Genomic DNA, 72,089 nt, shown 5'->3' with positions numbered 1-72,089 from the left:
GGCTACAAATCAGGCCTTTGTTTTTATTGTCATTTCACTTTGTATATTGACCTGTATCATCATGTTGACATGTAAGGAGACAGCTGTGCAGTTAATTACTAGGCTTTCCTCACCCACATTTTAGGAACTTAAGTGTTGTTTTGCCAGACTTAAGAAAGAATGAAGCTTTGATAATTATAACTCTTAGATGCATAATACCTAAAGACAAAATAAAGGACAAGGTTGACTTTCCATTTTTAGAATTACAAATTAGGAGTTTAATCAAAACAATGAGTTTCTACAGAAATGGTCATTGTCTCTCATGCATCAAAAAGTCATTTGTAAGTGTTCACCTAATCATCCAACACAAGAATTCATATTTGCTTGGGTCACTGTTACTGTCAAAAGTCAAACTAATAAAGGTGTAGAAAAAGGAAAAGAAAATGAAAAGAAAGAAAGAGGAAGGAATTATCTGAAATCAGGAAGCAATTAGACATACTTTATTTATAGTTCATATAAAATTAAAAAAAGAGAAACTAACAAATCAAATTCTGAAGATCTGAACAAGAATCTTCCTTAATAGAACATTTTTAAAAATTTGTTTTAATGTGATGCCTAGATTCCAATAAACAAATGTATTCAATGGATCAAATTGTTTCACAAATCTTCTAGCTGATATATTCAGGTGTTTGTGAAGGACAGGATGCTCCCCTAGAAGGAAGGTGTGGAAAAGTCCTAGAACAAATGAGTCACGTAAATGATGTACTGTGTTGTGCAGGCTACAGATAATGGGTTGTTGAGATCATCACAATGGAAAATATTGATTTGCTTACAAGAAAGTACAAAGTCAGAACTGAGTCAAGCCTCAAAAACACTACTGAATGATGCCCTATAAAATCCTGCAAAGACAAGCTTCATTGTTAATCAGCCTCCACACAGCCTGGTTTTGCAAGGTGTCCTTGGCTGATGCACAGTCTGTTATCCTTAAGTCAACATGGTAGTTTAACAGTGAAGAAACATGTTTGTACTTTCTTTGGTGGATGAGGGTTCTGCAGTTTTCTGAAGGTAGAATATATACTGTGAAGTTGGATGAACCACTGCATTAGTATTCCAAACATAATAGTCACACTGATAAATCACACAGACTCTGCTTAAAGAGTAATTTTAAACCAATGCAAATAAATATAAAATAATATATAATAGACTTTTAAAAGATTTTAACTGATGACATTGTTTAGAGAAAGTCAATGGCCTAAAAAGACATTGTAAAGAATGTTGTCAAAAAGCCTTGAAATATACCCTAAAATTATTTATGTTTGTTTCCCCAAGAATTTTCAAGTGGCTTAATTATAAATTAATTGACAACTGAAAAATAGTAAAAAGACAAAAACAAATCTTTTTAGTACAAAAGAACACTCTCAAGAATCTACTAGTGATGTATAGGTAAGTAAATTAGTTATCCTCATTAGTTCTGTGTAACTCTTTCTCAATATTTGTTAAGCCTTATTCAATTTGCCTATTTACAATACATAAGATGACTTGCATGTTAGTATCAACACTATCATCAACCTTATCAAATGTACTTCTAAAGAGTATACATTGCATGACAGAAATGTAACAGATTTAAAGCCATCTAATCTCAGTTTCATTGAATACATACCTTCTATATTATTCTCTAGCAATAACAATTTTAATAATCTGATTTCCAGGAGACAAATAAAAACACAAGCTTCTATAACAGCAATGGAGGAAAGATGTCCTGGAGACATAGGCATTAACAGTAGATATAAGGGCTCATATACCCCTTTAGAACTTGTTCTTTTTTTATTAATTTTTTGTATTTAGTTTACATACCATCCACAGATCTCCCTCTCTTCCATCCTCCCATCCCCCCAACACTCCCCCCTCAACCCATCACCCATCCCCTTCTCTGAAAAGGTAAGTATCCCCCACCATGGGGAGTCATCAAAACCTGGTTATTCACTTGAGGCAGGGCCAAGCCCCTCCCCATGCATCAACCTTGATACTCCTCAACCAAAGAATGGATAAAGAAAATATATATACACAATGGAATACTAGTAAGCAGTGAAAAACAATGACATTGTGAAATTTGTAGGCCAATGGATGGAACTAGAAAATATCATCCTGAGTAAGATAACCCAGACTCAGAAAGACAAACATGGTATGTACTCACTCATAAGTGGATACTAGATGTAAAGCAAAGGCGAACCAGACCCATAGCCCTAGAGAAGCTAGCTAACAAGGGAGACCCTAAGAGGGATTCATAGAACTCATTCTTATTTGCTGTGGGTTTTGGTTAGATCCTCTGTTATTTTCTTTTTCTGAAAATTCAGAAGAGTGCAAGATACTATTGTCAACATGCTGTTCAGGGAGAAGTCACTGGGAATAGCTTATAAATTAAATACCTAGGAATATCTTGAGTGGTTCTCAATCTTTCTAGTGCTGTGACTCTTAGAAATCATTCCTCATGTTGTGTTCCTTATAATAACCACAAAATTATTTCCTTGCTACTTCATAACTGTAATTTTGCTACTGCTATGGATTGTAATGAAAATATCTGATATGCAGAATATCTGATATGTGATCTCCCAGGGGTCACAACCCACAGGTTGAAAACTGCTGATGCAGCTGAAGCAATTTAAAGGCTGTTCCTAGGGGCTGGGGATATCAAAACTTGGAGGAGATCTGGCCTAGAGGAGATCTGTTTCAGTAGGTGCCACTTAAGTTAAATCTGCAAAGTTGCAAGTGTGGAGAAGGATGTTTCACTGTGATTATCATGTGGTTTTAAAGTCAATTTGCATTTCCTCCTCTAGTTCTTCCTCTTGCTGCTGACAGTACATTTCTCTCAAAGGTAATGTCCTTCTGAAAGCACATATTAAACATGACTTTCTCTCTTATCCAAAGAACTTTGCAAAAGACCAACTTATTGTTCAGAATCACACTCATCATCTTTTCTCCAGCTCTTCCCCTCCATGGGTTCCCTTCTAGTTTAAGTTTTCACCATCCATACCTTAAGGGACTAAAGGACTACTTTGTCCTTCATTTTCTACTAAAGTTAAGGAATTTCAAAACCTTAGCAGAAAGCATAAATGTTTTATATAATGTGAGTCAACACATTTGTACACTTACTTACTTATTATTTTTTTACTACCCCCCACATGTTCCCCACAATGCTCAGCCTACACAATTCTTTCCCTGTAGTATGAGACTGGTAATATGTCTCATGTCTTCGCTTTGTATATGTTCTTGCCTTGGCCTAAAATGCTCTCTTCAAACTCATCTTCATTCCTTGAGACTAGATTCAAATAGTTCCCTTTTAAATTCCCACATCCTGGTATAACTACTGGGGTCATATTATCTTATGACTACTGTTCTCAGCTTTCACAGGTCTCCCAAGAAGTGTGAGAACAAACTATCAGTGTTGGACAAGTCCCAGTATCCCTGCATGTCTGGCACTCACCGTTAGTCTCAAACACAAGTTCAGCCAGTCCAATCTGTGTCCCTGTGTAACACTTCTCTCACTGCAACAATAAAGGAATCCTCTGCTTTTCTTAACATCTAGAACAGGGCATATGCAAACTTGGATGCACTAGCAGACAAATTCTCTATCATGCAAAGAAGCCTGTTTGTGAGCAAGAACACTGCTAAGCTTGTAGGAAGACATTGTATAAAGGTAATTTTTTGTTTTGTATGTGGAGCTGAGCATTGAACCCAGGGCCTTGCTAGGCAAGCGCTCTACCACTGAACTAAATCACCAACCCCTAAAAGTAATTCTTGAAGAGTAAAATGTCCTTTACAAACACTGAGGGCTTCAGAGATGCTAAGAGTTGTAGAATCTCCTTCCATTTTAGGAGTTCCTTTACTATATTTTAATACAGTTTCTTTTTTATTTTATCTACTTTTGTATAGACAAGTCAGTTGTGTTTTACTCACTTGCATAGATTCCTGCTAATAAAAATATTTATCTCTTGGTAAGACCTTTTCTTTCTGAAGATATCACTCACTTGGGTAACATGACATGTAGAAATCAATTTGGTACCAACCAGAAAGTTTCCTCCCTACTGGATAATTTTTGTGGTTCTGGAAGGTACAATGCACACTGCTGGAGGAAGTCATCAACTGTCTTATAATAGTGACCAACATTGCAAGATATTCCCAGGTGTGCAATCATGACTTGATTACTTGACATGAATTTTATGTTTGTCAAACAGATAGTTATATAAATAGTAAGATTTAAAAGTTAATCTTCAAAATTGTTTTTGTCTATACAAGATATTATCCTTTTTAGCAATATCATCATAAACCTCCCATGGGTTTGAACAAAGCATGGCACATCAAGTTGAGGCAGGACCAAGTTTCTCCCCCTGAATCAAGGCTGGACAAGGTAAACCATCACGGGGAACAGGTTCCCCAAAGCCTGCTGAGCACCAGGGACAGGTCCTGATCTCACTGCTAGAGAAGGCTTACAAACAGACCAAGCTACACAACTGTCACACTCATGCAGGGGCCTAGGTCAGTCCCATGCCACCTCCCTAACTGTTGGTCCAGAGTCCATAAACTCCCATGTGCTCAGATCAGCTGTTTCTGTGGATTCCTCTGCCATGTCCTTGACCCTCCTGACTCTTATAATCCATCCTCTCTTTCTTCAGCAGGATTCCAGGAGTGGCTGTGAGTCTCTGCATCTGCTTCCATCAGTTGCTGGATAAAGGCTCTGTAATGACAATTAGGGTAGTCACCAACCTGATTACAGTAGATGATCAGTTCAGGCACCCTCTCCACTATTGCGAGGACAGCCCCAGAGTGTCTAGATAACAAGTAGGGACCAAAGAGAGATTACATGGATTTCCCTGGGAAAGGATACTAGATCTCTTGGTAAACTGGAGGCAGAGTGGGGAGGCATGGGGGTTGGGAACTTGAGGGAGTAATTTGGGTGCCAACAGAGTGGAAAGGGAGTAACTAAAGAGACATCTTGATAGGGGGCCCATTTCAGGGTTAGGAAGAAACCTGGTGCTAGGAAAACCCCCAGGAATCCATAAGGATGAACCCAGCTAAGATTCATTCAACTCTTAATCATCATGCATCTGAATGATTTTGGGAGACAACTCAATAGACTCCTGACCAGTAAAATCTCTTGGATTCCCTCTTCTGGAGACCCCTGCCCTGTTTCTGTTTCACACACCTTAAGCAGATGGGTCTCACTGAAACTTATGTTTGTCTTTTCTGATCATTAAACACACCACCATATTTTCAAGCCATACTGACCCCATCATTCCTACAACTTTCTCTTATTGAAGTACTCTTAATTCTATTGCTTCCAGTTTTGGGTTACTTATCTCCATCAGCTGTCTCCACAACTGTTGCCTATTTAGAGAGCATAAAGGGCTGTCTTATACAAAATTAGTGATGCTCCTATAATGATGTTTTGATTTTGTGAAGAAAATTCCCCTTGCTAACACATTAAATGTTCACTGGTTTATTTCTTGTCTCCACTCACTATGACATAAGTTACATGAGGACCGGGATATTGTTTTGTTCACTGCTGTCCTAGCTCTATTACCGTTGCTGTGACAAAATGCCCTGAGATGAAGCACCTTAGAGGATCCAGGCTTTATTTCTCATACAATTTCAGGTTATACTCCATTGAGTGACAGGAACTAGAAAAAGCAAGTCACATCACATCCATAGTCACAAGTAGATGGAAACAAATGTATGTTTGTTTGTTCTCAGCCCTGTCTCTACACTTGCCCTATCCAGGATCACAAACTAAGTGATGCCTACAGTGAAGTTCCCACTTCAGCAACTTTATATAAGTTTATCCATGTTTACAACTCAACCATAATTTCAACTCTTTATAATGGCGGCCATTATTATGTAACTTCCCTTAGCAGTCTGCATCACGCCTTCCAGGTTCCTGAAAGCTATCCAGTAGGGAGGAAGCATTTCTCTTGGTATCAAATTGATATCTACATGTCCTGTTACTCAAGTGTCTGGTGTCTTCAGAAATAAGGTTAAGATAGTCTCCAACAGGTCAACCTGATCATCATTATCACTTAGATTCTTTCCCTGAGTGGTTCTAGATTATGCCATGTTGACAAAACAAACCATAACAACTTTCATACCCTGGGAATGTAACTGAGCTCAGAAATATTTACCAAAATGAATGACAAAATCAGTGGTTCTCATCCTTCCTAATGCTGTGACCTTTTAATGCAGTTGCTCATATTGTGGTGGCCCCCAGCCATAAAATTATTTCATTGCTACTTTGGAACTGTAATTTTGTTAATGTTATAAATCATAATGTAAATTTCTGACATTCAGGATATCTGATATTTGACCCCCAAAGGAGGTAATTGCGAATCACAGGTTGACAACCACAGGACTAAATAAATAAGACAAAAATAAATAGAATAACTAACAGCATTTATATTTTTTTATAAAGTAATTAGCTAACTTTGAACTTTTAACATTTTTACTTTCATTGCTAAGATCTTAGGTTTTAGGCAAGATACATTTTCTAAATTCTACAGTTGGAGCTCTATATGTGATTTAAAGGCAACTGAGGTTTTTATTTGTTTTTTTTTTTCTTGTGAGTTAATAATTTTGAGATAGAATCCTACCCAAATTGGAAACTGAAATAAGACTGCCTCCTTAGTTAAAACCATGATCATCGTCTTGAGATATCTTCTGATGAGAACCCAGACAGACTGTTCCTAGGTTCCTGATCCACCCACAGAAGCTGTGGGATCACAAGATTATATTTGGGCTTCCATACTTGAGGGTAATTTGCTATGAATCAACAAATAACTAATATGGATTAGGTAACTTTACATAAATTTATTTATGTTTATAAATTGAATGGTAAATTTTATGTTACCTAAACAATTTATTTATAATTTATATTTTTAGCCACATAGAGCTGTGTCCTAAGCAAAATCCTTGGAATAATCACTCAAATCAACATTGATAAATTGTTTTTGTTTTTCCTAACATAAGGAGATATTGTTAGAGAAATTCCATTACATCATATTATATGTAAAGGTTAAAAATGCTTTGTTTTGTTTATTGTGCTCCATTGCTTTCTAAATATTCTCCCCCATTGTTTCTGAAAGCAGCTATTTATCTGAGGGAAATTTCCATTTCCTCTCAGAGAGACATTTTTGATAATTTTTTTTCTTTTCTTTTTTTTTTTTTTTCTGTTGGTTTTCATTTTGGCACATCTGTGAGATTCTTATTTGCCTGCACAGTCTCTTACCTAATTTCATACCCTTTCTTTGACTATTATTTTCTTTGAAGTGCTGAAAACTTTTTCCGCACAGTGGCAGGTTAACTTTTATTTCTTTGTTATATTTTTACTAAGGTTGTACTCTAAGAAACAACGCCAATATTACCAAGTCTTTAGGGGTGGCTTTTTATACTCAGCAAAATTAGCTTAACATGTTAGTGCTGAATACAGGGAAGTACATCATTTGTGGCACAAGACACCCAGAAGGACTTTATCATATGAAACAAGTTGGCTTCAGCTAAACATAACTCAGTTTAGAAGTCAGTCTACAAACTCTAACCAATAATCTCCATGACATAAACTTCTCTTTCTACCAGTCATTAGGAAGAGAACTAGTGGATTACATAAAGCATGTTCAGTATTTATACTGAAGATGCAACTCTCTGTCGCTGTTTTAAGACAGTCACCTAGAAGAAACGTGATTACCGAGCTCTTTTTTTTTTTTTTTTTTTGCTGTTGGGGACTTGCGTAAAATCTCTGTGTAATTCACTGTTTACGTAACTGAAACTGAACCCTTCATTTCAGTAGATTCTGGGAGGAAAACTGCTGTACGTCTCACCTCCCGAGACTTAGGGATGTAAGTCTGCATCTATAAATGCAGCCCACAGCTTAATTACATGCCTTCAATTCACTGCAGTTGAAGCTATGGGTCATTAACCTGTGGAACTCCTCACCATATATAAGATATGAGGAACTAGGAAAGGGGAAATGGCAGAATAATTTCCTTGATTCTAAACAATGAACATTTATTTTCTTGCTTCAGGCTGTTTTCCACCCAGGAATTAACTTCCAATGAAGCAGATGCACCTATTCTAAAAGACAAGTGTGCTGATTTTGGCAAGTTCAGATGTCATCTTGACTGAAATGAAGTTGCTACCTTGCAAACCGAAAAAAAATTATTTAATTGCTATAATTGTAATGCTTAACTTAGAGGATTCATAACTCACACATGGGTATGAATGTGTCTATAATGCCACGTAGAAAGAAAAAATATATATTTGAATTGCCTATTCCTATTTTCTTTTTCTAATTATTACTATTGTCCTACTTTTTATAAGTTTGTATCTATATACATTCAAGATAAGTCTCATAGACAATGATTATATCTGTTTTAATTATTCATTTTTAAGTCTTAGTCAATATTCATTGAAATGGAGGAATCTAATATGATTCAACTCATATAAAGTCACACGTTGGCATAGGAACTTTGTCTACTGAGTGAAGTGTAAAATAGAAATGAGCTGGCTACTTAATAAGATAAAGTTAATGAAATTTTCTACATTGATTTCATCACTACTTAATCTGAGAAAATAATAATGGATGACATAATTTGATTTGAACTAAAACATTTTATAGAATACTATTTTGGTAGATTATTTTGGATGTAACAGAAGAGAAAGGATTTGGTAACTACAGAAGTTTCAGATAGCATTGTCTTTTTTTTTTTCTTTATTAAGAAAGTTTTTATTCATTTTACATACCAACTACCTATCCCCCCCTCATTCCTCCTCCTGCTGCCCCCTGCCTTCTCCCCAACCCAGCCCCCAGCTCCTCCTCCAAAAATGTAGAGCCCCCTATGGGGAGTCAGCAAAGCCTAGTACATTCAATTGAGACAGGTCCAAGCCCCTCCCTCCTGCAGCAAGGCTGTGCAAGGTGTCCCACTATTGGCAATGGGCTCCAAAAAGCCAGCTCATGCACCATGGATAGATCCTGATCCCACTGCCAAGGGCCCCTTAAAGAGACCAAGCTACACAACTGTCTCACTTATGCAGAGGGCCTAGTCCAGTCCCATGCAGGCTCCACAGCTGTTGGGATAGCATTATCTTAAGTGAAGTAAGCTTTACTGTTTTGACATAATACGTGCATGCTTGTGTGTGCACGTGCGGATGTGTAATATACTTAAAACCTTCATCTTGACTCTAGAGTTCCACAACTTTCATCCATTCTTTTTACTTTTAGGAAAGTGGATGCACTCTGGCAAACACAGGCATTAGAGGTTGGTCACATCATGGGAGCAAGAAAAGGGTACAAGAGAGGGAAGGCTGCCATCCAGCACTCCCTTCAATGGTCTGTCCACCATTATCCAACTTCTTTCACTAGGTTGTACCTGTTAAAGATTTTCTGTCTCCCAGCAGAGCCACATTCTAGCATGTAAGCCTTTCACTTAAATCATGCAGTGTTAGGAAGTCAGACCTTATCAGGTCTTTTTATTTAATGAGAAGAATTGGAAGAGCCAGGTACTAAAAAGCATACAACGGTTGTGAGACTCTGACCAGGCACATACTCCACTTGCTTTCTTTGAAAGATAGAGTAGTGATTGATTGAAGATTTCCTGGAAAATTCTTGCAAAAACACATCTGAAAGTATTTTCCTTGAATGTTTAGTATATTATTTCCTTCAATGTATTCTATTTACTTACCTATGTGAAATAAGACTACAAATACTTTGTAAATTTTCTAGCTTTGTAGCTTAACATATATTTAAACACTTGAATTTTACTATCCTTCCTCCTTCCTCCAGTCCCTGGGGTATTGCAAGATTCATATTTTATTCATAATGTCTGACGTATTTCTCTTTCATCATCTGTTATTTTTTTCAGTTTTGTCTTTATCCAACAAGTTGTTCATTATAGGCAGTGCAGCCAGGATTTTCAAGTCCTTCTTTCTACATATCACCTCTTAGGCTCTTTTTAAATTAACTTTCAGGCATGGCTGTCATTACAGCATGACATGATTTACTACTCCTATAGTACTTTGGAATATATGGACCTCTTGCTTTTGCTCCTGGCCAAATCCGGCATGGGATATATACTTTTTTCCCATATTCATTCTATAGCCCTTTTGTTATGCCCAGAACTTATTGAAAGATGTCAAAAGCTGTGCTAAGATTTAAAATAAATTTCATCTGTATCCTCAATGCCATCAGATACTCTGAAATCTCTCTCTGTCTCTCTGTGTTTCTTTGTCTCTCTTTCTCTTGTTCTCTCTGTCTCTCTCTCTCTGTGTCTCTCTCTCTCTGTCTCTCTCTCTCTGTCTCTGTCTCTGTCTCTCTCTGTCTCTCTCTCTCTCTCTCTGTTTCTCTCTCTCTCTCTCTCTCTCTGTGTTTGATAAGATTTCCAAAGTGTTCACAAAAAACTCCCATGTGTTTTTGTATCACCTAAAGGCATCACCCCACTTGGAATATGAATGTGTCTCTTAATTTTTAGTGAATTCTAATTCAGTATTCCTACTTAATTTTATTTTCCAAGAATAAAGCGTCTTCTGTCAAATCGAATCCTGTTTCCACAATTTGGTTCTTGTTGTTTTTACTTGCTTGCTTCACCAGCCTTTCCTTTCACGTGCATCCTGAACCTATCTCAATACTCTACTCTCTTTCTTCAGCTTAAAATGTTCACAGGTCATGCATAGTGTAAAAGATCAAATTCCTTCAATCTGCCTTCTTTCTTTCTCTGATTCCAGACCACTTCTTTTCTAAAGGTTTCTCATGGACTAATTCTTTTTCCAGCATCCATGCTCTTAATCAGTTGTAATGTGATCTTGAACACATTCTCAAATGTAATTCTTCAGTCAGCAGGTAACTTTCCTACCAGCCTACCTGAAACTTTCTTTCAGTTTTCATCCTGATTGTGTCTGAACAGATGGCCCATTGAGGGTCCTTTCTATGGGAATTCTAGTCTTCTTGGCCTTTCAGATCTTGCAGTATCTAGTTTTGCCTCCCATATAGGGCTATTCACTCCACATTGCTGAGTCTACATTGTGCTGGAAAGATTTTTTTTCTTGCTCTGCCAAATGATGATCTCATCCATACCCATAGCTCAAATCCCAACCCTCTAGGTCCATTTCTGCTCACTAGAAAGATTTTTTTTTAATTATAGATTAGTTCTACCCCTGAGTCCATTTGTTTAAGTAAAGCTGGGATTGTCTTGTTGTTGTTGTTTTAAGGCAACTCATTCACGAGTGAGTCAAGAGTGACTGATCTGCTCCGGCTTTCAGAATGCTGAGATTACATGCACGGAGGACCAAACATTCCTCTAATCTTACCAAAGTCATTGGATTGAAAGGACAAGGTTGAAATCCACCAACCTATGGATTTCCTTAATTATAGCAGTGGATTCCCACTTTAGACAGTGTCTAAAATTCAATAAGTCAAAAACTTTTTTCTTCTCTTCTTTACTTTCAGTATGAATCCAATTATAATTATAAGTTCATATTGTCTTATTGGTGAAATTATTAAGGCCACTCCACATAGTTGAAGGGGAGGTTTATTTTGTGGGGTAGCTTACAAATGAAGGGATAGGTTGCAGGGTCTGGGAAAGGCTTGGCACAGTCTGGCGGTGTTCTCTGTAGAACTCTGCTTGGTCTACCTCCAGCGTCCAGGGTCCTGGAACCAAGAGAAGCTTCTCCTCTTGATCCTGGGTCTTCAGCATCCTCTCTCAGCCCTGCCTTGTATGCGTGACCATTACTGAAGCCTCAATGGGGGTTGGAACTTCCAGGCCAAGGCTGGAATGGCTACCCACTACATTGTCTTCTGTCTCCTAATATTTCCCTTCATATAGCATTGTTGAGCATCCTTGATGTATTTTTCTCTGATCTCACTGAATCCACATTTCAGCATCTCATTTCTTCCTATGTTTGTGCAGCATCATCTGTTTGTGATACTTCTCCCAAATTAAGCTTGATGCGCACTCAAATTAAACAGGAGAAACTTTTCTCACATTTTCTGCTTCCAAATGAAGCTTCTTAGATTGTTTGCTCACACGTTCATTTTCCTATTTTTTTTTCATACTCATCTGTTTTTCACTCTAAGTACAACTTTCCAAGTCCCTCCAGGTCCAACATAAATCTTTGATGTGAGATGTTTAGTTTATTCATTAGAGTTGTCAAGGGTAATGTGCTTCTCCTTTGGTCTCAGTGGTTTATGTGTTTTCATCTGCCAAGTGGAGATGGTGCTATCTTTTTATCTCAGGCTTGTAAACTTAATTTGAAATGAAATAATGGTTGCTGAGTCCTAAACCAAATAATGTTAGAATATTCCTTAGTTTATTCCCCTCTTCATTTATACCCTCATTTCAATTATGTTGCATTTTATAATCATGAGCTTATGTTTTGCCTCTTGAATAAGCTCCGAGAGAATGCACTCCTGTCTTGAATCCCTTTTCCTTTGTATCCATAATGGTGCTTTCTGTCTGCTGTAGGAACCATAAAGTATTTATTGAACATATCTCTCTGAGTTAATAATATGAAATTCCATTATGGACGTACAAAACAAAATCTTACAAGTAAAATTGAGGACAGTTTCACTGAGGCTCCTAATTTGTGGCAAAAGAAAACTCAGACCATTACACTTTTGATAATTAAATAGCAAAAGCAGGATTTGAGATGAAATCAATTAGATGAAAACTTGCCTATTGTGGACAAAGGCCTGATGCCATCTCCAGTATTACAAAAACTGGGCATGGAAATACAGTTCTTCGGTATCAGCCCTCTGGATAGCACAGACAGGAGTAAAATAAGTTCTAGGCCAGAGTGGGCTATGTGAGACCCTGTCTCAAAAGTGAATAAGAAGGAAACAGTGAAGACTTTTCTGGGGATGGTGTCTAGGGGTGAAGTGCCTGCTTAGAATACTTGAGGTCTGAGTTCAAGCACTGGTACTGCTAAAGAAGGAAAGAAAAACTTAAAACTTATATATATATATATATATATATGATATATATCATATGATATACATCATATGATATACATCATATGATATTTTATATATACATTATATATATATATATATATATATATATATATATATATATATATATATATATACCTAAATGCATATATAATATAAGGACAGATTTTGGTGTTACTATGTAGAGGAAAAATTTTCTTCTCTGTACATAATGTTAACCTTCTACACATTCTGAGGCAACTGTGTATTGGGGGGTGGGGTAGGGGAAAGAGACAACTCTGATGTACTTTTATTATTAACTGTGTTTCCTATGGATCTTGGTGGGCTGACATCATATTTGAAAGAATTTTGATGTTTTATAGAGCTTCATATGATTAGACATTGAAGTAGCATTACATGACTAGAGTTGGGATGTGCTCAGTACAGAGCTTTTGCCTAGCATAAGGCACTGGCTTGAGTTTCAACACCACCAGAGACAAAAATGCCAGTAATAAAGGGGGATCATCATGGTATAGTCTTTAAATATACACACACATGTTTCTTCCTAGACTTAGGACATTAAATTATTCTTGTTATTTTCTTTTCTTTTAGTGTTTTATTTCATTATATCCCCATCAAAGTCAGAGTTCAGATGTTCTACATTGAAAACATATAAATATATTACATTACTACAGGAGAAAGGACTTTTCCCAAATGTCTTTGAAATGTATAATCACAGTAAATTGTACAGAAAAAAAAAAAAAAAAACAATCTCTGATCCAAAATACCCAGTTCTATTTAGCAAGGCATCTCTTAGTGTGCATCTTCAGAGTATACCAATGCATGCATCATCTTGCTGTGGAGATCTCACTACTTGTGTAGGTAGAGCCAATCTACACTAAATAAACTAAGTGGCATGTCCTGTTTTATTTTTATTTTTAGAATTTTTGTATGTGTGAATTATGCATGAGTGAATGTGTAAGAATTTATGGGTGAGCCAGTATTGCTGCTTATAAGTGTACAGAATTCAGAGGAGGATACTGAGTGTCCTGTTCTATCATTCTTTGTGTTATTCCCCTGAGATACAATTTCTCAGTGATTCTGGATCTAAGTTGGCAGCCATCAAGCCCCTGAAGTCTTTTCATCTCACCCACTACAGTGAGGATTTAAAGCAGGGCCAAGATCACTCACCTTTTTCCATGGGCTTGGGGATTTAAACAACAAGCTCCATTGTGTATATGTACCATATATTCTTAATCCATTCTTCAGTTGAGGGACATATAGGTTGTTTCCAAGTTCTGGCTATTATGAATAATGCTGCTTTGAGTGAACTTGAGGTGAGGGGTGGGCAATGGAGGGTAGGGAATGGGGGATAAAATCATAAGGGAATGGGGTGTTCAAGCTGGAACAGGATAGAGTGAGAAAGTAATGAGAGAGACACCATTATGCAGAGAGATATCATGGAGCTAGAGAGAAATCCAGTGCTAGGGAAGTTGCCAGGAATCCCCAAGGATGACCACAGCTTGAACTACTAGAAATAGTGGAGAGGGTGTCAGAACTGAGCTGGCTTGCCCCAGTGATCAGATTGGTAAATACTTGGTCATCACAGAACTTTTCTGCAGAGATCCATAGCCAAACACCAGGCAGAGCCCCAGGAATCCAGTAGGAGAGAAAGAGGGGTGATTCTATGAGCACTTATGCTATGATCCCCCAAGCTCCGCCCAGCCTAGGTGTTATGTGTTAAGCTCAAGAGAGAAGTGGACTGCTTACAGCCTTTAGTTCCATTGAAGTTGACTACTTTGAGGAAATGTATTTATTAAGCTTGGTCCCAGATGACTCATCATGCAGCTGTTAGCATACATAGCACTCACTGCTCAGCACAAAATATTTCCTATTGCTGGTAAAATCAGAACACTCATAATTTGTTCCTTACAACAAATCTCATATGTTGTATTGATTATAACACTCTTTTTTCATTATCTATTAAGAAAATTTTTTCATTTATTTCACACACCCATCAAAGATCCCCCTCTTCCCTCCTCCTGCACCCCCCAGCCTCCTCCCTCAACCCACCCCTATGTCCCCCAACAAGAAGGCAAGGCCTCCTGTGGGAAGTCACATCCAGTAGAGGCAAGTCCAAGACCGACCGTCCCCCTGCCTCAAGGTTGCACAAGGTGTTCCATCATAGTGGGCTCCCAAAAGCCCCCTCATGTACCGGGGATGGATTCTGATTCTACCGCCAGGGGGCCCCTCAAGCAGATCAAGCTACACAATTGTCTTGCCATGCAGAGGGACTAGTCCAGTCCCATGCAGGCTCCACAGCCATTGATCCAACTTTCATGGGTTCCCATTAGTTTGGTTTGGTAGTCTCTGCAGGTTTCTCCAGCATAATTCTGAGGTACTTGCTCATAGAATGACTCCTCTTTCTTTCCTACTGGACTCCTGGGGCTCTGCCTGGTGTTTGGCTGTGGATCTCTGCAGAAAAGTTCTGTGATGACCAAGTATTTACCAATCTGATCACTGGGGCAAACCAGCTCAGTTCTGACACCCTCTCCACTATTTCTAGTAGTTCAAGCTGTGGTCATCCTTGGGGATTCCTGGCAACTTCCCTAGCACTGGATTTCTCTCTAGCTCCATGATATCTCTCTGCATAATGGTGTCTCTCTCATTACTTTCTCACTCTATCCTGTTCCAGCTTGAACACCCCATTCCCTTATGTTTTTATCCCCCATTCCCTACCCTCCATTGCCCACCCCTCACCTCAAGTTCACTCAAAGCAGCATTATTCATAATAGCCAGAACCTGGAAACAACCTATATGCCCCTCAACTGAAGAATGGATTAAGAAAATATGGTACAAATACACAATGGAGTACTACTCAGCAGAGAAAAACAATGACATGAAATTTGAAGACAAATGAATGGAACTAGAAAATATTATTCTGAGTGAGATAACCAAAACTCAGAAGGACAAACATGGAACATACTCACTCATAAGTGGATAATAGAAGTAAAGCAGAGGATAACTGTGATGGGTATTGTGTTCCCTGAAATATTGTGTATCCCCCGAAATAAACATATCTGGGGTCAGAGAACAGACAGCCACTAGAACAAAGCCAAAAATGGTGGCTAGAAAATGGGTCAGAGCAAGCCAGAGCAGAAGCTGGGTGGTAGTGGTGCACACCTTTAATCCCAGCACTTGGGAGGCAGAGCCAGGTGGATCTCTGTGTGTTCAAGGCCACTTTAGAAACAGCTAAGTATGGTGACCCATGCCTTTAATCCCAGAAACCCAGCCTTTAATCCCAGGCAGTAACAGCAGAAAGAGAAAGATATATAAAGTGTGAAGACCAGAAACTAGAGCAATTAGAGAAAAGCATGTAGTTAGTTAAGCATTTGGTTGGCTAGCATTCAGGCTTTGGAGCAACCCAGTTCAGCTGAGAGCCATTGGGATGAGGACTCAGAAGCTTCCAGCCTAAGGAAACAGGATCACCTGAGGAACTAGCAAGGTGAGATAGCTGTGGCTTGTTCTGTGTCTGTGATCTTCCAGCTTTCACCCCAATAACTGGCCTCAGGTTTGATTTTATTAATAAGAACTTTTAAGTTTCCTACTACAGATAACCAGACAACAACCCATAACTCCAGAAATGTTAGTTAACAAAGAAAATCCAAAGAGGGACACATAGACCGCCCTGGGAAGGCGAAATAGATGAGATCTCCCTGATGATAATGTTGTTTGAGATTTGAATGCTTCTTGATCAATACAAAACGACAGGGGAGATGTTCAGATGGAGAAACAGGTTCATTATAGATACAGGATAAATTTGTCTTGTAGTCTGCAGCCCGTTGGAATCCTGAGCTACACAAATTACTGGTGGCTACTTTACCCTGTGAAGTGGGGTTGGTTAGGTTTAAACCAAGAAGGTGTAAAAACGTAACAGAAAGAGCAGTGGGTGGCACAGGCAGTGTGGGCCAAGGTCAACACGTCACTGACATCCAAAACTCCCGAGTCACAACTTTTCCTCTTGTATTATTTCATATGCATGCTGCTAAGTACTCGTGCTGCCAGGCCTTGCACAGCTGGCAGCGAGATACTTGATATTCAGACTTATTCAAGTTCACCTTCCTCACACAGCCCCAGATTTGTACACATTAGCATTCAGACCAAATCCAGTTATGGCATTATTGTAATTACAGTTTAAAAACTCTTCATTATTTATGATTAAAAATTTGAAAAAAAAAAAAAAAAAAACATGCGTTCAGGGATTTGTTACCTTGCTTGAACTTTCCTACTGTCCCTTGGGGATGATGTGAAGGATAGAATAAAGAAAATTGACAAGGTGACTGCACACAGTGACTCGTACTCCAGAGGCAGCTTCACCAAGGGCCTGGGCAATGCCCTGTATCACTACACTCCAGAACATGAAGGTATCACTACACTCCAGAACATGAAGGAACTGGCAAATCTCAGAGCCTCTGGCTATAATTGCTTGTTGATCCAGTGAATGAGAGGAAATTTACTTGATGTGTTTCTAGAAGTGAAGTGTTTTATTTTATTCTCTTCATAATGCCTAGAATCAGTAAAGCAATAAAAAGTTACAGTGCAAAGTCTTCATAAAGAGGTCACACACTCAAAAGAGAGACATTTCTGTCAAGTGCTGAAATACTTTGGAAAAACAACAGTGAGGCATTTTAACTCAGTGTTATATGGATAACAATGCTGCTCCAAGCTTGTTCATATGTGTAGTATTCAGAAATCATTCCTTTTTTAATATACTTAGATATAACTAATGATTTCCCTGTAGTAGATACACACATAGCTGTGAGTCATTTAGATAGTGAAAAGATGCAGACTTCTTAATGCTGCAAATGCTTGTCAAGTATGTAAACTAATTTGAGTAGAATCAATATTTATTAAGTCCTTTGTACTTATTTGCATCTTTCTAGCTGAACATGAAAGGGCAAAATTAAGCAAGATACTGTACCTGTGCATTTATTATTTCCGTGGATAGTAGTGCAGATGGAGGATTTGATCAAGTTCAGGTTCTTTCCCATCTATATGACTTCATATATTTTAGAGTCTATCAGTCCACTCCAGGGAAGTCTGAAGCTACCATAACTCTACAAGAATACACCTATGTATTTATAAGGCAGTCTGATACAATGTCCACTTAACAAAACAACAGAAGTAGGTTTGCTCCTAGAGCCTATGATCTGAACTCTTCACCAGACTTATGATACCATACTTGATTTCTCTTTAGTGGAACAGGCCTCAAATCAAGCCAGAAAGTGGTTAGTGAAACTGATAATCATCATGCCACTATTGCAGTAGTGGGGATATCTTGCCATGCAGGCTGTATTGTAATTCATGGTATCCACTGCTAGGTAGGTAAATTGATAGTATTTCTCCCCAGCAATTTATATAGCACTTTATGACAGCAGGAAACCTAGATATATGAACATCAAACAATGTAAAGGATCTATAGTCATAGAAATGGTATTTAGAAAAAGAAAGATGAGCTACTTATTGGGATACAGAGGTCTAAATTTTAATAATTATTCTAGTATCTATTTCTGAAACTCAAACTATGTAGGAATGTTTGTTCTTATATCACTTGAGAAGGTTGGAGTGCAAAGATTCTTAACTTTCCCTGAGACCCAACTGGTAAGAGAAAATGATAAAAGATGGGACTATTTTGAGAAATTCATGGATGTCAAAGATTAATGGTTCCTATCAATAATACATACGTAGATTTTATAGCTTGAAGATGGCAAGAAGAATATGAGGCACCCAATTTTGATGACTCACATCTGGTTGAAAGTGTAGACAAGTTCATTGTTAATTCAACCAAAATGATGGTGCAAAGAAAGGAAAGTGTAATGTGCCTATCTGACAAGTAAGTACTGATTGTCTGGGGTAACTATAACTGGCTTTTTTCCCCTTCCTTGGCTTGTATATTCTTGTGTGAACCATCAAGAAAAAAATCCCCTGGCATTATGTTTAAAAACTCATTACTCAGCATAGAGAAAGCATATATTCTTCAAGCCTCATTTAATTTGTATCTACAAGGAATGATGACTCCTAAGCTGGGCCTCTAATTATGAACTTAGGATAGCAGGATGAGGCAGAACACGGTGACCACCCATGAGCCTAGCTAATGGTTGTTTTAAATGCAGTAAGGTGGAGACAGGCTTACAAAACCAGCTTTGGCTGTGCTTCCATGGTGATGGAGGCCTGAAAAAAAAAAAAAAAAAAAAAAAGCAGAGTGCATGTGAAAGTACACATCACTGCATCAAAGCTTTGAGTACCTAACTCAAACCATACACTCTAGTCCTAATATATGTATAAGAAGGCTGAAGTGTTTTGGGTTGAAGTGGTGTGGATAATTTTATCATTTTGTTTCATTTTCAACCATTATATCTTACGTTGTGCAATAAAAAACATTCAGTATTCTTGCCAATGTTATTTTAAATTTGGCCTAAATATGCATTTATACAGAATGAACTAGTTACTTTCTCTTATTTATAAATAAATTTCAACTAAATGGAGAACAGAATTATGGGACAAATTTCAGATTTGGGCAGGTGGCAGTCAGACTTTCAGCTGTTGATTACAAGCTACAAATTGCTCAGAAGCATCCAGTTAACCAAATGCTGTGCTCTGAGTAATAGGAGTATTTCTGTATGTTACTTCCTTGGTTTTTATACATGGTACTACTCTGGTTTCAGGAGACAAGTGGGATTCTCAACATTTACTGGTCTAGGATATTTTTACTCAGTCACTGAATCACTAAATACATCCTGCTGAGTTTATCTACATATTTTTATTTTAACACTGACTGGTATTTTCTTATATGAGTAGTATCATTATCTACGTCTCAGATATTGATTGCTAAAATGATCTTTTGATAATTGGAACAGTAAAATAAAGGTCACACCTGTTTTTTTTTAAATCTCTATCATACTCAAAATGTAATAATTATGTATCATAATGTAATCAAACAAGTTATTTCTTCTACAGCTCAATTGAAATACCATTAGAGTAAGATAATCAAATATCTATAACTATTTGAGGATTTTCTGTTTAAAAAAAATCCCTTTTTAATTTTTAAAAATTTTATAATTAATTTAATTTTACATATCAGCTACGGGATTCCCCTATCCTCCCTCTTCCCACCCCCCACCCATCCTCCCCTATCCCATCCCCCATTCCCATCTCCTCCAGGGCAAGGACTCCCCTGGGGATTCAGCTCAACCTGGTAGATTCAGTCCAGCACATCCAGTCCCTTCGTCCCTTCACCCATGCTGAGCAAAGTGTCCCAGCATAGGCCCCATGTTCCAAACAGCCAGCTCATGCACTAAGGACAGGTCCTGGTCCCACTGTCTGGGGCCCTCAAAGAAATTTCAACAAATGATTCTAACCTAACCCATATATTAGGTCAAAATTGATTTCTAAGTACATCTTTAACTTACACTTTCTTCTTTTTGTTGTTTTGTTATTTTGGTTCCAATCAAGATCTAACTATGTGCTTTAGGCTGCCAGGGAACTCATTATAGCTGGTCTGAACCTCTAAGTCCTCCTGCTTCTGACTCCTAAATGCTGACATTTCTGTACTGATGTTCTTGGACCTCACTTAATTTTTGTTTTCTCCTCCTCCTCCTCCTCTTCTTCCTCCTTCTCCTTCTTTTTCTCCTCCTCCTCTTCTTCCTCTTCCTCTTCTTCCTCCTCCTCCTCCTCCTCCTCCACCTCCTTTTTCCTCCTCTTTATTCTTTTTTGTCCTCCTCCTGTTTCTTTTATTTCCTTGTTATTGATTTAGACAGAGTCTCACTAGGTATCCTTGGCTGGCCTAGAACTCACTCTGTAGACAATGCTGACCTCATATTCATAGAAATGTTTCACCTGCCTCTGTCTCTGAGGTGACAGTGCTGGAATTAAAGATGTTACCCACATACTTAGCCTTTTTGTTGTTGTTGTTGTTTTTTCTTAAAACTTTTCTTTTCATAGTCTGTTTAGCACACCTCCATCTTCTTCAGTAGACTTGATTATGTTTTCTTTTGTTATTCAAATAAAACTACTTGAAGTACTCAAATATTGTAAGGCAAGGCAAAACGTGTTTCCCATGGTTAGCAAATGATCAGGGAATTTTATTTGATTTTTTTCCTTCAAATTTAGTTTACTGTTAGAGTTGTCATTTTGTTTTTATTTTATTTTCATCATACTAATAGATATTTGTGCATATTCTCATTGTTGTTTTTCAAGATCTTAGTGCAGATTCTACTTATTAATATCAAATAATCAGGAAAACTATAGTTTTCAGAATTTTATAGTGATTGAGACAGTTTTCACAGAATCAATTCCTGTAACAACAAAATCAAATTTTTGAAAATTTTAAAGTGATAGTATATTTTGTTTATATTTCATGTTTCAAATAATTTTCAGAAAGTAGTATATTGACCTTTTTTAACTCAGGAGTCTAATTATTAGATATATCCAACACTAAAGACTGAATCTTTATATTATTGTTAATTTTTTCATTCACCAAAAGAAACCAGACCACTTATTATATGTTTTTGCTGGATTTGTTGTTTGTTTGTTTGTAGCACAATTAGCATTCTGAGTAGGGGAATTAAATTCAGACTAAGTACTTTATAGCATTTGTGTTTTTTGGAAGCGGTTATAAACTTGCATACAATAAAAGAATATCTACAGTACTTTAAACAACCATAGCACAGTCTATACATTAGGCCACATCTGGTTTCTGCTTACAGAATTGTTGTTTTGCCATTTGTCATTCATTCCATTCTCCTTAGCTTCTTTCTGAACTTGTATTTGCTCAGTCATAAACAGAGACTTCTTCATTCAGAGACTATGATTACTGCAACACATTTGCATTCAGAGGATAAAGCTGAGATTCCAGGGGATAATAACATAATATACAAAACTCAGAAAAGGAAACATTCAATTCAAATGTGAGGCCTGAGGATTCTTCTTTGATAATTCCTTTCCTCATGAAGCTAATACTCCATATTGCAAGATTAGTTTTTCATTTTTGATGGCTTTTTATTCTGACTTTTTCTCTCTGTTAAAATTCTGATTCTCTGTTCCCCAGTGGATTCCTAAGCACTGCTCTATATAAAGAAAAAAGTTGTTATATAGAGTTTCTAAGTTCACAAAATACCATTAAATGAAGTGCACAATACTGAACTGCTGTCTTAGGGTTACTATTGCTGTGAGGAAACATCATGAAAAAGAAACTTGAGGAGGAAAGGGTTATTTGGCTTATACTTCCACAACTCTGTTCAACATGGAAGGAAGCCAGGGCAGGATCATAACCAGGACAGGATCACGGAGAAAGAAGCTGATGCAGAGGCCATGGAGGGGAGCTGCTTAGTGGCATGCTTCCTGTGGCTTGTTCAGCCTGCTTTATTATAGAATCCAGGACCAACCAGCCCAGGTATAGAACCACCCACCACGTGCTGGGCCCTCCTCTATGAATCACTGAGAAAATGCCTTACAACAGGATCTTATGGAGGCATTTTCTCAATTAAGGTTCCCTTCCTTCAGGTAACTCTAGGTAATTTGTATCAAGTTGACATAAGACTAGCCAACTATGTTCATAGCAGCATTATTCATAGTAGCTGGAATCTTGAAACAACCTAGATGCCCCTTAACCGAGGAATGGATAAAGACAATACAATACATCTACACAGTGGAGTATTACTCAGCTGTAAAAAACAGTGACATTGTGAAATTTGCCAGCAAATGGATTGAACTAGAAAAAAAATCATCTTGAGTGAGGTAATGCAGACCCAGAAAGACAAACATGTAAGGGTTAACCAGGCTACAATCTATAAAACCAGAGAAGATTTGTGACAAGGAGGGCCTGAAGAGAGATGCATGGATTTCCCTGGGAATGAAATGGAAGAGGGACTGAGTAAACTGGGGACAGATAAGCCTCAAAGCTTGGTCCCAGTGACATTCTTCCTCTAGCAACGTGATGGCTATTAAATTGCCCCAAACTGTGCCAACAATTGGGGTCCAAACATTAAAATTCCTGAGACCATTAAAATAACAAATGTTGGAGCTCATATTTGATATGATTCTGTGGGCCTTATTGAACAAGACCAGCTTGAATCATTGGGTAAAATAAATTGCATTTAATTTGAGCCAAGAAAAATAGCACTTTTGGAAAGGTTACATTTTTTAATATGTAACCTCCAATGGTATATTTGATGGAGAAAGCAGAGTATATAGAGTATACGTCCAGCATTTATATGACAGCAGAAATTCCTCCAAAGTCTCTTCTCTTATTTCCACCTAGGACTAAACAGTTTAAAATGCAACATTAAGCATTTAACCTTGGCCTGTTGCAGTCTCGGGAGGAGACCTACCAAGTTTCTATTTCCAGTATACCTTTGTCTTAAGACTTTAAAAGTTTATGATTTTCCTAGTTAATGAGTTCCCAGTCACCATGGTAAGGCTAGCTTTCCACATTCTTTCATTGCAGCTTGGTGATACCATTAGTTACCAGCTCTGCTGAAATACTTTGGCTTTGCAATCATTTGGGCAGCAATTCAACCTTAAAAAGTTAAAGTTGTAAATCAGACAACCCTGCCCCCACTCAAATTCTCCAAGGTGAAATCTAGGAATCTGTGGTTTTAACAGGCACTCTTTGTCAATCTGCTGTGGAAACAGATTTGAGAATTATCTCAGAAAGAATCTTGACTCAGTGCTACCTACAAATTTAACCAAAGGGCATTGTCCTCCAAAGTCTGCCCTATTTTTGAGTTATAAATTACAGTTATAATGAATGATAGCTTCATCCACAGTCACATTGAAATTCCTCATGGAATTTAGTGTTTATGCATTTTATAGTCTTTTGAAAGATAAATTATTATGGATAATGAACTTTGACTTTTTTCTACTAAAGAAAATTCTAAGAGCCAGGCAGATTTCTGTGAGTTCAAGGCCAGCCTGGGCTACCAAGTGAGTTCCAGGAAAGGTGCAAAGCTACACAGAGAAACCCTGTCTCAGGGAAAAACAAAAGAAAAAGAAAATTCTATTTTTTTAAGATGTATACTCTTTCATTATACAGGAAAAACATTCAATTAAAGTTAATGATAATGGCCTCACCAACAAAACTATACAATGCCTCTCTAGAATCTATGCATAATAATTTATCTTTCAAAAGACTGTAAAATGCATAAATACTAAATTTCATGAGTCATTTCAATGTGACTTTGGATGAAGCTATCATTCATTATAACTGTAATTTATATGGAGGACAGTGCCCTTGGTTAAATTTGTAGGTCACACCGAGTCAGGAGTCGTTCTAAATTATGCAAGGGTTGTTGATCTACACCACTATTTCCAAACTGCTTTATTTTTACTGTGTTAAATGTTTTGCTACAAACAAAACTGAGAATTTATTTATTAGTGAAGAACATAAAATTCACTTTATTCTTCAGTAATATGGATGTAAACTCTAAATGTGAGATGTATGCATTCTGAGAATTTGGATATAAGGCCTGAATGCACAGACATCATAGACTCTGTAGCTGGAACAGTTAATTTTCTTTATCTTTTGCTCCTTGATGTTCTGTTTAACCATTGTCTGAGTTCCTAAGTGGTTGCTTTCTAAGCAGTGTTTTCTTATCTCAGGAAAATAATTAGTGTTGTAATTTATTAGTAATAATCACTAGAAATAAGAATTATAAGAACTGTGGGAAATTTGCATTCTTATACTGTAATAAATTTATATTAGTTTCATTTTAATATAATTGCAGAAGACCTGTACTCAGAGCTTTCCCAAAAACAAATACATTAGTACTTTCAGAAATATCAATCAATAGCCATGGAAGTTTATCAACAAGATTTTATGGTGCTAACATCCATCATGGCATTCTAAGTTATTGGCAAAAAAATATATATACATATATATACGTATATATATATATATACATATATATACATATATGTATATATATATATATACGTATATATATACATCTCAAAAACAAATAGATAGATGGATATATGTAGCATGAATTGTTAGAAGGTCTTATTAATAAAGGCAAACCTGGGAGCCAGATATTGGGGTGAGCGCTGAAAGATCAGAGAAACAGAACAAGCCACAACTAACTTCACCTCACCAACTCCTCAGCTGATCTTATTTTTTCAAACTGGAAGTTTGTGTCTTCATCTGAATGGATCTCAGCTGAACTGCTGCTAAAAGCTTAACAATACTCTATCTAGTTCCTGGTCCTCACACCTTATATACCTTTCTGCTTCCTGCCATCACTTCCTGAGTTAAAGGCATGTGTCACCACGTCTGGCTGTTTCCAGTGCGGCTTTGAACTCACAGACATCCATCTGGATCTCTGCCTCCTGAATGCTAGGATTAAAGGTGTGTGCTACCACTGTCTAAACCTATGCTTTATCTAGTGTCTGTTCTGTTCAGTGACCCCCACATAAGTTTATTGGGGTGCAAAATATATCAACCATAGATATATTTTATGTATTTATTCATCTCCACATATATTATAATGTCATATAATATATATATATATGTGCACACAATACTTCTTTTAATATATATATATATATATATATATATATACACACACACAATACTTAATTTAATCTTATCCCAGAATTCAAGAGCCTGAGGCAAAAGGATCATGAGATTTGTCATAAAGCATTGGCTACATAGCAAGACTGTGCTTCAAAATTGAAAAGAACACCAAAATCTTTTTTTTTTTTTTTAATGTTATAACCCCATAAGCTGATATAGAGCTTGGCCTATGATGATTTGACTCACATTAAATGGAATGCCCTACACATCCTAATTCAATATAATAGATTTCTGTTTTCAAATTTTCTTATACTTTTATTTTAATAATACAAGTACTAATTTCTTTTAGTAGTAAGCTGCTATATTGCTTCATTGTTTGAAAGAAGGCAATGTCAACTTTCTAGTGAATGGTAATATAAGAGTTCAGAAATGGGCTTGGGAGAGAGCATTTTTTACTTGACCCAAATTATGGGAACGGGGGCACCATCTATATTAAACATCAGTGGCTCAGGGGTTTAAAATATTCTATAAGTAATGAAAGACTTTCATAATAAAAACTTCTTAAATAACTGTCAATAGTACCACTAAAAAGAAGTAACGTAGGCCAAGCTAATACAAGAATTCACATAGAAGGTTGTTAATGCTATATATTGATCAATTAGGAAATTATAATTGTCAATCATCTTATTACAGCTTATGATGTAAAGAATACATATCTTGATATTCATACTTCATGGACTTTATTCTCCACAAACAAATAAAAATATTTCTTTGTATTCCTATGTTTTATTTTTGATTTTGTTCCAGAATTTCTTTTCAGAGAAGACTTGAAATTATAAAGCATTTCTTATTTTTTCTGGATTACTTTTTCTGACATGAAATGGCATCAGAGAAAAAACAAGAGTAGAAGACTAGAGAAGTTTATGATGAGCTCAATGGATGAAACATAGTTGAGTGTAAACTTCACACAAGACATCAGTAAAGAATTTCCACTATAAACACACAGTTCGGTCAAAGCAAGAAAATTATATAGAAAAGTCGGCAGTAGATTTAATATAGATCATAATTTGGTTCACACACAACCAATAATGGATGTCACTCAGTAACAGTGGGACAAAATCTGTGCCAAACGTCATGAAATAATTTCCAGACATCTGAACAAAATCAGTTGTTTCGGTATTTTCAACAACTAAAAAACCTGCAATGCTAGATTGCTCCAAGGTTTAAAACTAAAGCATAAATGTGTATGTAAAAAGGAAGAAACTATTTTTCAAAATTATTAATCATGCGACATGACAGTTTGCAGAGGTTTCAATGAGAATGTGCCCCATAGGGCTAGATGTTGCTGGTGCCAGTTGAGTAGGTTTAAGAGATATAGATAGAGGAAGTATGTCACTAGCGGTGGACTTGGAGTCTAAAAGCCCAATGCCATTTCAGTTCCAGTTGGCTATCTCTGCTTCCTGTTTGTCGTGTGCAAATGGAGCTCTCGGGTGTTTCTGTTGCCATGTCTCCTGCACACTGCCACCGTTCCCTGCCATAGTTGATTCTTATCACTCTGGAACCGTAAGCTCAAATAAACCCTTCCTTCTGTACGGAACTTTATTATATCAACAGAAAAGTATTTTATTTGCAGCCCATTAAAAAATGGCCAGGAAGCACATCATTAAATAGTAACTCATAAGATCAACTACTCAACTGAAATTTGTTTATTTGCTTTGCGGTTTAAGTGTACAAATAGAAAATAACATTGTCTATGATAAGCATATTTCCAATTGAGAACATAAAAGATTAGTTTCTGCATATGTGAACTATAGACGCTCTTAAAATTGAAAACACATCTGACACCATTTGAGCCAATGTTGCCTCATAGAAATTATTGGAAGGATATTATAATAACATAGTAAATAATTGGAAATCATCCAAATGCTCATCAGAAAAGGACCATTGTGACTGATAGTGGAATTGATGTGTTATTAGAATATTCTAATATAGTGAGACCGGAGGAAAGACCACCATATGAACAATGCAGGACCCTTTCCAGAGTAGTCACATCTCTAAACGAGAAGAATATATGTATGATGGTGAATTAAGAAATCATCTAACTCTTCTGGATATGTTAGGTTACCTATGCCTGACTATGTAACTAAATTCACACTTATTTATTCATATGTTGTTTCTAGTACAACTCATAAATTATAGATGACATCTTTAATGTCAGAATGAATCACATGTGCAGTGGGCCCACAGCAATAGAAATGAGATACCATAGTGAGTTTTATACAATGTATCTACCTTACCAAAAGGTAAATATCCTATTATATTATAAATGCATATGAAATGTAGTATCTAAATAGGCCCCTATAAAAGCGTCTTTCATGTCTGCTTCAGAAAAACAACATGTAAATTGCTTACTTGAATTACAAAGATAATCAGAGATTTTCAGATATAAATTAATTCATAATAATGGCATTAAAATTTTGTTCTCAATTTCAACAGTTATTAAAAGCACAAATTCTGCTTCACTAAAAAAAATAAATAAAAATACTGTCCCTCTTCTCTAACCATGATGACTTATAGAAGAAGAAAGTAGTATAAACTTATTCCTATATGCTTTGCTGGATGTTGTATATAATCTTTTAATAAAGATTCTGATGATGATTATAGAATGAGTTAGTGGATCCTATGACTTCAGTGATGAGTTATTTTAAACAATCAATACTCAATGCTTACTTTGAGGAAATCAGCAACAAAATAAATTCTAGTAGAAAGAAGCAACAAAGTCTTGGACGTTCTTCTATGAAATAACTTCACTTTAAAAAGAAAGAAGCCATGCATAAAATCAGCCTACAAGTTGGGGCATACTTCCATAACAAATTGGAACATTTGCTTTGTCAAGAAACACTAACCAATTTCAAAATAAAATGTATTAGCTTAGTTTATATTAGCAATTATATAATTCCAAGTGATTTGCAATGTGTATAAAATATAACTATTTAAATAAAGAAAATACTATAGACAGAATACAATAATCTTTTATTTTCCTGGATCAGTTATAACTCAAAGAAATGAAACTTTATATTCATCACATGAAGTTTATCAAACCAATAAGGCAGTATGAAAAGAAGCAGTCTAATGTTATTTTGAAAGCTATCACAGGATTAAGCTGTATTCCTTTGTCACTAGAAAAATATGTTTTAATTATAACAATAATTCTACTCTGAAAATTTATAAAATGCAGCCACAGAAATATATTTTGTCATATACAGTGGACGTTTAAATAAATACAAAAATAAAATTATAATGGGTTAGAAAAGCTTTTATATAATAATACAGCATCATAACTTTGCTATTAAGAAGAAAAATGATGCAGAGATTTAATTAGGCATTTAGAAGATCTTGAGTGTCTACTACTTCAAACCCAACAATATGAAATTTTTTTCTTTTATATGCACAATGCTTAGATGTTATAACATGGCCATTAAATTAGAAGGCATATGAGTTGTTTTAAGTCAGAAACTCTGTTCATAAAAAAATTGAATGCTTTTCCTGACTTAAAGTTTATGCAAATGTATATATGTATTGAAATATCACATAGTGCCCCCGATAATATATTTTTATATTAATTAAAAATGATGACACATAGATAAAATTCATAGCAATGCAAAGATTTAGTGTTTACTCCCTAAATTTATAGGGAGAATGCATGCTAATATTTTTAAGCCTGCTTACATGCATGCTTATATACAAATTGCATAAGTAAATAGATGTAAAATAGTCCTAAAACATGTTAAAGCCCTTTATAATTCAGCAATTCACTTCACAAATGGAACAAGATGCTGAGAAGTTGGTAATAAGCAATCAAGTTGGAAAGGCAGATAATAAAATAGTAAGCTAAAACCTCCACTGGGTGAGTGGAGTTAGATGGTTACATAAATATGTACATAAATGTATAAGAGAAGCCCCCAAAAAGCACTTCTAAAATATTTTTAAGCTCAGAGATAATAAATTAGAACTGCCAAATGGAACACAATTATTTGAAAGAAAATAACTTTTTTAAGCACACTAAAAGTAGGTAGTTGCTGGATGTGGTGGCACAGGCCTTTAACCCCAGCATTTGAGAGTTTGAGGTCTATGGTAGGAGTTCCAGGACACCCAGGGCTACACAGAGAAACCCTGTCTTGAGAAACAAAACAAACAAAAAGAAAAACGAGGAGAAAAGGAAGGGAGAGAAAACAATAGGTAGCATTTTGGTGTACAGTAAGAGAAGGAATGAAAGAGGGCACCAGAAATGTACAAGGCATGCTCTGAGAACCTAGTCCAGGAGGACAAAAACATTGTCAACCGTGGCTTGCCTCTTGTAGCTGCCTACGGTCATTTCATGGTTAATCTGCCAGGCTACTTAAGGGTTTGTAATTCACTAAGTTTCTCAAGATAATTAAAGCATTAAACTTTCAAGTCCTGTATTTATAAGCTTAACCATCAATTAAACAATAAATAGCATAGTATCCATGAGATCATTATTTCTGTCTGTATAAATATGTTCATATTTAACTCTGTTAGAGTTCCACCATGGAAACTAATTGCTGTGTGACTTAATGTAATGACCTAGGAAACAAATATATTTTAAATATTAAGGAAAATGCAAAGTCTACAATGAGTTTAAAAAGTCAGGATTCTAACAGAAGTTTTAAAGGTTCTTAACAGTAAAATGCAGAATTGCACCTTATACACCATCATTGTAAGTAACTGTGAAACCAGGGAGTTAATTCAAAGTTCCTATAGTGAAACTGTGACTAATTATTATCCTACCTGTATTTGAATTTAGATGTTTATCAAATTTCATACAGAGATGTGCAACAGTTATTTTCTTTCTAAGCACATAACCCAAAGAGATAATTTTCATTTTAGGAAAACAAAGTACCAAACGGCTTGCCATTTATAATAATCTTCTGAATTCAGTCTCTATTAGTAACAATCAATTTGTCAACAGTTTAGCATGTGCTTTAGTGACATGATGGATTGTTAGCCAAATGAACTTCCATTTCACAGATGACGATTCTAATCTTCCTTTAGAAATATAATTTATGTAAACATGATCACTTACTATTTATCCCAGTATTTTCGTGCAATAGAAATTCTTACTGTATGGCCTGATAATATTTTTTTTAAATGATAACATAGGTACTTCCCAGATGTGGAACTCTATTGAAATGCAAGTATCTTCCCAAAGATACATGAAGCAAGCAAAGAGCAAGGGATAGAACATGACATTTTAAGAGTAAATTATAGACATTGAATCCACAACAAAGCTGGCAAAATCTATAAAACTTTCAAACTTAAAAAGAGAGAACAGTTAAAAGTTGCACCATTTCTATTAAAGGCAAACTTTACCGGCATAGTAGCTTACATACTATAAATAGAGCAAACATTTCTGCTTTATGTATCCTGACATGAGTGAAATGTGCTAATGAAAGAAAATTAAGGTACACCAACATTCAGTTCACAACAAAATAATAAAATTATTTACTTTGGCTCTGATGGCATCCTGCCTTTACTGCAAAGAAAGAAGAAAGAGAGAAGAAATGAGAAGGAAAAATAATCTAGCAGATGGGCAGGAGAGAGAGGAAATGTCTATTTTAAAATCAAGGAAAACATTATTTTTTCATGTGAGTGAAGACAGAATCCAGATGATGCATTCAATTTCTTGAATTTCCCTTAGTGTGCATGAGACATCTTAAAAGTACTGAGCTGTTCTAAGCACCTGGGAAGTCCCCTGATAGCTGGGTTGTAGTATAGGAGAATAAACATTCAGTTCTACTCTGTATTTTCCCAGAGAACAAAACACTGCTGTATCCTCACAAACAACGTACACAGTTAGGAGGGCATAAATAAATTTATGACTGAGTTCTTCTGTAGCCTACACTTTTCATCCCAAAATAATGAACCTGCACAGAGCACTGGTTGATAGAAAATCTAATGAACAGAGAGTAAAAGCTTATGCATAGCTGGTGATCATCTTAGATCTGCTTAGGGGAAGAAGGGGAAAAAAAGGTGATTATAGCACTTGACTTTGTCTCATCTGTGCCCAAACGGATCAACTGTCAGGAATTATACATGTCCCAACAGCTTCCTGTCCCTTAGACTTAAGCTGACAGCAGCCAAGAAGACACACACACACACACACACACATACACACACACACACACACACACACACACACACACAGTGCATTTTACAGTCTGACTACTGAAAAAACAAGATTTGTATTGATCCATATTGGACACATACAACGTAGGGATGGATGGATCTGTACTACACAGACTTAAACATTCTCAGGATACAATGTTGTCAAAAATGATAAACAAAACATGTTCATGTTACTTCTTGATGCTTGCAGTATGGGTAGTTTGACGAACAAAGTTGAGAATTGTTTTTAAGTTCGTGTCACTCATGTCTCCTGTGGGGGAATCATTAATCAATCCCCATTACATTGTTTCTGCGTTATGTAACCACCAGCTAGATCTGCTGCATTCCTGATACACAGTTCATTGCTTGAACCTGTAATAAAGTCAAATTGGAAACACTCTATGAAAACAAACAATGATGTTCACTAGTTGTTTTTTTTTATTAACTACTGAATATTTTTAGCACAGTTTACACTTTCACAGAGTTATACATGGAATAGAGTTACTTGTTACATCACATGAAACGTCTCGCATGGTCAGAAAGAAGGCACCTGCATTAAGTTGACAACAGCAGCACATCGCCCAGCGTTGTTTCAGAGTCCTGGCTGTGGTTGGAGCTGATGCCAGTGTCTGAATCTGTGTCATTTGTGTATGTGTTGAACACCCTTTGAGTTAATGGCGAGATTTCTGCACAGCTGCTGGGAGCCTCGGGTTCCTTCCCTCTGCTTTCTTTTAACTGGCATCCATCTTTGTTGCTAATGTGCAGCGAACTGAACTCCTTGGCTAAGAGTTCGTACTCTCTTGCTTTCATCTGAAGCAATGAGTCACTGTGTTTAATCTCTTTCTGGATGCCACTCAAGTGAGAGTGGATTTTCAAACCAGCTTTCATACTTTTCTCCAAATCGCACTTCACGTTTTCTAAATCCAGGCTTTCTAGTTCACCTGCGGCTGCCCCCTCTGGATCCTCACTTCCTTCGATGCCCGAGCTCTTCACCTCTCTCTCAATTTCAGCTGAGAGCTTTTCGATGAGCACTCTATAGTATTGCAATCGTTCTTCCAACTGTGCCATCCCCTCGCTGTCATTCAGGTCCACCAGAGCCTGGCTGTCCTCCGGTTGCAAGTCTAGCTTTTGCTCATTTTCACTGAGCCTGGGCATTGAATACGCCTCGTGAACGTAACTGTCCCCATCATTCCCTACCCGGTCCAAGTGGATCTTAGCTTCACATCTTTCAATTTCCATATCTAACTCTTTCATTCTTTGTACTTGCTGGTGAATAGTGTGGTCCTGAGAAATAATTAGATGAACTAAAGTCTCCATATTGTCCCGATCATGAGAAACCATGTCCTGCTTAATTTTAGCCAGTTTCCGGAAGGTTTTCCGGACGATTCGTTTTTGTTTATCTGGTGGCAAAGTTTTCATGTAATTCGCAGGACTGAGTTCACAGGGTTTTTCACTATTTTGCACTAGTTTGGTTTCAGCTGTTCTCCACAGTGGAACTGGGAGAAAGGCGTCTGTTTTAACCAAAACAAACTGCATATTGGCCTGCTCATCTCCCCAAGCCTTCCACAGCTTCAGGATCCTAGTCAGCGGAGGAAGGGCCCGCTCTGAGCCCCTCCACTTCTCTACAATGCAGTAGTCGCTGGCCTTGCCCAGCAGAAATCGCTTCTCTCCAAACGTAGCCTCATGTTCCTCCAGCAAAGCCTGGATGACATCGGTGGAGGTTGTGCGTTTGGTTAATCCACAGACAATCTTTTCCTCCTGGCACACCCAAACCACAATTTCCTTCTCTTCAGAATCCATGTCTTTAGTTGGAGATCTAAAAGGAAAACAAAGAGTATTATATTTCTGTCATCACCTGTGTAAAGTCAGAATGATGGTTTGGCATTAAAGCCTTTTCTTGCCTCTACCTTCAATGAGAAACCTGCTTTGAGGTCAAGACTACAGAATAGGAAGATGTTCTCTTAAGACATGAGTGCAAAACTTTCATATTTTTATTCAATTGTCCCTTTAGCTGGTTATGGAAAGGGCAACCTGTTACTGAAAAACAATTGAAATGATTTTTTTTAAATTTAATCTTTTAAAATTAGTCTTGCCATATTTGCAGAACTGATACCATAACAATGACGACAGACAAAAGAAGATAAGGCATTTCCTTGTTCAGCTACATGCAACAACCCTTCCTCTCTGCTCAACTCTATGCAATAAAGTTTCTCCATCTGAGAGGCCAGTCAAAAAAAAAAGTGAACACAGGGAAATGAAGGTAGGAATGGTCAGATTCGGTATTACATAGAGTCAAAAAATAGTTGACTTTGTGGTTCTATATTCAATGCAGCGATTCTTTCCTTGAGCAAGTTCTTATGCCGACTCTGCACAAGCATGGCTGACAGCACAGCACAAATGGGAACAGCAATGAACCAATAAGATGGTTATAGAGGAATCTGTTAAACAGTAGTGTCATGTGTCAATTTTTGCATTTGCATGGACCACTCAAGGGAGGAATGTTTCATTCACAGTTTCAGAGGCTTCTTTCTGGTACTTGGTTCCAAACACTTGGGAAGAACATCAGGGTAGGGTAAGAGGCATGTGGAGTGGGGAATACAGTAGACAGGAAATAGAAGAGACAGCTTGTAATGTGATAAATATGAAACAAAATAGAGTCACTACATGAAAGAATCATGGTCCTAAAGACATGTCCTAAATGACCAGCTTCCTTCACCCAGGCCTACCTCCCACTGTCCTATAAAATCGCGTTGGGTAAAGGATAAAAAGATGATGGTCTACAGGTTTATTGCTTTAGACACAGAAACATTAGAAAGAGATTCGAGTTGGAGTATGCATGCCCATTGATTTGATGACATTTTCTCTTTTTGCTATTGAGGGAACTGGTATATATATATATATATATTTAACTAACAAAATACTTGAAATAAACTACTTTCTAAAGGTGAACAAAGGTTTTATTATGGCTTACTGTTCTAAATGCACAAGGCCTAGAGATTTCATCTAATGTAGACTTCTTTCCGATAAAAAATCCCACTGTAGTATAGAGTATCCTCTGGCAAGACAGAGAAGGCACATGGCCATATGCAGCCACTCCCTCTTCTTGAAAATATGATTATATGCAATCATAACCTTAATCACTTCCGTAAGGTTATATTTCTAAACTCCATAGTTACATGAAGTGCCCAGTTACACAAAGTGCCTCTTATTACTGCAAATATATGATGTGGCAGAAATCCCTGTGTGAACTCAAATGTAAATTAAAATATAAAGGAGTATGTATCCAGAGATAGATAAAAATAGTTTTCTTACACTAAAAGTTGCTAATAGTCTCCCTGGAGAACTGTCAAAATCTTATTTCCATTGTGAGTGTAAATCACATGGACTGTGTCTTTCACAATACCTTTCTACAGAACGCTAGCAAACAAGTGATATAATTTATACTCCAATGTGATTTATGATGCCATGAGATGTATGAGTGTAAAGAGATTTGTTGTGCGTGCTAAGGCAAATTCATTTATCACTTTATGTAATAATCCTGAGCCATATATTCAGTGAAGAAGTTACCAAAGACATTGTTACTATTTCATTCAGCACTTAGAATGTAAAGTTTAGCAAAACTCACCAGAACTATTCAATGGATTTTCTTTCATGTGGAATACACATCTCCCTTTAGCTATTGACTTCTGAGATGAAGAAGTCAATAGCTATATCCCTACATACACATCAAAGCAAATAAAATAGGAAATTTAAAAATACAATATTAGAAATCTTAACAATGAAATATAAAAAATTTGAAATATTCCAGGCATTCTTCTCATTTCTGCCACACATTAAATCATTCAATTGTCACAATTCTATAGGGGCAGCAGATATCAATTTCAATTCACAAACTAAAAAACAAAAACATGACGGTATTCCAAGTTAAATTGGATGCTTTAGACATGTGAGTTAAATAAAAAATGTGCTACTTTTATTGAACTTTATTATTAAAATATTATCTTAAGAGTAAAGTGGACTCATAGTCACTGAAAAGCACTCGAATCATCTAGAAGGACTTTTCTCATTTGCAGCCATGAGGAAAGTGTGCAGGAATGTGTTAACTTCTGTAATACTTTTAAAAGATTACTCATGTTTCTAAGCTGATACAGTAGTAAAGATTTTCTGGCTGCCTTGGACATCTCCATTAGTTGACAAAACATGTATATTCAAAACAAACAAAACATGGCTGTTGCTGTTCTCTTTGTATTTAGTTCTTGTCTTCCATTGTGGTTGTCATCTGACCTATGTGTCCTTCTGCTCTACATTAGAGGTCTGAATGACACTGTTAAAAAGGGAGCAGAGAATGCATTTTATGAAGTGTCATAATGATGTGCATGGCCATTGCCCAACATCTCCAGAACTCCTAGACCAACTGGATGTTTCCTACTTTGAATCAAGTTCTTAAGCACTGAGTTTTCCCTGCCCCAAAAGGCTGATAATCTTTAGCTTTGGCCATCAAGCTGCAATAATGTTCATTACAGGCAATGAAGAAAATTTTATTTATTCCATATTACATACAAAGCAATTGGAGACTTTATTATAATCTCATATTCTCACTAGCTCTGAGCTTTTTTTTAAATTTTGAAATACCAGTTTTATTTTATATAGTATAAGTCTTTTTAATAAACCATTCCATGTATTTTTTTGTACTGGTTACTTATAATTCTACAAGATACAATACAAAATATTCATTATAGTATTGAATGTTGTCAGTTACAAAGCTGGGTGCATAGACCACTAACCACAGTGATGTGTTGGTGGTTTTCATTATGTGACTTACTTTATGTATATTTCACTACTTATATCTGTCTTACCCCTGTAACTCTTGTGGATCGGCCTCAGTGTCATCTTTATAAAAATACATATGTTACTGTTGAATATTCTGTGTAAGAGCCTAAGAATTCTGAGCCTTTTTAAAAACATCTTTTTTTAAACATCCAGCCAATGTTTATGTATTTTCTAGGGTCAACCATTACTAAATATTTGGGGGAAATTTTACAGTCATTAGTCAATCAAAGTAATTTTTTAAAACTTCTGCAACTTGATTGAACACATTTACATGTAATGACCACTCATTACTGAATTTAGGCAATAAACCTTTCACAACTTGGTTATGTTTTGTCATGTCTAAAGGGTATTTTGCAGCTGGATTAGGATTTTGAAAATGAGTTATTTTATGATACTGCTTTCACTGAGTTTCTATTCACCCACTTGACAAATATTTCCTAATCTCCTTTTCTATGGGAACTGTATATAGTACAAAGACAAGAATGATTTACAAGACTGTCTCTGGCACACTATGGGAACCAGGTGTTAGGTTAGAAAGAGTACACAATTAGTGTCAGTTCTGCTTCTAAATTCCTTAGTATATTAAGTATATTCAAATGCTAGACTGTTGTAGAATACTGATGATCCTTAGTGTTTCATAAAATTTAAAAAAAATCAAATTAAAACAATCAAAATAAACATCCACATCTTTTAAACCAAATTAGAATTCTTAATAGATTCTTAAAAAAATACTTGTGTCCTTTGAATATTGCAAAATTTAATCATCTGATATTGATTAAAAAAACTTACCAGCAAAACTTTAGAAAGAAGTGCTTGTTCCCTAATCTTTAGTTTATGTTGGAGTTCAGGCCTAGCATACCAATTTTTGGGATTGTGCCCTCTGGTGAAAGCCATGCTATCTACAAATATATACATAACAAAAAGTTGAAAATACAAACAATGTGATAACTTTGTTTGTGATGCACTATAATAAATAGTGCTTATCTAGTGAATATAATTGCAGTGGTTGAGACCCATAGCTAATGTAGCAGGGCATTGTAATCTGGAAAAAAAAAAATGTTTACATTTATAACATAGTTGAGAGTATCATTTGTGTCAGTTTTGCTTTTTGGTTGTTTTGGAGAGTATTAATCAGACTCTATTGCTGTGGCAGAATGCCTGAGACAACAGCTCAAGAAGGGGAGGATTTAGTTTGGCTCGCAGTTTAAGAAATATAATCCATGGTCAGGTGGCTCCATTAGGTCTTGGAATTGCTGAGGTAAATCATGGTGGAGAAGCTCAGTGGAGCAGAGATGCCTGTCTCATCACAGCCCAGAAGTAGTGAGCAACAGGAAAGAGCCAGAGACCAGGTCTAAACATTAATTGCATGCCCCAAATGTTCTATTGCCTCCATCTGTTCCTTAGAATCATATCTATGAACTCATAATGTGGTGTAATGCACAGGTGAAATGAATTTTTAATTACTGGAGCCACAAGTACAATTGTAAGGCACTTTATACACAAACTAACAGTGTCTAAGCACATTACAACCAACTTTAATGTTTTTAATTTAAGATACCTCATAGTCTAATGGTTCACTTCGACTTGCTATTTGTATGCCAGTGGCTTAGCACTGTTTCTAAAGAGAGTCACTCTCGATATAATTAAGATTCTCTTTTTTGGATATACAACATTGAGTGTTATGTACAACACAAAATATTCACTCATTATAATTAAATTTTGAGCCACACATTTCACGCAGTTAATCCAGGTGGGCTTAGAAATTCAATATTCATACTATCAAACATTCCATTGAATAACTGCTGTGGAAAAAGCATGAAAAGATAAATTAAAAACTTAAGTCTTGAAGCTATAAAATAAAATTAAGTGAAATATTATCCATGGCATTATGATGCCAAATGAAGACCCCTAAATTATGTCTTTATAAAGGTGCTGCATGCAAATCTGAAGAAGCCGAAGGAGATTGGATGAACTGACATTGGTTTTTAGTCATCCAAATGGAGCAGACACTGAAGCTGGTGTGGAGAATTAAAGTGCAGATTTACTTAAAAGAATCTAGCGGACGACAATATAGATGAATGTGAATACATAAAACTTCCCATATAATTGTTTACTCCATAGAGAACCAACTTTCAAAACAATAACAATGAGTAGAAATAACTAAGAACAGTTACTTCATAGAGTGTACTTTTCAGTCAAGTATTACATATTATAAACACTGTGATGCAATCCATACATTATAATAAGGTTTGGAACTCAGGAAACATTTTTCTATAGAATCTATGTAAAAATCCTTTATCTCTTAGGCCAGCCTAGAAAGTATGATATGAATACAATTTAGCTGTCCTGCACAGGGCAGGTTTGAAATGAAATGTCTTTGTCACTTGAACCTTGGTAGAACAAGTCTTTGTGTTTGAAATTCAGATATATTTTCAGGTCTTTTATACTAGCAACATTTGTGCTGGAAACTGTGATAATCTTGTTTAAAGACAGTGAACTGAGAAGCATTGGGGACACATTAGTCCTAACGGATACCCAAAGACCAGTCTCTATTTCTTCCTTATTACTACAACCTATTTTCTAACCTGAAGATTCTTCGAACAGTCTTCCATACCAGGTTACTTTACATCTCAGAACACATTATCAGTGTTTGCAGACACTTTTAGTTACACATCAGTTGCCGCATACTATGGACATCTACTGTGTAGAGTTCTGTAACATGATATCCTAAAATTCACAAAAGAGTCCCTTGCAGCAAAGAACTTTCTGATCCAAAATGCCAATAATGACACTGTTTAATGCATAGCTTTTTCAATTGTGAATCAAGATTCCATATTGGTCTTAAGGTAACTGAATGCAAGGTAATCAAATTTTCTTAATGTGCAATTACCCCAAATAACCTAGAATAAAGCAGACAATGGATCTAAGGTGTTTCTGGCAATATGATCTGTGTTGTACAGCTTCACTGTAGCCTTGGTTCTGAACACACAAGCATACTAGACACCCTGCATGGTATCACCCCACACAACAGTAGCTGTTGCTAATGAGAAACACCTGGCTCAGATTTAACACTAATGAGTGTTATAAACTGTAATGCTTTTTTTAACGTTAGATGTAAAGTTTGCTTTTTTAAAAATATAGTAATTTAATTATCAAAACAGACTTTTAATACGCTCCTAGCAAAATTACTGAACATATAAGTGTCAGAAAAGAATATCTTTGCATTGTACTATATTAGAATGTTCAATTTCAATTTTTTATCTTTGAGATACTGACTTGAATTTCATAAAAATTATATGAGTTTGGACTTGGGGGGTGAAGACAGAATTTCTAACAGTTTCTTAACTATTTCATGAATATACTTCTGCCCTCTTTTGGAGGGGGGGAATTCGAGACAGGGTTTCTCAGTGTAGCTTTGTGCCTTTCTGTTCTCTGAACTCACTCTGTAGCCCAGGCTGGCCTCGAAGTCACAGAGATGCCCCTGGCTCTGCCTCCCCAGTGCTGGAATTAAAGACATGTGCCACCACCATCTGGCAAATGATAGGGTTTTTTTTGTTTGTTTGTTTTTTTGTTTTGTTTTTTTTTTTTGTTTGTTTTGTTTTGTTTTTTTGAGACAAGGTTTTTGTGTGCATTTTTTGAGCCTATTTTGGAACTTGCTCTGTAGACCAGGCTGGCCTTGAACTCACAGAGATCTGCCTGCCTCTGCTTCCCCAGTGTTGGCATTAAAGGCTTGTGTCATCACCACCCGGCTACTTCTGCCACCTTATATGATGTGTTTATGTGAAACTGCCCTATCAGCATTGATGATCATAACTAAAAACCTATCAAACCTGAGATGTATACTCTGCATCCCATGCAAATATTTAAAAAAATAATTTTAATTATTCTTTTCTTTTTGGTTTTTCAAGACAGGTTTTCTCTGTGTAACAGCCCTGGCTGTCCTGGAACTTGCTTTGTAGACCAGGCTGACCTCAAATTCACAGAGCTCTACTTGCCTCTGCCTTCTAAGTGCTGGAATTAAAGGCATGTGCCACCACTGCCCTACTTAATTTTAATTTTTAGGGTAAAAATAATCACATATTATTAGTGTGAAAATTTGAATTATATTTTAATAAATAGTTTAATATAGACAATGTATAGAAAATATTTTAAGTAAAATATCTTTATGATTTATTGTTAGTAAGCATTTGACTTTTACAAATATGTAGAATACTGATAGATTTGGATCATATAAAATTTTGGGGGGAAAAAGTAGTTAGGAGTAGAAAATGTTTAGGAAATCCTAGATTAAATAGCTCACAGACTTAAAAATTTACCTGAACCTTACTTTTGCCTGTTTTTGTTTCATTTTCTATTTAATCTACTAGAAAAAAAAAAAAGTATGAAAAGCAGAAAACAAAGGAGACATTGAGTCTCACACAGGCGAACACAAATGATGATGAATGCTAGCCCTCTATTAAATATAACATAATGTAACTGACTTAGCTGATTGGAAGAAATATGACTTTTGCATTTGTATGCTGTAAAAACACATTAAACACACAGGCGTGTGCGCACGCGCGCGCACACACACACACACACACACACACACACACACACTCAAAATAAGACTATTCTGGTTGATGGAAACCCCTGGTTTTCCACCTTATATTTAATCAAAGCTTTCTTCTTCTTTGGGAAAGAACATCAGGTTAGTAAATATGGAGGGTAGGTTGTAAGGTGAACAGAGATGTGTGAGTATAGTGTTCTGGGAATGAACAAGGCCACCTGGATGATGGCTGACTGTGGAAGGAGTCACTGGTAAGTGTTATCATTGCATTGATCTCTAACACTTTTCCTAAAATCTAGCCTGCCCTCAACAGAACGAATAAGCAAGATTATGGTTAAGGGAAATTCCAAGCTCTCAAAATTTATGGGAAGAGGAGGACAAGATAAAATTCCTGTGGTGTCTATAGGATGAAATGGAAACATCCAGGGACAACTGCAGGGAATAATAAAAAAAAAAATTCTCACCTGTAGCTATTGAGTTGTCAATCAATCAGCCACAACCTTCTTGGAACATCTCAGCAATAAAACTACAATGGATGTAGTACTTTCTGTTATTCAAAAGATATCATGAATATAATATGATCTTTTAAAAATATTTTTACTTATTCATTTAAATTTGTTTGTGTGTGTGTGTGTGTGTGTGTGTGTGTGTACAACACCTTATACATTTGCAGGCCAGAGGAAAATGGGTCAGAGTCAGGTCACTTCTTCCAACATGTAGGTCCCGCAAATCGAACTTAAGTATCAAGCATGGGAGCAAATGCCTTTACCCAGTGAATCCATTTCCCAAACTCCCTGGGACCTAATACTATCTTAATTTATCCCATCAGTTGCTATATCAACCAATGAACAAACCAACACAAAACAACTAATTATATTTGCTTTTATTTGTTGGATGTGAAGCAAGAGTTTCTGACTTGGGTACTGTTAGTCTTTTCATTTAAGATAAGAAAATGTCACAGTGTAGCCTTCTAGGAAGTAGAATGCAAATAAGCTCTTTTTGCTCAAAATTCCCATTCCATAAGGAAGTGGAAAATGTCTTCATAGATTTAAAAAAAAAAAAGTAATAGAATGAATTCCCATGAAGTATTTCAAGATTTTAAATTCAAGAAAACATGTGCACTCCTCCATAGTTTATTTCACCCTGTTCAATAGGGTGCAATTTAAATGCATAGCAAGCCCCAAAACAAAAGCACAATCATCACATCAAATTACTTCTCAGTATCCACAGTTTGTGGTTTGTGGACCGCACAGCTCAAAGACGACAAAATGAAGTGAGATGCTATGAGCTCAAAGATGACAAAACAGAGAGATGTGTAAGCCACTTTGTAAAATTGTTCATTGTTTACTCAATATCTTGCACTTCCTATCATAGTCCTTGAATCATTCTAAAACACCTAAATATTAAAGATGTGGTCCATTTTGATGAACTGTCTTGTGTGAAGAATAATGACAAGGGGAATAGAGAGGTCTGAGTATGTTCATTACAGATGCAGATTGTTTTTATGATACTTTAGATCTGTGGTTGGTTTAATTCATGAATGCATAACTCCCTGATAATGCAGAGTTGAATATGTTATTCACCGTTATGCAACCAGTATTGTGAAAAACACAAGATAAATGCTTTATAAAAAATTAACTTTCAGGAATCATGCAGCAGAAAACATTTTTGGCATGTATTTGGTGAGTATGTGTACAGATGTTTTCATTTTGTATATGTATGAGTACATATTGGTGCAGATGCATGTGCAGCACTTGCCAGAAGTTGACATCACCTACTGCCTTCCCCAGTAACTCTCCACAATATTTATTGAGGCAGGGTTCCCATGAGCTGGACAACCTAGCTAGCTTACTGTGGGAATCTCAGTCTCTGACTCATGAGTGTTGGGATGACAATTGGCTGCCATACTTGCCTGGCTTTTACGTGGGATCTGGAGCTCCAGATTCATGTCCCCACCCTTTTCCATTAAGTGCTTTATCCACCAAGACACATTTCTAGCCAAAACCACAGATTTTAGTGACCCATAATAGTTTAATTTTTGAACTACTGTGAGCAGGAAAAAGCTAAATGGCCATGACAGTTATGAAATTCCTTCAAACAGGCCCTTCTCACCTTATTCCAACAAAATCAGTTATTAAATCTCATGAGAAATGAAGATTAGGTTTTGAATCTTTTAATAGCTCTAGGTACATGGTATTCCTATTATAACATGTCAATAAATAACAGAATGAGCCTACATAATAAGGTTCAGAAAAAATTACTGTTCAAGGAACTAAAGAATTATAATGTGCTTACTTAGCACAGATTCAGACATGGCAATAAGTTGTAGAAAAACATACTTGCTCTAACAAAAACCTTTAATTCATTAAAGAATTTAGTATTTTTTTAAAGATTAATTTTAATTGTGTGTTTGCATGTGTGTCTGTATATTATTGGTATGGGCACATGAATACAGGTACTTGTGGAGACGCAGGGCATCACACACCCTGGAGCTAAAGTTATAGACAGTTGTCAGTTGCCTGATATGGGTTCTAGGAATCAAACTCAAGTTCTTCTGCAAGAGCAGCACACTTTCTTAACTGCTGACCCATCTCATTACCACCAAGAACATAGAATTCCTTTGGATAAAGAACAAGTTCATTAAATTAAGATACATGCCAGAGGCTATAAATTGGTTTTTAGGTTGTAAACCCAGATATATACCACTTATGAAGCTGAAAGTATTGAGGATGACATAATTGGATGCTAGAAAGCAATTAAAATGTCGCAGCCATTTTCAGACTAGAAGTTTGTAATTCCTAATTCAATAGCACGTTTTCCCAAGCATGATGGATTGTCAGCCTGCAACTGTGATTTATTTATCTGACACATTGTACCAGTTTTATCATTATTTTATGAGAAAAAAAATGTGTATGCTTGAGCACATTAAGACCAGTTAGCTTTACAATAGAGGGCATGACAGCAACATAGAAATTTATAAGTAAAACTTGGAAAGGACAATTAAAAAAATAATAAATCTTTCACCAGGTGGTGATAGTACACACTGCTAATCCTAGCACTCAGGAGGCAGAGGCAGGCAGATCTCTGTGAGTTCGAGGCCAGCCTGGCCTATAGAGTGAGATTCAGGACAGGCACCAAAACTACACAGAAAAACCCTGCCTTGAAAAAACAAACAAACAAAAAATCTTTCTAAGTCTCTTAGTTCATTTTATTTTATTAGCTACTTTAAAATAGTCTACACATTTGAAAGATAGCATATGAGTTATTATAAAAATGCATCTGCATTAATTTTTAGTGGAACTTTAAAGAAGGTCCTGGAATGCTGAGAAGACTATGCACGCAGGAAGCAGAGGTAGGAACATCAGAAGCTTGAGACTAGTCCAATAACAAAGATGACAAGTTGACTCTTCTATTCAGGAAATTGTCATATAGGTGGGAAGTAAAAGTTATATGCAAAGATATTAATTTCCTCATAGCCTTTCTGCACTTCTGTGATGGCCTTAACCAAACAACAGTATAATAGTAACATTTAATGGATGCTTGCTGTGAGCTCTGTCTGTGCTGTTCTAAATAATTTTCATGTTTTTAATTATTTAATCCTTGTTACAGTGTAACGCTGTCCTTCTCTAATGTCCATTTTATAGAGGTGTAAATACAGGATATTTCACATATACCTATTTTATTTAAAATTATATTTTCTTATCATATTGACTATCCCTTTTAACTGAACTCTTCTTCACAGCATGGTATTCTGTCCTATATCAATCAGTACATTTTCTTAAACAACAACCATCTCTGCTAGTATTGGGAACTAACAAGGGAAAGAGACAATGCTTGGAGCTAAAAATGCTTCTTAAATTTGTAAATGTTCTTAAAAGGAGAAAAAGTATCTCAGAACCCATGGAAACTGTCTGACTAAATACTAGTGTCCATAAAACTTTATTGACACATTTATGCTTGTTCGTTTACATTCTGCCCCTGGTTTCTTCCACTGTTCAGTGGCAAAGCTAATGAACTGAGAGAGAGCTGATGGTTCACAAACTCTAAGACATTTATTACCCAGCCCTTCCCACAGAACTTTTGTTTAGTCTTGAATAAATAGGAGGAAATTTTTTACTTTAGAAATTCTGAGAACACGTAAGATGCTAAGTGTTTCACTGTAAACTCAGGAGAAGAAAAACACAAACTTTAATACTTTCTAAACTATTTGGAATTCTAGGCACATCTTAGATAATTTATGATCTGTACAAAATGTTTTTAGCACACAAATTCAGCTACCTTCTTTACTATAAAAAAGGAAATGTGTCATTTGCCTTCTCACAGAATATTTAATAGGAAATTAAGATAATCCTTGATATTGTGTGTGAAAAATAACATGATTTTAATCTGATATTATAAAATATGCTACTAATTTGAAAACATTAACATCTTGACTAATATTCCTGAAGTGAGTTGTAGGTCTTCGTATGTTTTAGAAAATGTTCAATTTATTTTTAATAAGTTGTAGAACTGGATACATTTCCTCATTCTTCCCAGTATTTAAAAGCTTTATTGAGAAGTTACTTTTACTTCTTTCCACACTCCCTTCTTGCTCACTTTCTTGCCTCCTTTCTATTTTAATTTTTTTTTTTCTTTCAAGACAGGGTCTCACAGTGTAGTCCCAGCTGGCCAACTCACTGTGTAGACAAGGCTAGCTAATCCCTAAGCTCACAGGGATTGATCCATGTTGCCTGTGTCCAGAGTGCTGGAATCAAAGCATGCACCACCAAAGCCAGGTGTTTTGATATTTTCTGTACTATCTCTGAAAAACTAAAGGTGTTTTAAGTCAAGTAAATATGCTATACATGAGTTAGAAATAGTTATGATTAAATGATGACTTTCACTGACTATTTAAAAGTACACACATACACATATATGAACTCACTAAATGGAATGTGATAAAAATTAAAATTAATGGAGCACAAACAAGTGAGACAGCTCTGACCCACAATCTCTTATAGGCTAACTAGACTCAGTATGAAGCAAACACTAGCTACAGCATCTCTACAGAAAGCACTGTCAATCCTAAGAGATAAACACGGACCTTTCCTCCATAAGTAACCCAGATTTTTCCTGAAGTCACAGAGAAAATACAAATCAGTAGTTTTCTAAATGAAGCGTAAAGCCTACAAAACATCCTCCTCCAAACATAGAGTATGAGTCTTTTGATTAAAATGTTTTGAGAATTTTAGAGTTCAACGAGGCAGGAGCAAAATATTAAACAAGGCAAATGCTAAAAAATGTTGCTGTGAACATTACCATCCAGCATATGCCTGTATGAACATTTACTAGTTTTGTGTTCCAGTAATGTCCATTTAAGTTTTTGAGTGAGAGAATAAAGGAGTCATGCAGAAGAGGGCCCTTGGCATTGCAGGACTGCAGTGTAGGAATGGAACACGATTCCCATAAACAGTAGAGGGAAGGGAGTGTGAAAGAATGTGCATTGAGGACTACCGAGGTTAAGTAAACTGAGCTCACAGTTTGGATTCCGGAAATTGATTTCAATCACAATGTAAATATTTAACAGTGGTATTTACCAGACAAACCCCTGAGAAAATATTAAATCTCTTTGTCCATTCCAGTGTGTGCTCCGCAGGGTTAACTCTGTCTCTACCTAGAAAGTAGTTTCCTTATTCATTTGTATTTTATAGAAAAATATTTCATAAGAACAGAGCATGTTTACTGTTAGGGAAGCTACCTAACCTGAATGCTGCCTCTACTGAGTTGTAGATATTTGGACCTCCAGCATTAATTTCCTCTTTGATAACCCCAAACAATGTTTATGCTTTCGAAGTAGAAGGCCCTTCCAAAGAATGGTAGGGTGAAGCTTGATGGTGCGGTGCCTCTGTCCACCTCTCTCTCCATAATGTTACACCATGGCAGGCTTGTCATCAAACAACTGTCTCAGGAAACATTCCAAAGGAGGAGAGTGTAAGCTATCTACTATCTACTACTCTATCTACTTCCATAGGATGCCTTTTATCACATTGGTATTAATTAATTAATTAATTAATTAATTAATTAATTAAGTCATAGCAAGGCCTACTGAAGGAATGAAGAAATATAAACATTTTTTTTTGAAAGGAGCTACAAAATGTTGGTGGCTCTATGGATTTCAGGTTCAAAGCATGGAAGACACAAGGTCTATGGGAAATTTGACAGCAGAAGCTAGGAAAAGAAGAAAACAACCACATGACAGTGGCATCTTAGAAGTCAAGAATGAGAGGGCTTCAAGAACAGCTTGAAGAAGTCGAACACATGATCAAAGGTCGAGTCATATGAGTTCTGAAAATGGCTACTGACTTTGGTAATGAGAAGATGCCTGACAATGAGGAGAAAGTTATTTCTTTTGGAATGAGTGAGGGTGGCAGTCACTTTGTGTTGAGTTAAACAGTTCATGGAAAGTGCCGAACCAGAGAGAGTGATTATAGATTGCCCTTTGGGTTTGTGTAAGAAAGGTAATTGAGGGGAAGATGTCATTAAATGGTAAAGTGGTAATGTGTCAGGTAACAGAAAGGAATTGAAGAAAAGGAAACAGAAGACAGGAAGAATTTGTGCAGGGATAAATCATGAAGCAAAGCTCTAGGGAATGTGGGGATAAAACATATCAGGATATCTCAAGAGTATAAATTCTTCACATTAATAAATGGACATGCAATACCATAGGCACAGATAACTCATGTTTGAGTTCTATTAACTAGTTATTTTTTGCATGATGTCTCCATATCATACCCAAACAATTCCTTACATGTACATTAATTCCTAATTCTTTCCTGGCCTCTGACAGTTCTAATATACTGTTACATATTGACTTCCAAAATAGAATGAACTGAACCTGGTGTATGTATGTATGTATGTATGTATGTATGTATGTATGTATGTATGTGTATTTTTTGACTGGTATTCTTGTCCTAAAACACCCCTTTTTTTTCCACCTGAATAACATTCTGCTTCCACCATTGTTGTTTCCTCTGGGAAATTCCCTGAAATTGTCCTCTAGAAAAGTTATTTTAATAATAACCCCTCTCCCACAACCTGAAATGGAAACAGACACCCATTTCTCACATTTCTGCAGAATCTAGTGGATACTCAGTAACCACACATTCTGTTTTCATTAATTCGAATTTACTTCCCATATGGTCTCATACTCAACCTTTCACCTTTGACACCTGGAAATCTAATATTGGAATTACATCTCTGTCTCTGTCTGTCTCTATCTCTCTGTCTGTGTCTCTGTCTATCTGTCTGTCTGTCTGTCTGTCTGTCTCTCATTTAAAGGTGGTTGTTCCATGTGGACTGAGTGGGATTATCATTGGATTAGTCAGCCTGGAATTCCTGGCTGCAAAACACAGCACTTTGCCTCTAAAGCCCCACTCCAGGAGCATGATGACCCATATAAATCCTCCCCACATGGAGGCAGAGCAGGTGGCATAGAGAGGATGAATGGAGGCTATCATAGTCCCTTCTCAGGTGCATATGTCCAAACACCAGGTGTCCGTAGGCAGAATGTTTGTTAAGATTTAGATGACATCTTGTATTTGACATCTTGTATTTTCACTCTTCACCTTGGTCTTCCCTCCCTTAATTTGTCCTTGTTACTTTCTTCCTGCTCTTTACCATGGCACGCCTACATCCTCGGTGACTCAGAACCAGAACTGCTGCCATCACTGCTTCCCTCTGCCATCCTGATACTTCCCTCATTACCGGACTTGAATTCTTTCCCCAATGGTGACTCTTACCTACCTTGTGCACTTTTGTATTGAGAGATCTCTTTAATTATCTCTCTTCTCATTGACCTACTCACGTTCTTCCTGCACTCCCTTTAACCTTATGCCCCCCAGATTAATCACAGATTGTTAGGGATTTCTAGAATGAAATGAAGTAAACCATTCACTTTCTGTCAACAACCATGATGCAATGCCAAGAACCTCACCTTTTTCTCTTTGTCTTTTGTTTTTTAACCTGTGATGCTCTTTTTTTTATATTGTTTTTAAACCCAAACCTTACATCTCATTTATAGTTTAATGTTGCCTTTGTTTTCTAAAACCCAGGTAATCCTCTCTCTTTGTTACTAAAGAGACAATTCTACTTGTATTTCCTGCCCTGAGCTTTAGCCATCAACCTCATTTTAGCACCTCCATTTGAATACTGAGTTAGCGTTTGAAACTTAACAAGGCACACACAGAATCATCAATTCCCCACATCCTCTCAGCATCTGATTTTCTAGAATGTTATCTATTGGCACCACCACTTACAGTGAAGTAATTTAAAAGTTCTTAATTATCCATTTTCAAATGTCCCTTTGCACACTAAGCGCTTATAAATCCGACTTCCAAATGCATTCGGTTTTTCCACTCCTCTTGCTATTCCTCTAGTCACTATGCTGGGAATACCTTCTTGGCTAGATGATTGCAGCAAGTTTTCTCATGTGCCACTTGCAAACTTTCTCCATGCTACTGCAATTATGGGACACGTCGACCTTCCAAATGCACGCGGGATACCGTTTATTTCCCTTACTCTACACACTTTGGCGAATTTCTCTTTCTCTCTTAATCCAATCATAATCACTTGTGATATGCAACACAAAGCCATTTTCCAGGATGAAGACATGACACATTCTGTTTTACTTTCTTCTCCTGCCCCTTAAATAGCCTAATCTTTTGGTCGATTTAACCCTTCATTTAAAAGCTTCTTTTCAAACCACTATGCACTCACTCTTCAATATGACATGCTGTTTTCATTCCTGATAGCCATAACAACTACCTACAATTTCTTATTCATTTACTGCCCTTACACTGTTGTTCCAATACGATATTTGCATATTAGACAAGGGAATTTTTATCACTTCATACCTAGCAACTATATAACATATGACATATATTACAAGATAAAATACATATTTATTGTTGGATATGTGGTTTTTTTTAATGACAATTGTAATTGCCTACCCTTTAAATGTTTAGATAGGTCTTATATGTCTATTAATTATTCAGTTCTCTAAAACCATAATTTATATAGGACTTACAACTATTCATTTATAAGTAACCGAAATTGGGGTTTACCTAATATTTCAAGATGTTTTAAATCAGTAATCAGCAACTTGAATCATAATAAATCATAATAAGAATATATATAATTAACAAATAATATATTATATACAATGTATGTATATAATAAAATATTTGTATGAGAAGACAGAGAGAGAGAGAGAGAGAGAGAGAGAGAGAGAATGGCATACGAGGTAACTCATGAGTATTTTCTTCTCAGATGGTAAAATACATTAAAACTTTTTCATAATAGTATGAGAGACTATGTAAAGCATTTTATTGTATGTCTTCATTCATGTAGTTATCTAAACTATGACTTAATCAAGTTCTAAATAAAACCAAAAATATTAAAATGTTGCTAAGTCTTATGCATATTTTAACAGTTCCAAGACAGAACTTCCTTCAAAGTGGATAGGAAGTAAAGATATAACTACAGATACTTTGTAGCCTCCTAAAAGGATATGGCCAGTTCCTGCACAGTGAGGAACAATGAAATATCCTGGATCTGCAGCTTCCAAAGACCTATTACTTACTTGAGCTTCTTCTTCTTCTTCTTTTTTTTTTTTTTTTCATGTGGGAATTTATTATATGTTTACGCAATGGAAATTACCATGGCTTTTCGATGGCATCTGCTCTAGCTTCCAGGAAAATATGAGGTCTTATTGGCAGCACTAAAAAATAGTTACCCACAGGCTCTTCTGTGGGAGATTGTGATCTCCCAAAGCCATTGCTGTCTTCCCTCAGCTAACCACAACTGCAGGAAATTCCAGTGGGATTGAAACAGATCAGAAGAAATATACAATACCAGAATAACTTAAAGGCATTCAAGATTCTATAAAATACCCTACTTATTGGTTGAGAATAGCAAACATATACCATAGGCACATCAGTAGGCCTCAGATGCAGCATGCATTAATTGTACAGCACAGCTGAGGAAATGAAAGCTTTCAAAAGTTCACAAAAACACAAAAATATTGAACTAAAATTTAAGACATAAAACAGCTCAACCATGCAATCCGAAGAACTGATGGGTCTAATAAAATTACTAGAATTATCTGAGGTCAACTACAATTGATTAAGTGGGCCAAGGTCATAGAAACATTCACAGTTGTTTCATAAATATGTCCATTGTAATGTCAGTTGCAAAATGTTGTCAACCACCACCACCATAGTTATGGATGCTTGATAAACTCACCCTATTGCTATGCAATTCTTAGGTTCTTCTGTTTTGATTATACTGACTCAGTCTTATGTCTGTGTGATTCAGCCCCCTCCCACATCTTTCTGCACATCTTATGGAGTTCCCTTCTCTTGCTCAGGCCTGTTGCAGTGGGAGTTTAATAAATGCTACTTAATGACAATGACATTCCCTTATTTTCCGTTGCTTTCATCCTGTCCTCTCTCATATGCTTATATTGAGAGTCAATCATCAATGATTCCTGAGTTCGTTTCCCAACACCCATTTCTTGCTGCTGCTCAAAAGCAACAGCAATCTCTTGCTGCAATGGACCCCCACACTCTGTTCTGGCTCCATGGGCATCAATATTTATGTGCATATGCCCAACACAGTTACATACACATACACATAATTTTAAAAAAATGAAAACCATGCTGTGCTATATATTTAATATGTGTGGCAAAATTATTAATGGTCTCTACATTGGTTCAGAAGAGTTATGAAAATAAAACCAAAATCAAGTACTTTCATTACCACCTAAAGACAGATTTGTGCAGTATTTATAGACATTTCTAATTATGTTCAATAATTCATAATGTAATTCTTTTTATCACAGGGATAAGGAGATCAGTCCTGTTACAGAAATTCTAATAAGTGAGGGTTAGAATTTCAAAGCCCCAAATATCATGCTCTATTTATCTATTTTAAATTTACATAAAATTTGCAGAGTTTTCCGACTAACAGCCCTGAAAGGGGAATGACTATTGAACTCTCATTGTACTGCAAGTCTTTTCTAGATGTCTAATCCACAAATCTGTTGGCTTAGAATTAATTCTGTTTTTAAAATGAGAAAATTACATCCCAAGGAGACTAGCGATTACACAGCAATCCTATAGGGTTAAAAAAATGAATTTGAAATCATTTTGTCACTTATTGACTGTTGCATTGTTCAGTGCTTAAGATGCTTCATGTGTAGAGTTTTGAAAAATAGCAGCACTTTCCCAACAGTATTAAGTAGTAAATGAGTTTATTTATTCAATCTCTCAGAAAGATACTCAACATAAAATGAGTTGTTGTAAGAAATGCTAGCTGGGGTAAAGTAGCTTGCTGCTAAGGCAGCAAAGGAATCACTTTCCCAGCCCTAGAATTAATTTCATTGGTTAGTTGATGCCTACACAGCATTATTTTACATAAAAGCATCCTACACACACACACACACACACACACACACATGCACACTGCGTGCAGATATTGCAAAGTTTAGATTTGTTCTTGCCTGTTAGTATTGTTGTTATCTTTGTATAAGAATTTTTGATTATTTGCCCCTTGGCACACATGGATAGTAGTGACATGGTTGGGCTGTATCCTAAAGTCTGTGAACACAGAGCTCACTCTTAGCCAAAATATTTCTCCTGTGTGTATTTAACTTTTGCTCTTTGTCTTATACACTGTAGTAGCCCAACATAACACACGTCTTCCTTTTATTTGGGGAACACATAGGTCTCAGCCATTTTTCTCTTTTATTTCAAAAGAAAGATGAACGGTCTGTATAAAGCATCAAAATCCATAGGGCCTGTCCACTGAGAGCCACCGAAGCTCATTGATGTACACATATTGCATTCAATAGTGTACACATATGTGCATCCAAAAGGGCCAAGTGCAGGCATGAGCATCACCAGGGAGTAACTTGTGACAACGTCTCTTTTTCGTTTGGTTTTCTTTTACTAGAAGCCACAAGGTGTGCCACGTGAGACTCTCCATCTGAAGGCACGGTAGAGTCACAGAGATGGTGAGAGGTCCGCACTGCGTTCCTCAGATTCATTCTAAGTTACACAGTCACTCAACAAAAATTTACTGACCCATTTCTCAGACAAGATGCTGTCTACGGATCAGCTGTATTTTCAGAGCATATGTTGGATTCCTTTATTTAACCAGAAAATAGTTATTGAGCACTGATTCTGGTTATTTTATGAGGCAAAAGAAAGGCAAAACATCCACGGGTAATGGGCCAACATTTTATGAGGATTTTTATAGAAATATTGACACTGTCTATGTAAAACAGAGTATCTCAGCCTGTAAATTTAAAACCTAAAGTATAATTTTCCTGGTTGGCCATAATAAGTAGTACCTATTGATTTTTCTTACTGTTGAAATAATTGTGTTTATTATATCCAACATGTAATACTTTGCACAAACTATCTTTAATTTATACAAAGTATTTTGTACTTATGTCATCTTTTCTATTATCAATTGCTTTTAATTATATCCATAAATTAACAATAACCTCTAGAAAGTAAAATATAACATACAACAGAGAGAAGGAATTGCAATCAATTTAAAAAAGTGAATAATTAACTATTAACAATCATTTGTGAAGTGAGGGGTGATAGCACAGGCCTTTAAACTCAGCACTCAGGATGCAGAGACATTGGATCTCTGTGAGTTGGAGGCCAGTATGGTTTTCCAAACAAGTTCCAGGACAGCCAGAGCTGTTGCAAAGAGAAACCCTGTCCCAAAACAAAACAACAACAACAACAACAAAATAAAAAACAAAACAAAACAAGAATAAGGTATGTTTTTCATTGTTGCATATAGATAGCTTCTAAAATCATGCCTGGTACTGGAAACTTAGCCAACTCCTCAGGGCTAATGTAGTTATGACTTTTGAAGAAGAACCCCAAGCCACCACTTTAGTAAAACAAACAGTATTAATCCCTAAATACATCCTAAACATTTGTCTTTATACCCACAGATAACTGTAGTCCTCATCAAATAAACCTCTCTTTGAAAAATATGGAGACCAAAAAAAATTACATTACCATTAAATTATCATTATGTATCAAAATGCAGAGTTGTGGAACCCAGTCCTAGTGAACAGATCCACAGTACAAGTCCTACACTTAAGGCTCAGGGATCAATGCAGAAGAAGGCCAGAAAAGATTCTAAGAGCCAGAGGATCAGGGAGTGTGCTGTGAGATGTGTTGTGTGTCCTAGGAACACACACCTTACCAGTGTGATTGCCTAAACGTGAGAGCTGAATAAGCATGACAAGAGACGCGATAAAGTGGACAGGGGAAAGCCCACAGGCCTCAACTCTACACAGTTACTGACAGCTAAGGAATGCTTGCAAGTCAGAAACATAGTTTCCTGAAGAGAACAACACACTGGTTGGTTATCTAATATCAAATGGTCAGCTGTGAAACATACATACAAGTAGCATTGTATATATAGAGCAGGTTGTACTTATGTATTTAGGAATATATATGTGTGTGTATGTGTGTTAAGAGTTAGGAATGTGTGTGTGTGTGTGTGTGTGTGTGTGTGTGTGTGTGTGTATGTGTGTGTGTGTGTGTGTGTGTGTGTGTTAAGAGTTAACTTCCATGAATGCTCAGAACTGTTGTCAGTTCCTCTACAACTGTACATCAAACACACTTAAAATGTTCCGTTATCCAGTCAAACTAATCAAGACATTTTAGAAACTAAATTGTCATCCAGCTATACATGGTTTAACTTGTTTCAAACCAATTTCCATTCAAGAGCTGCTCTTACTGCCGTGTACCACTTGTTGGTATGATGCCTACTGCAACATATTACACAGTAAATGTTAAACTGGCTAAGTTGGCTCAGGTTTTTGTTTTTTTTCCCAAGCAATTCAAGTTTTAACCTGGAGCTCAGTTTCACCCTTGCCAATGCTCTTGAGATATTTTTTGCCAGGGATAAAGCATTCCAGTCATTGTTCCTAATGGGTTGTCTGCTGCCAACTAACAACCACTTAAGTTCCCAGGTATCATCAGGGGAAACCTTTTCAGAAACTCAGAGGATGACAAAGATTTACAAACTCAAAAATCTGGCATTTCTCAATCCAAGTTGGTAAACAGTTTAAATCCCCATTTGAAGTTACAGAAAATAGTACCCGATATTTTCCACTTCTAATTACAGAAAGTCCTCTTGCCAAAAATCGTTGACTCTAACCATAAAACCTAATTTTTTTTTTTTTGATGAAATAGTTAGCAGGGTTTATTTATGATGTGTATGCTTAGTTAAAAAGAAAATACAGCCAGGTATACTCTAACCATTCAAAGGTAACGTAAACACCAATGCTTTAAGAAATTATTTAAAGGTTAATGAAGAGCTGTACTGATTTAAATATGTTCATTACAGGTACATTATCTGGGACCACTTAATTTAGGATTCACATAAAAATCAACTGTCTGTACAGCCTAGGACCGACTGATACACTTCCCTATTTTTAGCAGAAGCATTCTGAAATAACTCAAGTGAAATTCAGAAATTCAGACAGGTCTTAAAAATAATGATAAAAACATATTTACAACTGTGTTTTGTCTGTTTGTAGTCAGTAAATCTTTATTTAGAAGGAGTACATGGGACTCTTCCGCACTACAGTAATTTCCTGCTTCCAGTAAGTTGGTGAATGTTACAACCAATTCTATCTCATTGAATGTTATTAATTAAGATATAAAGAAATCATGTCTTATACATAGCTGGGTGGCATATGCCTGTTATCTCAATGCTTAAGAAACAGAGGCAAGAAGATCATAAGCTCAAGGCCAGTGTGGCTTTGCAACAGTGGAGCCATTTTTAGAAAAGCAAAACAGTTACTAGACATCCCAGCTTAACCTTGAAGTATAAGCAGTTCACTAATTTTTTTTATAAATGCTCTTTTTTTGTTTTGTTTTGGTTTGGTTTGGTTTTTTGAGACAAGGTTTCTCTGTAGCTTTGGAGCCTGCCCTGGACTAGCTCTGTACACTAAGCTGGCCTTGAACTCACAGAGATCCATCTGCCTCTGCCTCCTAAGTGCTGGGATTACAGGTATGTGCCACCACCGCCTGGCTTATAAATGTTCTTAATTTCAATTTTGTCACATTATTTTGTGAAAAAAATATTGAGTTTAAGGTATAATCCAATACAAAGACTATTGCAGTCACAACTGTAGTGTCTATAAATAGCTAAATATATTTTTAAAAAACCTAAGTTTAATCACTGAAAGTTGATAAGAATATCAAATGGATCAGAATTTCAATATTTACTCCTTTTATATGGGAAAAACGGTTGCCTAGCAACCATTAGCATACACTTTAAAAAGCTGAATAGCTTGTTGGGAAAAAAAGAATCTAGATTTTCTATCATTTTTAGTGACCTTACAAGAAAGTCTTATTAACAAAATGTGCAACAATATCCAAGTTTCTGGCACAGTTTACCTTATTTTGGAACCACAATAAACAATCCTTTCCCTAGGAACATGAGATCTTTTGAAAATGGTACTCCTCTAATTAAACATACAATTAGAACATTTAAGCAGATTAATGCTAATTATAATCATTAAAATTTTTAGGTAGGCTTTCTTTCATTTACATGAAAGCTTAAAGTTAAAAGCCCAAAATGTTTGAGGCCATGTAGTATTTTTTTTTTTTTAATTTTCTAAAGAAAATTTGGCAAAGGTTTTAATGACATAATTCATTCCATTTGTGATGAATTATCTGGTAGAATAGGAGTAGCTTTGTGTCTGAATCTATAAAATTATTTGGCTATCTCTTCATGGATTTGATTGTTGAGTATTGAGTTTTATGCAACTCTAGCTTGCATCATATGACGAATAAGGGATAGAGTAATGACGGTCTTTCTAGGTTGAGGAGAAATTATAACTTAGTGCAGAAAACTAAACAAACAACTGTATTACAGGTCTATGCTATGCCAGGCACTCTCCTAGGCAAGAAAACATACTGATGTCTAGACAGATATGACTCCACCCTGCAAAAGCTCTAGAGCTAGTTAGCTAAAAGTTATTATGCTTCATCTTTTGCAGCTCCGTTTACATTATGTTTATATCTAAAATTCTCAAATATATACTTATTCTGAAGAGTTACATGACTATCCCATGTTGGCCAGTCTTGGTTAATTTAACACCACTCCAAGAGTGAAGAAAAGCAACAAGACATGCAAAAAATTAAAATTAATATGTAAACTTCGTCAAAATTTGTAATCCCAAACCCCAACCATGTTTTCATCAATCTGTATTTCCTCCAGCTGAAAAGAATGCAACCATGCTAAATTCATTCTCTGCATTATGTTATAGACCATATGACACAGAAATGTGCTATTCAAATTCATCTTTTTGTTTTACACATTGTATACACATATATTCATAAATCCACAAAAAGTGTTTCATAGAATATATTTTAATTAATCCATTAGTCCTTATCAGAAAAATATTATTAATCGCATTCTCTATTAAACAGCTGACTACTCATCATTTAGTGAAAAAATTTGTTGTTAGCTGTTGAAGTGGGGTTATTTAAACCATATAGATACTGATCAATGAAATGCAACTTAACCATGAAACTAATTTTCATTTGCTGTTTCATCTTGGGATGGTGAACAGACAAACCCAATAACAAGACCTCATATAAATTGCCACATTATATGAAATCTATTTCAAGGCCCAACATGACTTACTGAGTTCTCAGTTTCAGACACTAATATATACTCATACTTTCATGTCATTGAATTTTGCTGTGGTCTCCCCCGCTGCTGTGTGTGTGTGTGTGTGTGTGTGTGTGTGTGTGTGTGTGTGTGTATCTTACTTCAGGCTAAAAAGCAAAAATCAGCAAAAGGAAGCAATCCATCATTAGAGTAGCTTACACACATTCTCGTCATTACCAGCTCTGCTCACACCCTCAAACTGAGGTCAAAATAAATCATGACCCTTAGCATGAGAAACTGTCTATATTCTCAGAGAAACTGGAAATGCTTAATGGTTAATGTCCAGCATTTCTGATGTTCCTCTTCTTCATCACCATTTTGCATTTAAAAATAGCGTGCTGAAGTGGTTTGTATGGGTACCTTGAATGGCAGCTAGTTTGATGGGTAGAGCAGAGGGTGCAATGATAAACAGGACACAAGGAACATGGACTTTGCACTTTGATAAAGGCAACACAGGAGTGCCAGCAAAGGCTCAGAGCACTGTGACTTGGCACACCAGTGGTGGAATTCTTGAATGGGTTTAAAGAAAACTTCACATCAAACAACAAATCCAAAGAGAAGATTTGATTGTCAGAAGCACTTGTTTGCTAAAACACTAAAGCTTTCCAAAATACTTTTAAAACAATTCCAGAGTCTTAAGAATTGCAAAAATACTATAGTAGTTGTGCTAGAAAAATTCACTTTGAAACAACAGAATTGGGGATGGCCAGCTGGGGTGGAATTTCTGGGGTATTTTTAGAAACCTTGCCACCATTAATACACAAATCTACTTTTAATGTGCACCAGTAGCATTTAAAATATACTGAAACCATATTATGTTAACATTTAATAAAATATACGTAATTCACAAATACCACATTTATCATACAGTATCAAGTTATTAGCACATAAAAGTGATTGAGAAGGCTTTACAGTACTTATTATAGCTTTTTAAAATTTTTTTAAGAAATTTAGCCAAGTAAATCATTGATATAATTAGAATGGGTTAAAAACAGAATATTCGAAGGAGATATTTGCATAAAAAACAAAGTATGAAGAATTACTTTAAAGTTGTATCACTATATTATCACGCAGACACTTTAAAATAATTATATCATTTCCTACCTTGTAATTGTACCCGTTTAAATTTACACTAAGCAAATTATGACAAGCACAAACAGGCATAATGGAGAGGAGAATGGATGGAAAGTCCCTACGCCAAAACAAATATATTAAAATATTTAAAGCCCATCTAAAATTATCCTTGTGTTGTTTGCACGAAAATGCAGTATTTGAGGTATGAGTAAAATAGTTTACGGTACTAAATATAAATATGGATATTATGCCACTATCCCAAATGTACCCCCCCCCCCCAATCTACGGTTTCAGTACTAGTATTTAAACCACAGTTAATGCAGGCTTGATGTATTAAGTCAAGGTAAAGTGGCAATAATGGAGATCTGAGGCACTGAGCTGCTTGATTCCTCTTTGAATGCCTATGCCACCTAAAGTTCCCAAAGACATAGTTCATAAAAAGTTCCCCATGGGAGTGTTTGCTCTTGGGAACTTCACAGATTTTTAGGAATGCCCCACCCTCGCGAAAACCATAACGTTGTTTCCAGACTAAATCAGCATTGTACTCCCTCCCCACCCCCAAACAAGTGGCTAGAAATTCTACTTATATCTGCACCAGAGACTTAAGCTTTTTCAAAAGGTGAATATTCTAAACCCGTGTTTAAGCAAAACCTATCTTGTTATTCTCTCCCTCAAAGTTCAAGACAAGTTAAAGAGAAAAATGTTGTTTGTCCGTAGTGAACTCAGATTGTGAAAAAGGAAAAAGAGAGTTAAAAAATCAGTCATGATTTCCCATGATCCCATTGTGGGCTACTGCCATCATCAATATAGAACCTATATTCTAAAGAGCTGGGTCTTCTTTCTAGACCTGACCACGCAGGGCTTTGTGCTTTCAAAAGTTTTCATCAGAACCGAAGTGCAAAGAAACATACTTTCACACTTAGGAAACCGAGTCCAACACACACACACACACACACACACACACACACACACACACAAACACACACTTTTTTTTTTTTTTTTTTTTTACCTGTTCTTATGTCTCGTCTTCAGCAAGTTTCTTCCAAAAGGAGCCATGGTCTGTCCAGGGAGGCAAGCAAGTAACACAGTCCTTATCTCGAAGTGATCTGGGCCTGGGGAGGGGTGCCTGGGTCCCTCCGTGAGAGAGGAGGCTGGCAAGAGGCTTCCTCTTCACCTCCTAAGATGTTCCTGGCTTTCAGCTCATTAGCAGCCGGTTGAGAGTTGCTGGAAGTTGTGCAATTGCTACTTAACTTTGAACTGCGGGATTGTTGTAGCTGCTGCTCCTAGGGAGACCAGCCTAAGGAACTTCAGCCTGGAAGAAGGTGTTTGTTTGGAAGCAGAAAAACCAGAGAGAGAGAGAGAGAGAGAGAGAGAGAGAGAGAAGAAAGAGAGGGGAAAGAGGAAGAGGCAGAGTAGAAGGAGGCCGGGAGGGGAGGGGGGACGCTATTGAATTCTGTAGCTATTTGCTGACTTCCTAACCTCTAAAACCTGCCAACCATACAGGCATGGTAATGGCCATGGAATGGGAATTTCACTCGACTTGGGATCCCCCCCAACCCCCCGCTTTTCCTGCTGTCCACACCCAACCACACAAGGTGTACACACATAAAAGATTTTAAACTAACCCCCTCCCCCACCCCGCCCCTCCTGCCAGCCAGCTCCAGTCTGTGAAAAGTAATCCGATCCTGGCAAACAGGAATGAGGGCCAAGAATGCCTTCCCTACCGACTGACTCCCTAACACGCAAAATAAAAACCCTCCCCCGCCCTGAAAGCATGTGTGGTTAAGCCAATTGAGGAGTGCAGCTACTAGGAAGTCAAGTTCCCTAGTTTTCCATTTTAAGAACTTTCCGTAACTCTGCCGCCCACCACCACCCCAGCGCCTTCCCCCACCTCCACTCCCCACCCTGTGCACACTCTAAAACTTATCTTCCACAAAGGCTGTGAGGCTAGCAATTACTGCCTTGCAAAGGACTCCTCCTGGGTCTCTGGCTGACCCCTGGGAGTGCTGACATCCATCAGTCTGTGAGATCTCTTACTGTGCCTCAGGGACCTTGGGAGTGTCATAGAAAAAGTGAGCTGTGTGCCACCTCCTTTAAGTATACAACAGTAGAAGGGGGTTATGGAACTAAAAAGCTAAAAAAGAAAATATGGAGACTACTATGGTCAATGTCTGTCTGTCTGTCCGTCTCTCTCTCTCTCTCTCTCTCTCTCTCTCTCTCTCTCTATATATATATATATATATATATATATATATATATATATATATATATCCAGAAGACTGGAACCCATGACCTGGGCTTATAAGACTGAGTGAGCAGGAATGCAGGAGGAAACCTGTGCAGCAGGTGACAGGCGCTGGAGGATTTACCCTGGGCCTTTCTTACAGATATTCACTCCCAACTCCCCACCAACAATCACTGCCCCAAGCACAACTCAGCTCCTAATCACAGGTTTGTGTGGTGGGGGGGGTGGGGGTGGGCTGGGGGTGTGTGAAGAGAGAGGGAGGAGAAAGCAATGGACTCTTTACCACTCCCCTTTCAGGCTGATGATTCTGTGAGTCCCAGCAAAGCCCACAGATGGCCTAAGTTTTCTATGGAAGTCCCAGGTCCCCAGCCCTAGCAAAGAAGTCAGGATTGCAAAGGAGTCCTTTTTTTTTTATTCTTATATACACTGCTTTGTACCAGATTTCACAGTGCTCAGAAGAACCATTTTTCATTACTTAGTCGTAACTTAGCTATATATTATGTATATGTTTTATATCAATTAAAGTATTTGTCTTCATAATCTTATGTTATGAATATGGCCCCGAACTATTATAAATTTAAGAATTATACTAGACAGTGTTATAATTTAATTATATTTTATAGTCCTAGAAGAACTGTTTTAGAATATATAATCAACTTTAAATGCTAGAAAATGTTTTTACAATAATAAAGGTGCCAATTGTATTTTTATTTACCTCTGTATATAAATACATGAGCATACATGTGCACTTTTCACTATATATATATATATACCTTTTCTATGTAATAAAAACCACATAATCTGGGGTATACTTCTGTTTCCTTTCTTTGCTAACACATAAAGTGATTTGAGTCACTAGTAAAATTTACATACTTTCTCTAAGTTATTCTAGATTGTGTTTCTACAGCTGTGCTATTTACATATAATATAATAATTTTGTCAATTTGCAGAGAACTTTGCACTTGCTGTTGTCTCTGTAGATCCCATATTTGTGGTCCCCTACCTTTACTGACATTATTTGTAGAAATATATATGTACATTATATTTTTAATAAAGACTTTTCATGGAGGAAGAGGAAACAGCATTACACCTTTACTAGCATAAAACTTTATGCTACTTTCAAGTTACCACAAATGAGTTGCCTTTAACATGTTATTATTTGTCAATAAAAAAGCCTATTAATACTCTTCATGACAAACTCTTTCATGTGTAAGAGTTAAACACAAAGAGGTTTGTATACATTAAACAAATGTGTTTTTATTTGTCAATTACATGTCAATAAAGCTGGTGAAAAGCCCAAATATTGCCATCCCCTAGTTATTAAAAGCTGAAACAAATGTAAAACATGGACCCTAGTACTTAAATAGAAAAATAAGAAAGCAATAACCCTAATCCTAATCCTAAAAAATAGTAACAAAACTATGCTTTATATTATCTGATGCATTTGTCTAATTTTTAAAATTTTGATGCTCTTCTCTGCTAATACAATGGTGGAAGAATCATATTCCATATGAGTAGTATAAATGGATGTGTAGTTTTATGAAGTAACTTAGCTTTGTACAAGAATAACCTTCAAAATATTCAACATTGAAATCAAATTTATTATCAAAAGGTTTCTCAAAAACATATTGTTTCAGAAAAAAGGCCAGTGCTCACTGACATTCATTTTGCTAAGTAATTCAAATAAAATATATGAAATTTTGATGGGTGGTATTAACATAAATACTTTATTTCCCTATAATTATCCCAAAATTAAAAATGAGGCAGATAATGACTCCTTGTCCTTCCAATGATATAATAGAATGCTTGTCTAACAGTAAGTAATTATTCATATTATTGAGTTTATTGAGATTATCTGAGTGTCTGGAACAATGCATTCTTATGCTATTTATTGAGTAGGATGAAAGTGATGCTAACTTTTAAGACAAAATAGATAAGCTATAAACTATCTTTATTCAAGAGCAATCCAAATAATTTTGATGGTAGGTGGTGGCTAGTAAGTCCTTTCTTTCTGTGAGTACAAAACTGAGCCCGAATAGAAAGTACATACTTTCTGTGTTATGATTGGAACCTGCTTTAGAATCTTTAGAAGGTGGGTTTTCCTGGTAAAGATAAGTCACTAGAGGTAGTCTTTAAAGGTTATATCCACCCCTTGTTTCCACGTGTGTTCTGCCCCTGGGTCCCTGGCTGTGGTGTGAACCAGCACCACCTGTGTTCCTGATGCTTTGCCTTCCCCTCTGCTAGGATGAACTGAACTTTCTCTGAACCATGAACCCAATTCAGCCTTCAGTCTCAGAAGTTGTTATGTTGGGTACTTGTCCACACTCATATGGAAGTCACTAATATCTGACCCTCAGGTTTATATTGGTATTTGAAAATCAACATAAATAACACTGAACTTGATAATGACACAATGAATATTTCCCCTAATAGATGAATATTATTTAACCTGTGATTCAATTGGTACCCAAAGGTGAAAAGTGTTAAAACACTGACAGAAAAGCCCTACTTTTGTAGGCTACAGATAAGAAATACATATGCCAATTGTTGGTACAGTTCATTTTTAAGCTCTATTGATATTATGAAGTCCCATTCCCTTGCTGACAAGTAAATTTCAAGACAATTTTAACTGCTCTTTGCATGCACACAATGGGGTATAGAGCCTTGGCACATACTCTGAGCCATTTATATCAACACCTCAATTATCTTCCTCCTCCAGCACATTAGAAAGCTAATCTTTGGAAATACTTATCTCTGCACCAGTGTCAGGAGACAGGGAGGGATTTGGGAGATGCAAGACAAAGAATCCAAAGCAAGAATACATAAGATGATCAAGTCCAGAGAGCTAAAGTACAACATGCAGGCTACAGGAACCAAGCATTAAATTTATTTTGCTTAATAATTGCTCTTGCCATAGGAAAATACATCTGATTCCAAAAATCTTCCACTAGTACAAATGATGTCATTATTTTCCTATCATGTAAAAATGGTGTATTTGTTAATGCATTTCATTATAACAAATATTTTACATACATGTTCCTCATCTGTTATGTACCTTAAATATGCATAGCAATTAAACATGAATGACTATTACGCTCATTATCAGCTTAAATCTTCTTAAACTCTTACAGAATCAGCTCTGTAGCTTGGTATTGTGGGTTGCTATTACTGAGTTTTCTTAACTATGGAATGCATGACTTTACTGAGTGGCATAGAGATTAAAGTTTCTATGTTCTAACTATACTGAACTCCGTGTTACAGCTCTGATGTTTCCTTTCAGTGACTGTATGTAATAGGTAACTAGTCAGAGCCTAGGTGTTCTGTTCTGGAAAATGAAGAAAGGAATAATAATGTTTTCTAAGTCCCTTGTGAAATGAAAGTTAAGGGGTGGTTTTTCTTTAAAAAATATTTTATATAGATGTTTTATAATCTTCTTACTAGTCATTTCCTCTTCACATTTTAACAATTAAATTGGCTTACTGGTATTTTTTTATCAGAAGCATCTGTGTTGGTATGAGCCAGTTTTCCCTGGGGCCTGTGTTAAAAAGAACAGCAGGCCTGAAGTTCTAAGTCTGGGATTACACACAAGTGATTGTGAGCCAATTTGACACCACTTACAAGGTAATCTATGAAAAAATAACACACCAGATAACTTGTTAAAATCCATTCGTGTATCTGACTTCCTGAAAACACTATTTTCAATTAAGAGGAAAAAAATAATAAAATATGTAACCTCTTGTTTGGACAAGAGAGAAAAGATAAAAAATAATTAGAGCCTGTGAGATGGATGTCCTAAAAATCAGTATGTGGATCTTCAGGCAATTGGGATGTGGTAGATAAAGTGGCAGGGGACAAAACAGTACTGTCTATGAAAGAATGTGTAAAAATCCACCCAGATTTGTGGATAGTAAGTGGCTCAGCTGAATTCTAGAATCTGTACATGATCACTGTGGCTGTTTCCCAGTGAATGTCAGTCATCTGCAGTTCTTTCTTGCGTTAAATCTGCCCATGGTTACAGAAAGTGTGTCTAAAACCCAGAATGGATGTGGCTCTGCCCACAAAAACCATTTAAATCCTGTATAAGTGTCAAGGCTTGTGAAATAACCTGAGAGGTTTTAATCAAGGAAGGAACGACAATCTGAAATACTGTGGGCAAAGAGCAGAAGCTGAGAGTGTCCCTTTCAGCTAAAAGACCTTACGGTGGCCATGTTCTTTTGATTCTCCATAAAAGACTAGAAAGACACTCCTAAGCTTTGTAGGACTTATATAGCTGGGGTATATAATTAGTCATCCAGCTTCAATGGGTGTTTCCATTAAAAATAGCTTTTAATTAATTAAACTCGGTGTTTGAATAGCTGACTGGCTGGGTGTTGACCAGATACTTGTGACCTAAATAAAAGGCCAAATGTTTTCACTAAGTAGCCACAGCTGTTATTAACTTTAACAAGATAAAGTGACAAATCTATCTAAGGCTGGTTGCTACTACACATTGCTCAACCTCAGGGAAAGTTTTGAAAGTTAGGAAACCTGGTACTTCAATAAAAAATTTCAAAGGCATATGAATATGTAAATGCCCCCAAAATACATTTATCCACAGTAAATAATATTGCAATATTATTCTGTTCATTATACAAGGTAGCTATGTTTTTTGATACCTTATTTTGTCCAAGGTTGGTCATCAAAGAAGACAATGCTATCATAATATTATTATATGATTTGAATTAAAAGTGACCCATTGATTAACTGAATTATGACTTAAAGCAAAGATACAATTAAAATTAAAGGTGATTTTAGAATTTGTCTAAGAAAAGTAGAAACTCTGTGTCTAGTTTTTACTGTATAAACGATGACTATGGGGGGGGACCCAGCAATGATAGCACTTGTTCAGCTGTTTGACCTGTACAGAAGAACATAACCAAACAGATTATATAGATTAAACAGGTGTGCCAGTTCTATCCTGAAGTCAACTGACATACAAAAATAAATAAACAGATATGTAGGTAGGTAGATAGAGAGAGAGAGAGAAAGAGAGAGAGCGCTAAAGTCTGTAGACTGAAAAAGAAATAGGGTTTATCCAAGAAAGGTTCATGTTGCCTCTATGAATTCTGAATCCAGAAGGGAATAAATTAATTTATAAGCTCTGGGAGTCCAGTTGAAGAGAAGGAAGAGGGATTATATGAGTAAAGGAGATCAAGATCATGATGGGAAAATCTACAGACAACTGAACCAAGCTCATAGGAACTCAGGAATTTTAGACCGACAGCTGTGGAACCTGCATGGGACTGGACTAGACTCTGCATATGGGAGACAGTTGTGTAGCTGGGTCTGTCTGAGGGGCCCCTAGCAATGTAATCAGAATCTATCCCTGATGCATGAGCCAGCTTTCTGGATCCCATTACCTATGCTCAGATACATTGCTCACCCTTGATGCAGGGGGGAGGGGCTTGGTCCTGCCTCAGCTGAATATACTAGTCTTAACTGTCCCCGCCATGGGAGAACTTACCCTCTGGAGCAGGGGATGAGGGATGGGTCTGGGGGGAGCAAGGAAGGGGGAGTGGGAGGAGGAATGAAAGGGGGATCTGTGGTTGGTATGTAAAATGATTTTTAAAATTAGAAATAAAAGAAAAAAAAACGTTTCTCATAAATTTAGAGTTGGGACACTAGTCTCTTGAAATATTCATTTCAGAGCAAAACATCAGGAAATTATGAGGCACTAGAACTATTTTTGTAAAATAAATAATGTTTTGTAGAGAGATGTGGCACACTTATTAATAGAAAAGTATTCAAATTATAATGTGTTAGACTAATTTTAAGATATACAACTCTTTTTGATGAATAAGGAATAGATATTCAAAGAAATAAGATTCCATAAGTTTTCAGATATTATTTGGTGGGACTTTACTTTCTTTCACTGTGTTAGGGACCAAATTTAGGGTCTTATGAATGTTAGGCAAGCACTGTATCACTGAGTTACAGCCTGGGCCCTGTGTTCTGTTTGATAGAGGTAATTTCAGTATCCATTACTCAGAGACTCAATATCATAATCCAGGATGGCCTCAAACTTGTTGGCCTAGGAACTCACAATCTTCCTGCCTTAGCCTATGAGTTCTGGGATTAATATATGCACTTCCATACCTGGCACACTGCTTCTTTACCTGGTACATAATGGCTGAGGTTTGTTGCAGAGAACTGATAGTGGGGTATTGCCTCAGATTCAGGAAGAAAATTAGAATGCCACTCACTGCTATCTGTAGATTAGGAAAAGGATACAAATTTGTTTTCGATTCAGAGCATTTGAAAATGTTACAGGAGATAAGCACCTGTTGATTTTAAGTCCATGGGTTTGCTTTAAATATTAACTTAAAACTAAAGCCTTAAATCTCATTCTCTTTTTTTAAAAAAGCTTTATGTAAGTTGGAATATAAAGTAGGATATGCTTGAATTTGAAGAAATGTGAGGAAAATGCTAATGATTTTAATAGTAATGATTGGAGGAAATGTTATAGTGGTTAACATACTAGTACTAAAGCAATGCAACCAGAATCATAATTCAGTTAGCGATGATTGTTCCTCCCCATTTATATTTGCCTCATGTTTAGCAGACAAAAAGCCATGAAATTGATTTGCTCTCTGCCAAAATAAATGCTTATCATACATCTATATTATGAAAGTACTAGGTTAAAGTCTCCTATTAAAAGAAGAAAAGGCATAATGCTAGCTGACAAAATTGTGAGTCAAATGAGGCGGGGGGGGGGGAGAGGGAGGTTACATAAAACATCATTCCTTGAATTGAGCTCTCTCTGTAAAATATATTTATGATCATTAGAAGGAAAAGAAATCTTTTGAGGATGGGGGAAACTCATGTAAGTGAGGAGTGCTATTGTATAAATGTTATCAACTATATGATGTATCACCTATATACTTCACTTTCATAGACTAAGTTGGAAACTGTTTTATAAAGTGCATTCTGTGCATGTGGTCTCAATTCAACACTGTGCATTCTTTTTTCCCTTGTGCTGTGGAAACATACTAGTCTTATGTATACCAAAGCCCTGACAATAATTATTATGGACTAGATTGTGTCTCAGTCTAAAATCATATAGGGAAAATTTAATCCTCAATATGATTTTTGGAGACAGAGTCATTAATTAAATAATTAAGGTTAAAGGAATCACAGGAATGGACCTTCAAGCTGTCCTGACCAAAAGAAAAAGAGACACCCAACTTCTCTTGCCATTTAAGACTCATATGCAAGTTTGTACAGTAGCAATACAAAATAGCAATATTCCTATAACTTAGGAAGAAAGTCATAATGAGAAACTGGAATTTTAGGTACTATTGTTATGAATTACTAGCTTCCCAAATGGTAAGAATATAAATTTTGAGTGGTTTAGCCACCCTGAATATGTCTTATGATGGGCCCTAGTAATATGCTCATCAAACACCAATAACCTCAAAACTGCGTTCTTTAGTGGAGCAATATATCACCTTTATTCACAAAAAGGTGAGTTATCTTTATTCCTCTGTCTTCTGGAATTAAAAATAAGTTGTTAAAATCTAAATCTAGAATCCTCCTAATGTTATTGAAATCCAACCATAAGTCAAACCAAACTTTGTATTGTTATTACTGTGGCTCAATGGGAAAAAAATAAAATAAAAATAAAACAAAAAACCTCTAGGCGTGTAAATAAGGATACATTCTGGAAACCTTGATAGGTAGGGTATACACCTTTATGAATGCAGATTAATGATATAATGTGGGATCCTATGACATGAGCATTAAGTTTTGTATAGTTTTAAGGTTCTGATATTGGGACATCAGTGGCCACAAATATAAATTTGAATACCTACTTTTTGAGACTAAACCTGTAAAACAATGAAACTAGGATAGGTTAAAAAAATCTACAACTTCACATGGCAGTGGTGGAGTGTGCCTTCTGTACATATGAGGGGAGTAAGGAAGACATACTAGGTTTCCTGATACTAATCATATTTTATGAGATCAGTGATAGCTTTCTATTTAAAACAGTGGGACTATATTGCACAAAGGATCCAGTGAGTTAGATTTCAATGTAGAAACAAAGTTTCATTGCACCTAAGAGTTGTAAAAATTAGAATCTAAAATAATGGTTGCTGATGTGAAAACAAGATTACTGTAATGAATAAAGGTGCTTAATGTTTGGTCATTAAGAGAAAATACTGATTCTTTCATGTTCATATATATAATTGGTGAAGTTGCTTGCCCTGTATTTGAATACAGAGTAGTAGTTCACAGTGACATTTCTAATGGATCAAGCTTGGTGCCTTGTTCATGAGTAGAAACCAAAATAGATAGATTAAATAGATAGATGGATAGATAGATAGATAGATGATAGACAGACAGACAAATAGATGATAGATAGATTGATAGATAGATAGATACATAGATAGATACCTAGATAAATACATAGACATGTATCTAGAAATAGTTTATCGTTTTCACCATTAGGCTAAGACTGCAGTTTCTGTCTTGTGCTGGAAGCCATATTGCTAGAGTTCTCAAAGTGTGGGTCATGACCCCCCATAAGCAGTTGAATGACCTTTACACAGGAGTTACATATCAGAGATCCTGCCTATCAGATATTTACATTACAACCCATAGCAGTTAGCAAAATTAAAGTTCTGAAATAGCCACCAAATAATTTTATGCTTGGGGTTTGCCACAGCATGAGTATTAAAGGGTCACAACATTAGGAAGCTTGAGAACTGCTGCTATATGTAAAGGACCCTCTGGAGAACTGCTGTCATGTCGTAAATTCAGTTTCACATTTTGTGAAACTAAAACTTGTCACAATGTCTACCTGAGTTCTTCATAACTTTCTTGGCTTCTAACCATGTGAAAAAAAATACTTAAGTAAATCAGCTTAATAAAGGAAGAACTTTATTATGGTTTATGGTTTAAGAGGAATTAACCCATGGCTGCTTGTCTCTCTTGCTTTGGACACAGTATATCATGACAGCTGCTGTCATGTACGTGTGTGTGTGTGTGTGTGTGTGTGTGTGTGTGTGTGTGCGTGTGTAAGAGGAAGCTGCTTTCCTCAATGTTTCCAGGAAGAGTGGTGTGAACATAAGGAAGCAGTAAGTGTTCCTTTTCATGGAAACACATATATGACCCAACGTTCTTCTCTCAAGTCCCATTTGCTTCCATCCAAATACTAACCAGTTTTGACTCTGTTTAGGTTTTGAGATTAGATGAGATTATGCATGATAATAATCTTATGGCCATCAACTAGGTCCATTTTGTAAATATTCTACCACCTTCCAATAGTGCCACATAATTGTGAGCAAGCCTTCTACATATGGACCTCGTGGAACATGCTGTATCCAAACTACTGTACTAGGTTCCTAGTCTTCAAAGTTTTAGGTCCATCATACACTAGTGAATATACCAAGCATTTAGTCTGTCCAGGAGGACCTAAATCTTGTGTTCAAAGATTAATCAAATGTTCGAGCTCACCATTTCCTCAGAGACTCACAAAAAACATTCAAATGTAAACTGGTCTTTAAAGGTTAGAAGGAAATGAGTTTACATACCATGAGTGACTCAGTGTGTACATTCCCTTTTCCAAAGGAATAAGAGGATCCCATCAAAACAAGACTGAAATGCAACAGGACTAACATTAAGTACTCTGTTTTCATATCCCATTTCTAGGACACAGAGTAGTATATTGTGATCTAGAAAGGGTTTGAGCAATATCACCTCTATGGACTTGCTAGTTGTAGCCTTCAGGGCCATTCTCATGGGTCAGCTAATCTTATTTTTTACAGCTTTCTTTGCAGGCAGGGATACCAAGTTGTTCACATTCATAACATAGTGGAATATTCACTGCTGTTAGGGTTTATTCCTTCAATTTCTCTAATGGCCTTGTAATGTCTGTTTATAGGAAATACAATCCCATTGTATACTGCCTGGTCTTCCAGTCTTTCCTTTGAAACCTTGGTGGATGATTTCATAAATCAGCAACTTGAACTTTTCTTTGTTTTGCTTTTTCAACTTTTATTGATTCTCTTTGGATTTCACATCAGCCATTCTAATCATCCTAATCACACTTGTCTCTCCATCCCCTTGCTTTTGCCCTCTCTGCCCATGCGCCTCACCTCCAAAACAAAACACAGCTTAAAAGAAAAACCAACTTTTGGATTTTTCATGCCTAAGAAATTGTCATCAGCTGCTGCCAGAATAAGCCATTCCTGGGTTCAAACATAGTTTCACAATGAAGACATAAGTCAAAAACTCCTGTGTCAAATGTAAGACATCTCTACAGGAGGCTTTGGTCAGAGAAATCTCAGAGGTCTCAAAAAAAAAAAAAAAAAAAAAAAAAAAAAACAAACAAACAACAACAACAACAAAACCACAGAGGCTCTTACCATCCCCTTAGTTATTTGCCAAGGTTAGCTAATAAGTTCATACTCTTGTAGACACCACATATCTTTGATTCAAGAAGTAATGAAATTAAGATGAAAATGGGTTACAACATCCATGTTGGTGACTATCATGGTGCTCAACATTACTATACAAGCTGCTGCGGATAAAGACATGGGTGCTCTATCACAGCTGTGAAATCTATGAACTATAATGTGAGCCTGCTGGGCAAGACATGCACTGTGGTGTAATAGTGGTATGGCTGTTAAGGGGCCAGTGTAAGTAACCCCAGTTGAAATTGCTCTACAAGGGAGAATTCATGCCATGTTGTCATTGCAAGAATAAATCTCTTTTATAATTGATTGTTTTGTTATGTTTGTTTGGTTCATTTTGATCTGTACCTATAGGAATACTGGCCTTTAACTTTCTTTAGTATCTATAAGTATCCTTGTGGAAACTTTTTAGCAAGGTAATGTTGGTCTCATAAACTGAGTTTAGAAATAGTTCTTTTGCCTCACTTTCTTCCTTA

General features: G+C 36.4%; 1 protein-coding gene across 1 annotated transcript; it reads right to left on the bottom strand.

Annotated features, from left to right (window-relative positions):
- Positions 1-31,708: 31,708 nt before the first annotated feature.
- Positions 31,709-60,290, bottom strand: Rassf9 (Ras association domain family member 9). The gene is made up of 2 exons (XM_036169945.1): positions 59,924-60,290; positions 31,709-33,513 (listed from the first exon to the last, which is right to left on the bottom strand). Exons 1-2 carry the CDS (start codon positions 59,968-59,970, stop codon positions 32,253-32,255), a joined length of 1,308 nt encoding a protein of 435 aa, XP_036025838.1. The 5' UTR covers positions 59,971-60,290; the 3' UTR covers positions 31,709-32,252.
- Positions 60,291-72,089: the final 11,799 nt, after the last annotated feature.

The sequence above is a fragment of the Onychomys torridus genome, chromosome 20 (genome assembly GCF_903995425.1).
Source record: "Onychomys torridus chromosome 20, mOncTor1.1, whole genome shotgun sequence".
NCBI classification, from domain to species: Eukaryota; Metazoa; Chordata; class Mammalia; order Rodentia; family Cricetidae; genus Onychomys; species Onychomys torridus.
Note: the sequence above shows the minus strand (reverse complement) of the source record. Positions and strands in the feature narration are given on the sequence as shown.

Excerpts from the sequence above, each read along its gene's own strand:
- Rassf9 (XM_036169945.1), bottom strand. The coding sequence starts at position 59,970 with ATGGCTCCTTTTGGAAGAAACTTGCTGAAGACGAGACATAAGAACAG. Across the intron at positions 33,514-59,923 it reads AAGACGAGACATAAGAACAG|ATCTCCAACTAAAGACATGG; the intron begins GTAAAAAAAAAA and ends TTTTCCTTTTAG.